Source organism: Convolutriloba macropyga, chromosome 14 (assembly GCF_964194025.1).
Source record: "Convolutriloba macropyga chromosome 14, txConMacr16.3, whole genome shotgun sequence".
NCBI lineage: Eukaryota > Metazoa > Xenacoelomorpha > Acoela > Convolutidae > Convolutriloba > Convolutriloba macropyga.
In genome coordinates, this window is record NC_134481.1 from 47447016 (window position 1) to 47515675 (window position 68660).

The following is a 68660-nucleotide window of genomic DNA, read 5'->3' on the forward strand; positions in this document are numbered from 1 at the left end:
ATTTTACTAACCGTTTTCAATTTATCAAGTAAAAATGTGTTCTAACTAAATAACCAGAACAGAAAATAACGGCGTACATTGTCGATATATAAAACGTTAACATACCATTTTGCATTAATAAAACAATATAAAATGAAGCAGCAAAATTATAGCTCGAATTTGCACAGGTAAAAAATTTTCCAATACATTATTTTAAAAGCACCGTTTTCAGTTTATTTCCGTAAAAGGAATGCGGTAAAAATGAGCAATTGAACAAAGAAAATCGTGAAAAAATAAAGAATTGCAAATAAATGGTAGCTGTCAATCTATAGGGGACAATATAGCATACTGAAATAAAATAAAAGCCCGAGAAATTCGGGAAAAAGAGGAAAAAACCCGAACGGTTGGCGATTTTTTGTTGCTGCTCAAATGGCGTGATTTTCCCCCGAATATTTTTTTCTCCGGTAAGTTGAGGTAAAGAAACAAAGTCACGTTTAAACTGGGATAACCACCATTTCCGAGGAAGGGAAAAACAGAACCTTATTGGTTGTTTAACTGTTGAAGTTATAACTTTGTATATACCAGCAACGAAAGAAAAAAGGGGCGATTGCCGAATTTGCCGAAAGGGGGTTTAGCCGACAACCCAAAAATTAGAATTTAAACCGACAACCCGACCGCAGACGTAATAGACGGAAGGCCTACTGATATTACTATCAATCCCATTTTTCGACCGGCCAGAGTTAAGCGTCAGCTAAGTTTTTAAATTTTTCCTTATATGTTAAACACACTGTCGGCCAATATTCACAGCACCGAAAGAAGGGAAATGGAAAAGAAATGGTTAATAATTTATAACCTAGTAATACTAAGCAAGGTTTACGTGTGCTAAAAGGACGCAAAGATTTTTCCTACATGGATAAAATGCCAGGGAAATACTTGCTATTTAGTTTTCCCTCGGTTTTGTAATTTGTGACGTTACTATATTATAGCTAACAAACTGAAAAAAGGGAATAAGGGAAAATATATTGTATATGTACGTGTATAAATGGTTAGATAGCAACTCGTATTTTTTACCAGGCCGAAAACGAAAATAAATTCCTTATTCATACTGAGCAGGGAATTAAAATACATCAGGAAAAATTGTTTAGAGGTTAAAGCCATTTTCCTTTTTTTTTCATTTCACAAAGACCGTCTTTTTCAGTCAATGTTCACGTTTTCCTGCAACGGCAAAAATCACCGCATTGAACGAAAGTGGGGGAATAAAAACGTACATACGAATTCAGGATAATTTTCTCAATTTGGGAAAAATAATAAAGAATACATGAAATGTTTACGTGTATTTTTAATCACGTGCTCTCAATCGAGGTATGTGGTTTCTAAAATAGAGTATCGGGGGAAAATCGAACAAAAAAATAATTAAAAAGGAAGTTTTTGATAATAATATTTTCGTAACAAAAATGACAAACCAGAATTTTAAATTCGACCCGTGTGCGTTTATAGGTAAAACAGCAGCAATTATTTAAAATAAATGCAACCACAGCTAAGAATGCATTCTTAAAGACACAAAACAGGAAAAATAAACAATAAAAACGGGGGAAACGAAAGCTTTGTTCTTTTTTTCCAATACTCCACCGTATTTCCTCTCCGTAGTTACTTTTATTGAATTTTTAATCAACGCGGAGTCTAAAAATCACGCACATACTTAATAAACGAAAAGTGTTCACGTGTATCTAAAATGTACGAAAAGCGCGGGGGGGGGGGGGGTGTGCTCGATTGCCGTTTTGGTGAGAAAATTGAGCTTCAGTATTGAAGAACCTTCTTTTTTATCAATAATTCAATATCCTTAATACCTTTCTTTCCTAGCTATAAATTTACAGCCGGTGAGATATAAGACGTGGGGAAAAGTACCATTATAAACAATCTCAGCGCCCATTTTTTTCCCAAAGAGTATTAGACAAGAAATACATATACTACTTGCATGTTATTGTTATTATTTCGGCCTGTCTAAAAGAATATACTGAACAACGTACTTACGCATATACATAGATACATACATACATGCTTACATGCGTTGAAGAATAAATTTTCCACACTGAGATGGAACAATTTTCCCCTTTTCCACTGAAAATTGGTAAATAATGGAAGGTAGCGTTGGTTGCCATAGCAACCAGACTATTTCACGGTATGGCTCAAGCAACCAAATAGCGTAGGTTGTATTTGGTGATGAAAGATTGAGAGCGATGGGTTTAAAATAGACGTACCAAAAAAGGAAAAAGAAAAAAATGGCCCGTTTAGGTTGAAATTTCAACCAGGGAGCAGCGCATGTAGGAAAAATGCTGTACATGCTAAAAAGAATTGTTATCCCATATTTAAGAATTGCATAAACAAATTGAGCTCAAAAATGTACCAATTAGCTTGTTAACATATAATGTCAAATCTATTTTCACATACGGTCGGATAAATTAAACATGAGATTCGATTAGATTTTTGATTTTGAAAAACTGGCTTAAGATTTTTGATTAAATTACAATTACATGAAATTTTAGCGTGAACTTGACAAAATGATAATTGGTTAAGTGAATCGCGTTTTTCCCATTAAAGCTCAACATTGCACGGTTTCATCATTATCAAATTGGAGTGTAAACTAAATGTTACATCCTTCTGTTTTTAACGAAACGCTTCACACAATTGATAAAATTATCTGGGAAACAGCTACACAATTCACATAAAAAAATGGCGCTAGAGAGAAAAAAGAACACGTTAATTCCTGAAATGATATAAAAAATACAGCATGCAGGTCGTGTATGTAATAAATAAATAATAAACAGAAAAAATCATTTTTGAATTTTGAACACCAATACATTGAATAATTAGCTAGATAGATAGATAGAAAGATAGATCGAGAGATAGATTATTAGATAGAAAGATATGAAGAGCACACATTATGAACTTAATTTAAACTCACACCACGTTAAATGGTCGAATTGAATTTGACATAGGTCCTTCTTCAAATTTTCTAAAAAGTGAGCTTTGCATCTTTTTTGGCAGTTACAGAAGATTTTGACGAGGTTTCATTCGCTGGCGTAAATTTATTGTAATACTTTAGACCATTATTGATCACGCGTGCTCAAGGTATTTAGATCGAGCAATGGTTTTTTAGATACTTTTATCGTTCGCTCGTGAAAATAAAAAATTGCCGTTGGTAATGGAATGTGAGAAATTTTTTAAATGCTTGCCTTCTGTAGTTAAAAATTTGTCCACTGTATAGTGCAATGTTATATTGTGTTAACAATCGAACTGATAATATGTTATTGATTAGATAAAGATCGTGATATGAATCAAATTTTCTGCGATTGTAGCAAGTTTTGACTGCCCCGATTAATGGTTTTTCGAGAGTTGATTTAAGGTTAAGAAGTAATGAGCAAAAAAGTTTTGCTGGAAATGGCCGGTGACTAAAAACGAGAGAATTAACCACTGCCTTTTGAAGCTTTCCGCAACGCAGTTTCATAATGTACAGAGTGATTTATGCCTTGTGCCATGCCTCGTAAAGATATTTTTCTTCGGATTGAAAGGCGAGTTTTCTGTCAATGTTAACTCCAAGATACTTTACTTCCGTTTTTCTATAAACTTTTGTCCATCAATGGTATTTGACATATCTTTAGATCCGACAGTCAAATATAATGTGTTCAGCGGTTTTGTCAGCATTGAGTTTAAGAGAACTGCAATCAAAATTATTATCCAAATTTTTGGCACCGTTTTCAATAATCACGAGAATAACTTGAACAATTTGTTCGAAGGAGAAAAGGAATGTGTCATCTGCGCATTTTACTGATGTAGGATTTACTTTTAATAGTATGTCGTTTACGTAAATATTATGAAAGATGGGCACGAGAACTGTACCTTGGGGAACTTCTCTGATTAATATCAATCATTCCAATTCTACATTTTTTTAACCCAGTAAAACCTTTCATTAGAAAAAAACTTTTGATAAAGTTCTTGGCTGACCCGTTAAAACCCAAGCCTTTGACTTCTGCGAATAAATTTTCACGGTCTATCGAATCAAACTCTTTTGACAAGTCAAGCATAATGGCTGCTATATGATCTTTTCTATCAGGCTTGCATCGTAATTTTTCTGTTAAAAATATCAGAGAGTCTATCGTTAAACAATTTTGCCGGAACCCAAAGGGTGTTTTGCAGTTTTTCCAAAACGTTTGATAAAGCAGGTGTTAAAGAGATTGATTTATAGTTTAATGCATTATCAATATCAACTCTTAAACAACCTGTTAATAGCGGTGTTACGTGCGCAAATTTCTGTTGCGAACGAGAATGTTCGGGTTTTCAAATATTCATTAAACATGAAATATAATGAATTAACAAGTTCTGGTGCTTATATTTTAATTGCCCAAACAGCCAATTTAGAGGGACCCAATGGTTTATTTTTGCATTCAGAGTTCTTGTATTAGCAAAATTAAAACACCTCCTTTCTCCGCCCAGCCTGTGTAATTTCTCAAACAAATCAACTTTTTGTTCCGTTATTCGAATAGTGTTGAAATCAAAAAGGTATTCAACCATGTTTCAGTGAATCCGATTATCCAATTAAGTCCAATGTCCTCGACTAGATGTTTTAGTTTGTTGGTTTTTGTATTTAAACTCCGACTGTTGTACTTGTAGTATATTTAGTTTTTTGGGATAGTCTCTCACGCATTTTCGACAAAAAACACTAAAATTATTGTTTTGGTGGAGGTTTAATTAAAGGTCACCACTAGAGTAGAGAAGTAATAAAAAGGTAACTGCTAAAAATCGAGGAAATAGTTGGAAAAAAATAATCAAGTAATTACACATTGAAGACGTAAATTTGGGTGCTTCCTGCTTGATAGATTGAATCTGTTTGAAATGTGTTAGTGATGTTTTTTTTTAAAAAATTCCGATATATATTACTGACATTTATACCTTTTTGAATCCACAAAACCTTGATTCAAAATTTATAATGCATTTGGGATTGCATAAATGCCGTTGCATAAGTGTTATATGACCATAGAAATCAAAATCCTTAAAACTAATAATCATGAAGGCAGAAAACGCATGTTTTTTGTCTATAGACAGAACAAAACTTCATGTTAAATCGAAAAATATATTCAACTCTTTTTTTGAACGTGTCCTATTTTTTAAACAGCAAAACGCAATACTAATATTCTGCAACTATTGAATATTGACAAGTGGCCATTTTCAAGAAAAACTATTAGATGACAGTTTATCATCGCAGATGATAAAACACTTTATTAGAAACACATAGGTCCAAAATTGTCAAGCATTTTTTTGATAAGACGAAAAATGAATTGTAAAATAATATAAATACTTTTGTCTTATATACACATTTCCTATTTACCATCATGGTAGCATCAACTGACAGCAGCTTTTTCTAATATTGATAAAACAGTGGAATATTAACGCAACTTTCTCATTCTGTACGACAGCTTGACATAATGACGAAAATCTTGTTGTTCAGGGAAACTTTAGTGGGGGAAGAACTATATGCTCAACTGATTTTTTTGTTATATAAAAATTCCCAATCGATATATTCATAAAACAGAGATGTGAGTGGTATCATTAGAAAGCTTATCAATCAAAGAAAATTTTTCTAAATTTTGCTTTAAAAGGAAACAAACTTTTCTAAATTTTGCTGTTTCGAATGAATTGCGGAGGTTTAACAGTATTGTGAATGTTAGGTCCACTTCCGTTGTTTTTCTAAAGAATATGATAAAAAGTCGGCTAATCTCAATTGTTTAGCGTTTAAAAAGAAAACAGACTTGCTGCATTTTTTGCCCCCGTTTTTTTGACAAAACTTCGGGCTATATTTAGAAAATTCTTATTTTCAATTTTTGATTAAAATTAGGAACAAATATGCCTCTTTAAATCACTCTGTCCAAACTAACCTGTAGAGCAGGCATAAAAACTGGTGACAAGATATTCGTTTGCTCAGATGAGGGTTATTTTACCTCCGTTTCCTAAGAAAAAGTTCTGGAACAAAGAATTGTGTCCGTTTTTTGCTAATTCAAATAGATAATTATCAAATTTTAATTTTGATAAATTACGACTTTTGTTTACCAAATTATCTGTTTATCAAACGTTTGAAAAAATACATTGTTTAGCAGCCATTCAGCAATAGCAGGGCCAGTTTTTGTCTCATTGTTGTCTTTTTTGCTATAGAAATGATTGGGGCTGGATTTTGGGTCTGTCCTCTGTTAAATTAGTTTTTTTTAATTTTTTGGCCCAATTACAAAAAACTCTATTTTCAGCTATCGGGTCAACTAAAGAGAAAACCCTTTTATGTCCAAATGAGGCCCAGAAATCAGATTTTGTTTTTCTGAGTAACACCCAAGGTTTTCTAATAGTTTCCAAAAAATGTATTTGTATCGTTTTAGTGAATTCTTGAGGTTTTCCAGCGTTTGTTTTTCATTTTGCAATCTTATAACCAATTCAATTTAATCAAAATTCTTTTGCAAAAACTACTGCAACACTATAGAATATATTGAATGTTTTCAATTTATACCTAATGTTTTCCGATACTTTATTTCGATTATCCAAAATTCCTCGTTGATTTTTGATATATTGACTCTTTGATCATATTAGGTATTTTCGTAAAACTTTGAACAAATATATGTTTTAATGGATGAACAACATTAGCTAGTCTTCTTTTTGTCTAATTTTGGAATTTTACAACTCAAAAAGGGTTCGATTTGTAATGATTTGTTGTCCATTTTAAAAATGGTTTTGCCTGTTTTGATTTTTTCTATTACAGACAGAGCGATTTTAAATCAGAACTCATCAAAGTACAGACATTAATTACGAGACAACGAAGCCCAATAAACAAACGTTATAGTTCAGCGAATATCTTGATTTCTTGGCTTCAACACTGTTTTTGCATACAATAGTTCATTGTATTTTGAAATCTGCCATTTTTCGTTTTTTTTGTCTGTTTGTTATAGTCTGGGTAATAAAATGTTAAATTGGTTTCACCGATGAAAAACAATACAATTAGTTACCATTGAAAGCTTATGATTGTTATGACTGATGATCAAAAAAAACTTGTTCAAAAATATTATTAAAATTGTTCTTTTCAGATCTAGCATTTTTACCATAATTCGGTCACCATTTAACGTAGTCTCTGCAAACAGAAAAGCAATCTTTAAGTGAAATACAATATTATCTTCACTGCTGTTTTGGCTTTTCGCAGTTATTACAACTCAGAGAATTTGAATTGTATTAGGGCGCTGTCTTTTTACGACTCGAAGAGGAGTGTTGGAGAAGTCCTTTTTTTAAATCAATTTTATTGGAGTGAATTTTGAAGCGGGAAATGAAACGCATGAAAAAATTTGGAGTGATTTTGGTGCTGAACAAAAATGAAAAGTGGAGCGAAAAGAGAGTGGTTTTTGTTCATACCGCTATTTTTGAGAGAGCGAGAAATTGATGTGTGAAAAAATTTTCTCTAAGCGAGCGAAATTTTTTTGTTCACGTGCGTCTTTTTAAAGCAGTTTTTTGCAACCTTTGATGGTTATGAGGTCTGACTATGATATTGGATTAGTCTTAAGTTTGTCTTGGAATAGAATGTTTCAACTAGTTAATTTGAGTTTTATGCTAACTTGGAGGATTTTTTAGTCAGTTTTTGCTGATTTTTAGTCGAAAATTAATGATTTTTTGCCTGTTTTTTTTAATGCTTTAAGTGGGATTTGATTAGAAACTTGTTACTTAGGGAGTATTCAGATACCAATTGACTAAAGCTTTCTTGGTATAAAATATTTTTTTCTTAGGAAAATTGAAAGAAAAATTGAGATATTTTAAACCATTTTTCATATTTTTTTTTGCAGTTTTTCCTCTTGTTTTAACCTTAGACAATTTTCCCAGCCTATTATGACTTGCCCATTGTCTTGTGAGCTTTTCATTGCTCTAATTGCAAAAGAATTTTATCCGGCTTTATGTTTCCTTGTACTATTAAAAATTTAAGTTTTTCTAGTTTTTTTGTTCAATTTGTTTTTGAATGCCGTTTCTTTTCTTCCTTAAAATTTTTATGGCATTTGTGGAACGTCAGGGTTCACAATTGTTGTTCTAGTCGTTAGTCATAAGTATGGGCAATTTTCTTCTTCGAGTCGTTTCCGGTTTTCTTCCGGCTATGTTTCTTATTTTTAAGATCTGTTTTTTCATGATTTTTGAAGTCAAATTGGAGTAGTGATTTTGGTCACGCCGAAACAGGAAATGGAGCGAAAAATTGAGTTGTTTTGCGGCGTGAAAATTTTTTGCTCTAAATTTAAAGTAGAGTGGGCAAAAGGTTTTTGAACAGAAATTCGCTTTCTCGCTGTTGATTTTTTGTTCACATGCGGCAATTTAACTTTGGTTTTTAGTGTTTTTTCGGTTTTTTCGGTCGGGTTTTTTTTCTAAATGGATTTCCCAATTCATTCATAGTTCATTCTAGGCCTAGTTTTTTGTATGAACCAAACTTCCATTTCTCACTAGTGGTTTTTTTATCACATGCGGCATTTTGACATCGATTTTCTGTTTTTTTTTTTTAATTTTTTTAATTTTTTTTTTAGAAATGGTTTTCGCAATTCACTCATATTCCGTTCTAGGTCTAGTTCTTGTTTAGTCAATGAAAATTCTTTGAATTGTACGTCAGAACTTGTCCTGCTATGTTTTTTATATTTGGATATTTTCAATTTTTCAACCGTTTTTGCTGTCTTGTCAGATGATCACTTCGATGACATAAACATTAACAAATTAGTTTCTCCGCAAAATTCGACTTTGAGTATCATGTTTGAGGCAATGGAGTCGACAAAACTTTAAAAATCACAGTTGTTGTCTTCCAAGTCATAATAAAGGGACTATTGAAGACCAAAGAAAACAGTACGCAAAGTATTGTGAAACAGATGAACACAGTCGCAGTGGATGCCGAGAACTTATCAGCAACCCACATCTATAGAAACCAAAATGTTTTCTGATGGTGAAGCGGAGATTCTGGTGTTGCTCCTAGTAGTGGCAGGAACTGCTTAAAAAAGAATTTTTATAATTAAATTAAAACCGGTTCAACCATACAATTGTTAGTGTTTTAAAAATATGTTCTTAGCTTATACCAATTTTCTACTTTGATTTTGTTCGCCAAATCAAATCTGAAGCAGAGTGGAAAAGTAAATTCAACAATATAACGGAGAACTTTTGCAGACAACATCGCCTGGACCTGCTTATGGACAATATTATGTGGAAAGTTCGGTATTGCTCGACAAACAAAAAAATTATGCTTGAAGCCCGTTGTATATGACAACAGCCCAAATTTGCGCAACAATCCTAAATTGTGGATAAAAGCGGAGAGCATTGCCAATCCTAGTGCCTCAGAAACTTTCATTGAGCGCGCAGTGCTCTTAACAGTTTGGTATGTTGTAACGTACTAAGCCCCGCGAAAAAACGCTGCCAAAAATTTCAATTACTTTAAAGAAAAGTAAAACAAAGAATTTTACACTGTACACGGAAAGACAACATCAAACATGAAAAAGGGAACAAGAGCTCGACATGACGAAATAACTGCTTGCTGATATAATTTTGGGCCAAAAATTTTGGACAAACTTTTCATTTTACAGCTCTCATTCTATTTAGTGTCTCGGTTCAGCTAACCAACAAAATCTCTTCAAAAAATTTTCCAGAACGAAATCACAAATGTTTTAACTAGAGAATTTATTTTCTGACGCCATGAACTCTCTGCAAAAAGAATTCAATCTCATAATTGATTGAAGTTCTTCAGAAGAAAATTTTCTTGTTTTCATGAGCAAGATCATGATGTTGATGATGGAAATCCCAGTTGAACAAAAAGTTTACAAGGTATCTAAGAGTAAAAACTTAAAATTTTTTGGCGAAACAATGTCTGCGAGGCTCATTTTTGGTAATAAGTGGGAATCAATTAGTGGCCAGCCATGGTGATGTTACAATCGGTTTCGCTCTTAATTTTCTGAACAGGAAATGCCGAGTATCGTTAATTTACAGTCTTTTTCGGTTAAAAGCAACTCAAATGTCTTTAAATTTTACTTGAAAAAACTTGATCAGCATAATATGAGTGTTAAACGTGAACTGGCTCTATCACTTCAGCAATGATGACTACCATTGTTTTTGAGAACCTGTTACCAACAAAATCGTGCCTTTAAAAACTCAAAATTGACAATGACGAAAATGGAAATCAACACACGTGATAGTAACAACGTTTTGATACGGCAGTTAAGCCATGATTTAATAAAATGCTTTCAATAGTTACTCATTTTCTCCAACCTACTACTGGGCTTCGACGACAGAACCTATAAGAACAATGACAACAGAGCATGGACAGTATTGTAACCAAAAAGCCTGTTGCCGTCTCTGAGTCCGTAATTGAAGTATACACTTCCATGATAAAGACTGCATTTCAAAACGTTTTTCATATTATAAAATAAGTGGCTAAAAACTTGCAAGTCCCTAGTAAATAACATTGAGCGTGACTCAGTGACAACAGACTTCTGAAATTGTGTAACAAACCAACTGTGATATTAGCTAACTCCATATACTGCTACATAATTAGAGCTTAGAGGACTCGAACTTACTATCCCCACAACCGCGTCTAGGTATGCTACCGTTGCAACAAAGCTCTACTGAAATAGCAATTTTGTTAGCTTGATATACCACAATCCGGGGTATTACAATTTCAACCAAAAGAAAAATAGCTATGTTTAAGTGCGGGACAGTTCAAAATGCCAAAGGCCTAAGCACGCAGACAACGGAACAAGGCAGCATGTGAGCTCAGAAAGACATCTAGAGAGGTCATGAAGGTCAAGAAGGTTATAAGAAATAAACAAAAAAGAGTTAGTGGGGTATGTTGTTCAGACATTTTTGTGGACGGTGTTGCATTCGAGCGCACGTTGAAAAAGATTACCATCATCCTATAACTGTGCGTCTTGCGTCTGTCCAATCTGTAGCCAGAAAACCCAAAAATCAGGCGTCAAGAGGGCAGAGTCTGGATAAGAAGAACCAAAAACAAAACCAAGGGAGACTTCAAAAGCAAATACAATTAATTTTATCTGATCATTCTCCGAACCTTCTTTTGGCTTTAATATGAGCCCGGTTGTGACCTAGTTTTATTTTCAGGAGAGGAGACCGCGAAATGAAACTCCACGACAGATCTCAGGTAACGAGTTTATCAAAGAATAATATGTTCCAATTGCTCTTCAACTTTCTCAGGTTCATGATGGGTTTCACAAGAGATAAAATATACGACGTGAAGAAAGCCATGATAGAATTTGTGTATTAAATGTAACTGATGACGTCAGCACGTCACCAGAATCTGTTGTGGATTTGAAGAAGTCAGCAATATGTGTGTGCGTCAAGTGACCATGACCGTAATTTTTTTTCTAATGACAGAAACGCGAGCTGCAGAAAATTTGTGCAGGTTGTTCAAGACTCTATGTTTTATTGCAGAGTAGAATTGTTTGGGTTTCAATAAGAACTACAATTTTTAACCAATTTTTCTTAAAATAGATAATTCTGCCTAATCACTTGCTCATTTTAGTACATACTATTCTGTCGGCGTTGTTTTTACGCAAAGCAACCGTAAAATAGAAACGCCAATACAAATACAAATAGAATAAATGAGAACTGCCACAAGACAATGTTGAACTGAAATATTTGTTTGTTTATCAAACAATTAAAAAACCTGGCAATAGAGACTTGGTTTTGAGATATTCGTAAAATTAACGCAGTGCCTAAGTGACAAGGAGACAAAAATCTGGTATCATAACCTTTTAAATAACATTTACTGAAAACTATTTGAAATTTTATGCGAAAAACGGATGGGGAGAAATGCATTTTTGATTTTAAGGATTTTAGGCAATTTTTTTCAGGAAATGAACAAAAAAAAAAGAAATCGCTATGTTTGAACTTTCAAAGGTCAAAGACCGCAGGTCACAAAAAACATCACAAGGGCACGTGGGAAGAGAAAAAACTTAGACTAGGCTGGAGGAGAAACTCACATAACATGACTCAGTAAGGTTTGGCGTACTATGGAACATAATTGACAGAAGTGCTGCTGATCCCGTCAAATGGAAGACAGCATTTATTTTGGTTGACATCATTTGAATAGAGTGGATGTTCAGAAAGATGACTTCTTGGACTTGGCGTCTGTTCAATCAGTGAGCACAACATCAAAAATCAGGGCCCTGGAATGTCGAGCATAAGCTGCTTAAGGAGCAGACAAAACAATACGATGCGACACATCCAATGCAAAGAAAACAGAACATTTTGACAGATGCTATAGAGTAAATAAGGTGACTTAATTGATTCACGAGTTAGGGCTGGATCGTCTCTTGACACTTTTAACTTAACTTATTTACTGGCCCTCTTGTTGTAGTATTTTTTGATTTTTGGCAACTGTATGTTTGTGTGTAACTGTTTGACTGTTTGTTGGTTTGATCTTGTTGCTTCCCTTTGGCCACCAGTTTTCTCGATGTGAACACTTAAAGCAAGTGAGTTGTTGATCCAGTCCTGGACAGCTTTTTCACTTCTCAACAATCGTCTAGCTCTTGCAGATGTTTTTGATTGGCTACCTTTATAAACGGCGTCCAGTAATTCAAAATCTGGCAGAGCTGCTACTGCCAACCATTTTCTGTTGTTTTCCTCCAGTTCATCTAGTTCCATTTTCTTCTGTTTAGCGAGACGAATGGCTGTCTCAATCTGTTTTTCAACTTTCTCTCTCCTCAATTTTGCAATTATGCGACCATGTTTACGTTGATTGGACAAGGCCATCAGTGAGGAAACTCTAGAACTAATAGAAACCGTCGGTTCTTGGAACTCACTCACATTATCATCAGCAAAGTTAACGTAATTTCTCGCTGATGTGAAGATCCTGTCGTCCTTAGATTTCATCGATTCCAAGTAAGATTCAAACGAAGAAACGAGTGCGCTTGGATCCTCCGATTTTCCAGCAAAAGCAACCAGGTCCCTATTTCTATCTACAACAGTTATAAAATTTTCGGTGCATTTTTACTAAGCGCTCAACTTTCACTCGCCTATTTTACTATTTATACAATGAAGGATATTTTCAGTCATAGCGTGCAACTCAGCTTCACACTTTGGTCTAGCAGCGTACAAATTTATTACTTTTCGATTATGACTTTTGGACTTCACGATGTTATTCATTCTTCAAATCCAAATACTTCTCATTCTTCTGTCAACACAAGTCAAAGTAAAGGAAGCACTAGACAACAACCGTTTAGTAAGGCCACAAAAATGTCATTTGCTACGATGCTAATGGCCTCTTGCAGGTGACTCATTTGCATTTGGTCAATTAGTCCGGTTTAGATACCAGGAATCTAGTTTTGTGTGATACCGCCTGCAGTAATTCTTGGGTGGCCTGTAGTCTTGCAGATAGACTCGGTTTGCCTAAAAAAGAACTGAATTTGACTGTCAACTGTAAAAATACCGAAGAAGGCGTTTTTAATAGGGTTGTTGAATTGACAGTGAAAGCAAGATAACATCAGCATTAAGAGCCATTTACCGTCAACCTTTTTGTTTAAGAGAGCCTAAACGTCGGCTCAGATATAATTAATGAAAAAATCCTGCAGGAGACTTACTCACACTTAGCCATTATTGATCATGTGACATATTGCCATAAAGACACTGAGATGATACTCGAACAATAGGTCTATCTAGCCATCCGCCCGTTAGAATATTCTGCTGATGAGAAGCAATCACTGGTCGCCGTACGCTTACCCATTGGTTGGGTCCTAAGCGATCTCTTACCATCCAGTCCGAGTTTAACCTCGACATGCTTTAAAGTGAATATCGATTATGACAATAAGTTAGCAGGTCAAGTTAAGTCATTGTACGACATTGAATTGTTCGGGGCAAACAAGCAGTTCGATCCAAGATCTGCAGCATATACAAGGGCTCACGAAATCCTTGAGATTACGGCCGTACACAACGGCTTTTGATACGGGGTTGGAATGCTGAGGCCAGTAGACAAAACCAAGCTCCCAAATAATTAGTTCTCGTCCCCTGTGAATCTGCAGTCTCTCGAAAAACGACTGGCCAAGAACAAAGGCCTTAGGGAGAAGTATACTAGTACCATCAAAGAAGATCTGAGTAAAGGATATGTAATTTAGGTTCCAGATGCTCACAAGGTTGAGATCCGATCCGATAAAGAGTGATACTTGCCTCACCATCCGGTTCTAAACCCAAAAAAAACAGGGTGAGGTACTCAATGGAGCAGTAAAAATTCAAGGTACCTCGTTGAATAGGTCATTGATCCCTGGCCTTGATTTGCTCCCAAACCTATTTATGTACTTCTTCTCTTCCGACAACACCATATGCAGTCTCTGCCGACATCAAGGAAAAATTTATACAAGTTGAGGTATTACCATCAGATCAACCATCACTTCGCTTTCTGTGACGGGCGGACCCCACAACTAATGTTGTAGTGTATCAATATATGCGCAATATATTTTCGGGGCTAAGGAGTTGCCCATTTGCGCCAACTATGCCTTACATCGCACTGCGAGAGACAATGCCAACTTTTACCCCGGAGCTGAAAAACCGTCCTTGAAAACTTTTACGTGGACAACAACCTTGACTCAGAGGAGTCTCCTGAGAAATCCATCAATAGATTGGAGCAATTGATACGTCTTGTTCATGTTGGAGGGTTAAATTTACAAAAGTTTCAAGCAATGTACCAAATTTGGCTGATCAAATTGATGATCCTCCTGAATCTACTTAGCCAGAGACTATAGTTTCATGCAAGAAGAATCATTGCAGGTGCTTGTTCAAAAGTGGGATCACATTAATAACACATTAGTTCTGAGTAGGGACACAGACTGCGCTATCACCAAGTCAGTCACGCAGCGCTTGGTCCTAAATTTTGTCTCGAAAGTCTATGACCCCATTGGTCTTGTCGCAACTATTACTGTTACAGCTCGACTGCTCATAAAAGACACCTGACATGACACTGATCAAAATTGGGATAATGAGATCCCACAAAACAAGGTTCAAAGATTTTTCGGTTTGGAGTGCAAACTTACCGAAGCTTGAAAACATCAGATATCCTTGAAGTTATTTCACTAGATACTTTCATAAAGTAGAATTGAATTTGATTGGTAGCAATTGAATAAGTTTGCAAAATTTTGGCGTATACCATCGTTGACCAATAGAACCACTTCGCAACTAAAGATAATTCAGCTGACGCTGGCACGCGTGGATTGTCCGCTAAAGATTAGCAACTAAGCAGTTGGGTTAAGGGTCCGCATTTCTTAACTAATTCACGTTTACTGTTTGTACCGAACAAAACGAATTTATAAAATCAAATTTTGCGTCAGCAAAGCAGTTGTTATAGAATACACTGTATCTCTGACTAGATTTGTTGCAGAAGAGACAACACTCGTTCTGTCGCTATTTTCATTTGATGAGTTCAGTTCTTGTCAAAATTATTTGCATATTGCCGCATACCTTCTCAGACTTTTGCCAAAACAAGCCGGCTACCTGAATATTGATAATAGCATTACTGAATCTACTGAACTTGACGAAGACGACTGTCATCTGCAGTACTTGATGCAAGACGAATCCCTTAAAACTAATAGAAAGGATCATCTGGAACAAAAATCGGTTAAACGAAATAGCCAAATGCTCCACTTTTGCCACCCCTTTGTTCAAATGGATTAAACCATTCCTCTGGTCGCTTCAAGCGGTTAATGGAAAATGGGTTTAACGTAAAGTACCTTAGTATCTTAGATGCCACGTCAGCTTTTTGTAAAATTGGTCAATGAACAAGTTCAATTCAAGCATTACCATCAAGACGTTGAATGCCTAAGATCAATTGTGCAGGAACACTATAAAGCTATAAAACTAAGATCATCTTTGCGTTTTATATCTTTTATTGAACGGTTATTCTGTTGTCTGAGAATAGGCAGCTGAGATTTTGTGGATATTAGCCCGACGTAGATGATGTTTGGTTGTCGTTGCGGCTCAATTTCAATGAAACAATTGAGTATTCTTTGTGAAGTAATTTAACTTTAACTATTTGGTAGGATCGTCTTTCTTCCCATTAAAGTCAATTGCATAAAACTGTTTTAAAAAAGAAACTCTAGCTCTAAGTTTATCGTAAAGAGAAAACGTTGTAATTTACGTGAGTTCCTTTTACGGTTAGAGTTCGTTAACTCACTGGTAGAACCGACTAAGGCAGAAATGAGAAGGGCTCCTTCTACAGCCTTTATGTATAAAAACTCAGGACTACTTGTTTATCCGCACGAAGTAGGCTTACCTAGTTTTCTCAGAATAAATAACTCTTAGAAACAAAGAAGAGAATTTTTCATTTTTAAGGTGGTAGTATAAAACAGTACCGTAGTCAATGGTATACACTGTGGTCAGCCGTGAGTGCGCTTTATAAAAAAATAGAGTCGTCTCAGTACCTGACAGGTAGAAGGCGTAAACTTAGTATTTCATCTGCTACAATACATTAAATTTTTTGTCAAAACCTCGAACCGGCTGGCTACATTAATCAAAAGGGAATATATCTCCTCATAAATGCTTTGATGTTTAAAACTTAGTCGAATTACGGTTCCGACGAATATAACGCACTGTTCTCATAGGCGGCATACGTAGGTCAACAAAATTATTGTAAGCAATACAGCAAAAAAATTTAACTTTTCTGAATGTTTGGTGTTTGGGAATTGGAGTTCTGGATTTTTTCTGCTTATTGACGCCGAAAAAAAACTAAAATTATGTGAGAAATTCATATTTTGTTCATGAAATCTGCTCTTGCAGCGCATTTCAACGCGTTCAGAACTTTTTCTGTAAGATTTTAGGCAAATCTAACGAATATCCACCCTTTCTATGTACTCTTATTAGAAGCAGAAAGATCAATTTTAGAGTCTCTTTTGGGAGAAGAACCAGTTTCTAAGTCACTTCTTTTTACGTTTGGAATTCGTAGCTCACTGGTCTCACCCGTTGAAGCAAACCCGAGAACGGGTCATTTTACAGCCTTAACTATAAGTAGTTAGGGCTACTTATTTCTGCGCGCGAAGTAGGCGTACCTATTTCTCTCAGACTAACTGACTCTATAATATAAAGAAGATAAATTTGTATTGTTATGGTGGTAATATAATACAGCACAGGAGCTAATGGCATACACATAGCGCAACAGGAAAAAATTAAATTTTTTGAATTTTTGTGAATGTGAGTTCTAGAGTCTCTTCCTGCATAGTGGCGTTGAAAAGAGCTAAAATTATGTGAAAAATTTATATTTTGTTCATAAATCTGCTCTTGCATCAAAATTAAACGCGTCCAGCACTTTTCCTGTTAAAAATTAGGCAATTCCAACGAAATGCCAGCATTTCTCTGCCTTCATAAGACATAAGTTGGCGGAGGTGGAAAGATCGAACGTTAAGACAATTCTGCTCTCTCAACTTTTTTTGGTTCTAAAAACTTGTGGACAAAAATCTTTGATCCTATTCCATTGAGCCCGAGTAACAACTGCTAATGGCGAGGTAAAAACGGAGCTTGTGTTTGTTTTTAGGAAACCGCGTGTGCCGCCTATGAAAGAAATGACTGTCCCAAAGCATCAATTGCAAGCAGATCTACTTTCCGCTTGGCTGAAAAACAAAACTACTTGGGCAGTTACTGTAACCGTTAGCCAAATAATTCACATCGACAGACAGCAGGACCGTTTTTCAATGGATTTACACTAATGAAAACCAACCAATCTTTGTTGCAAACAAGTTTGCAAAATTTTTTGAGTGTACCAGCGTTCACCAATCGAACCACTTCGCAACTAAAGATAATTCAGCTGACGCTGGCATGCGTGGATTGTCCGCTAAAGATTTGCAAATAAGCAGTTGGGTCAAGTGTCCGCATTTCTTAACTGATTCACGTTTCCCGTTCGTACCGACAAAAACGTATTTATAAAATCAAACTTGGCGTCTATAAAGCAGTTGTTATAGAATACACTGTATCTCTGGCTAGATCTGTTGAAGAATAGACAACTTCCATTCCGTCGACTTTTTCGTTTGATAAGTTTAGTTCTTATCAAAATTATTTGCGTTTGCCGCATAATTTTTCCGACTTGTGCCAAAACATGCCGGCTACCGTAAACTTGAAAACAGCATTACCGACTCTACTGAGCTTGACGAAGCCAAGCGTCATCTGCAGTACTTGCAGTCCGTTTCTCTGGCCGCATCAAGTGCTTAATGGAAAATGGGTTTAACGTAAAGTAACCAAGTATCTTCGATGCCACGTCAGCCGTTTATAATATTGGTCACTGAGCAAATTCATTTCAAGCATTGCCATCAACGCCTTGAGTACCTTAGATCAATTGTACAGGAACACTATACGGTACTAAAATTATGATCATCTTTGCGTTTTATATCTTTTATTGAACGGTTATTCTGTTGTCTGAGAATAGACAGTTGAAATTTATTGGAGTATGCGCCCGACGTAGATGGTATTCGGCTGTTGTGGCTCATGTTGGTTACAGTAAATGAGTATTTTTTGTGAAGTAATTTAACTTTAAGCATTTGTTATGATCGTGTTTCTTTTCCTTAAAGTTAATTGCATAAAATTATTTAAAGTTTAGGAAACTTTAGCTCTAAGTTTATTGTAAAGAGAAAAAGTTGTAATTTACATGAGTTTTTATTACGGAGAGTTTGTTAACTCACTGGTTGCACCGGCTGAAGCAGAACCCGGAAGGGCTCCATTTACAGCTTTAAGGTATGAAGAGTTAGAAGATAGGACTACTTATTTCTCTGCGCAAAGTAGGCTCACCTATTTGTCTCAGAATAAGCGACTCTAAAAAAACAAAGAGAATTTTTTTTCTTTACGGTGGTAGTATAAAACAGCACCGTAGTCAACGGCATACACTGTGCAACTATTTATTATAACGGCTGTGGTCAGCCGTGATTGCGCTCTATAAAAAAAAAGAAGTCGTCTCAGTCCCTGATTGGTAGAAGGCGTAAATTCAGTATTTCATCTGCTACAATACATTACTTTTTTTGACAAAGCCTCGATCCAGGTTACTACATTAACCAAAAGTGGAAAGATCTCCATATGAATGCTTTGATTTTTCAAACTTTGTCGAAATATGGTTCCGACGAACATACCGCACAGTTCTCATAGGCGACATGCGTAGGTCAAAGAAATTATTGTAAACAATGCAGGAAATAATTTTAAACTTCTTGATTTTTGAGAATTTGACTTCTTGAATTTTTTCTGCTTATTGGCCGCGATTATGTGAGAAATTCATATTTTGTTCATAAAAACTGCTCTTGTAACGCATTTTTTAGCACTTTTTCTGTAAGATTTTAGGCAAATCTAACAAAATTCCAGCGTTTCTATGTACTCTTATCGGAAGCAGAAAGCAATTTTCCTGTAAGATTTTAGACAATTCTAACGAAATTACTGCGTTTCTATGTACTCTTATAGGAAGCAGGAAGATTAATTTTTGAGTCTTTTTCAAGAGAAAAATATGTTTTTAGTCACTTCTTTTTACTGTTAGAGTTTGTTTACTCACTGGTTTCACCCGTTGAAGCAAACCCGAGAACGGGTCATTTTACAGCCTTAACTACAAAAATTTAGGGCTACTTATTTCTGCGCGCGAAGTAGGCGTACCTAGTTCTCCCAGACAAACTGACTCTGTAAAATGAAGATAAATTTTTATTGTTATGGTGGTAATATAATACAGCACAGGAGCTAATGGCATACACATAGCGCAACAGGAAAAAAATTAAGTTTTTTGAATTTTTGTGAATGTGAGTTCTAGAGTCTCTTCCTGCATAGTGGCGTTGAAAAGAGCTAAAATTATGTGAAAAATTCAAATTTTGTTCATAAATCTGCTCTTGCAACAAAATTCAACGCGTCCAGCACTTTTCCTGTTAAAATTTAGGCAAGTCCAACGAAATGCCAACATTTCTTTGCGTTCATAAGACATAAGTTGGCGGAGGCGGAAAGATCGAACGTTGAGACAATTCTGCACTCAACTTTTTTTGTTCTAAAAACTTGTGGACAAAAATCTTCGATCCTATTCCTTTGAGCCCTATGAACAACTGCTAATGGCGAGGTAAAAACTAAGCTTGGATTTGTTTTGGGGAAACCGCGCGTGATGCCTATGAAAGAAATGACTGTCCCAAAGCAGCAATTGCAAGCAGATCTACTTTCCGCTTGGCTGAAGAACAAAATTACTTGGGCACTTACTGTAACCGTTAGCCAAATAATTCACATCGACAGACAGCAGGACCGTTTATCAATGGATTAACTCTAATGAAAACCAACCAATCTTTGTTGCAAACAAGTTTGCAAAATTTTCTGAGTGTACCAGCGTTGACCAATCGAACCACTTCGCAACTAAAGATAGTTCAGCTGACGCTGGCAAGCGTGGATTGTCCGCTAAAGATTTTCAGCTAAGCAGTTGGGTCAAGTGTCCGCATTTCTTAATTGATTCACGTTTCCCGTTCGTACCGACAAAAACGTATTTATAAAATCAAACTTGGCGTCAACAAAGCAGTTGTTATAGAGTACACTGCATCTCTGGCTAGATCTGTTGAAGAATAGACAACTTCCATTTTGTCGCTTTTCTTGTTTGATAAGTTTAGTTCTTATCAAAATTATTTGCGTATTGCCGCATAATTTTTCCGACTTGTGCCAAAACATGCCGGCTACCGTAACCTTGAAAATAGCATTACCGACTCTACTGAGCTTGACGAAGCCAAGCGTCATCTGCAGTACTTGCAGTCCGTTTCTCTGGCCGCATCAAGTGGTTAATGGAAAATGGGTTTAACGTAAAGTAACCAATTATCTTCGATGCCACGTCAGCCGTTTATAATATTGGTCATTGAGCAAATTCATTTCAAGCATTGCCATCAACGCCTTGAGTACCTGCAAAATTCCAGCGTTTCTATGTACTCTTATCGGAAGCAGAAAGCACTTTTCATGTAAGATTTTAGACAATTCTAACGAAATTACTGCGTTTCTATGAACTCTTATAGGAAGCAGGAAGATTAATTTTTGAGTCTTTTTCAAGAGAAAAAATTGTTTTTAGTCACTTCTTTTTACTGTTAGAGTTTATTAACTCACTGGTCTCACACGTTGAAGCAAACCCGAGAACGGGTCCTTTTAGAGCCTTAACTATAAAAAATTAGGGCTAATTATTTCTGCGCGCGAAGTAGGCGTACCTAGTTCCCTCAGACTACCGGACTCTATAGAACAAAGAAGCTAAGTTTTTATTGTTTTGGTGGTAAAATATTACAGCACTGGAGTCAATGGTATACACATAGTTCAAAAGGAAATAATTTGAAGTTTTCTAAAATTTTGTGAATTTTCTGCATATTGGCGCTGAAAAGAGCTAAAATTATATGAGAAGTTCAAGTTTTGTTCATAAAATCTGCTCTTACTACGCATTTTAAAGCGTCCTGTGAAATTTTAGGCAATTCCAACGAAATTCCAGCGTTTCTATGAATTCATAAGACATAAGTTAGCGGAGGCGGAAAGATCGAACTTTGAGACAATTCTGCTCTCTCAACTCTTGTTGGTTTTGAAAACTTGTGACAAAAAATGTTGTAAAAACCACAATTAATTTTTGCTACAATTTTGTATCATAAGAATTCTCGAAATGCTTGTTGTTGAAATTTTGGAACCGACGTTTTTTTTAACTGTTAAGCTCACGGAAACGCGAAAATTAATTTCAGAAAAGCTAGTGAACTTTTAAGATAAGGTCATTTCATTTGAAAATTAGGATTCTTTACAAATAGGCGAATAAACATTTGCAAAAACTGAAAATGGTTCAACTACTTTGTTGGAGTTTAATTGTAACAAAATTATGAAAAATTGGTTCTTTTTGATAATTCTGCTTAAAAACCGCTTTTTGGTACTGTGAGATGCGTGCGCCATAAAATACTTCATGGAAAAATTAATCACGAAATGAATTGTAGGAACATCCAAGAATGTTGAATGGTATATTTTGCGGATAGTTTTTTGTACTTAAACTGAGCAAAGAAAAAAAAGAAAGAAAGTGTCTTTATTCCATTAGTTTCAAAAACGGAATTTCCCAGTTTTAATTTTTGTCTAATAATTAAAAGCACTTCGAGCACATTCAGCAAAAAATGAAACTATCCTAGAGAAGTAAAAGAAAGTCACTCAAAATGTTGAACAAGCTTTTTACTAAGGTAAAGCGAAACAAATTTCAATTTGACTAAGTAAAAGCACATACCCGGAAGACTCGGGAACCGACTCGAAGTGCAAATCAACTTAAGTTAACCAATGATTAAACTGGCAAAACTTTTGTCTTCATTATATCACTTAACTTGAAAAATAAACAGAGGATATTAATCAAAAGTAAAAAGCGAGAACATGTATTTTGTGGCAAGTGGTGACAGATTGTCTAATATAGTCAATTTCTGTTCAAAAAAGGTCCGTATGTTAGAAAACATACACTGCAGACTGCAGAAAAAAAGTCGCCACTGATTGAGAAAGCCTGATTGGGAGTGAAAAAGAAATAATAATTTGATATTTGTGCATTAACTGTTTGAATATAATTTTGTGCAATATCTTATAACGTGTGATTTAGGTTGATGTCATTCCGTAGTTACACATATTCCCGTTTCTTTACGAAGGGATACAGAGGCTAATAACAACCGCTGAGCACACGCTAAGAACATTACAGAGAATAAAACCCTTAGATATGGTAACTTAGATTTATAATAACAACGCTCAAGTACCGGACATCTGAAATTGGATATTATGGGTTGAGACCTTTTCTGCTTTTGATTCGCATATTCGATTATTGTAGATTCAAGATTAGTTTACTGAGTAACTGCTGCTTAAAAGCAATTTGAATACAATGAGAGAAGAATTAAAATAGCCGGGAATGTTTCACGCAAATGTTCATCAAGCTGTGAACTTAGGTAAAGCTAAACAAATTATTTTTCGACGTCGAAAGAAAAAGGCAGGACGTCTTGAAAAACAATTAACACGTAATTGCGTCAATATTTGTGTGAAATGAATGAATTAGAACTACTGGTCCTAGCATGCAGATCAATTGAACAATGCCAGCCAGAAACAGTCTTAAAAATGTAGGAGACCAAAATCATGAGAGAAACTATATAAAAATATAATCATTGCTAAAACTTCGTTGGTTTAAAATTAGTCGTTAATCCACACACACAAGCCTTTAATTGGGCTTATTGGCCACTGAAGATAGAAACATTCGAGAATAATGAAATCTACATAAGTCGTAAAAATGATTTATTGGCTCACAGAGCTAAAAAATTAACGATTTTTTTAACCTTGAAAAAAATCGCAAATCAGAAAGTGCTGATATTTGTTAAATTAACTCGTTGGAAACAAATGCGTTGCCACTAAAAACCATACAAATAACCATTTCTAAGCCTTTAACACAATTCAAAGGATTGCATTAGCAAAGCAAACCTCAGAAAACAGTTAAGAAGAGAATTTGTAGTCTGCACAAAACTACTAGGAGCTTAAGTTGAAGTCATGCGCACAAAAAATTAAAAAAAAACCGTTAAAAAACAGGAAGAAGAGAAAAATGTTGTGGTCAAAACTTCAAAAACGATTTTGTCAACTTTCTCAGCGACTTCATTAAATAAGGCACCTTAAAGACTACCAAAACCAACTGCGTACCTCTATTGCGACCAAGCTTTACCTGTTCATCCCGTTTGGAAAGCTTAAACATGAATAAAACGCGTGAAATTATACAAAAAGACAGCAGACCAAGGAAATCCAATTGCAATAGGACCACTATAACATAGGCCTGAGACGATGAGAGATGATAGCAAAAAAGAACGCGCGACACGTCTCAAAAAGGAAAAAACCGAGGAGAGAAGAGACAAACTAACGGACAAAATCTAGAAAAACCTGTTAATTTTTTTAATTTTTTAAAAAATTGTAGTCTCAGCAGATTTTTTCAACAAATTCAAGAAGACGTTCCTGTTTAGTCGCTAAACAACCACAAGACACCAAAACTTACTGAAATAGACTTAAGAATACGTGCTATGGAACCTTTAATTGTTTTCACTTAGTAACAATGACCCTACAACCAACCCCAATTCAACAATTGAATATAAAAAAACAAAGGCAGAAAAAAATAATTAGTGAAAAAAGAAAACCTGGTGAAAATAGAAAAATTATGTAAAAGAATTATTTAAATTCAGACTGTTTTCTTCAACTAAAGCGAACTTTAATAATATTAACTAAGTAATAGTAAAACAATTTAAGAGGGCATAAAAACCCACAAATTACTAATTGCAACCAAAACAATCACTGGAACTAAACACATGAAAATAAGATAAAACCGACAAAAAACGACCTAAGGTACAAAAAACCGACAAAAAACGACCTAAGGCTTAGAAAATTAGCTCGATTGCATATGAAACTCTAATAGATAACTGGGTTGGTCTAGTGTTCCCAAACAAACAAATACTTGTAAACATGGTTTAGGACAACTACTTTAACCGATGAAATGAAGCAAAAACTAAAAAATGCTTCAAAACAGACGCAAGTGATCAAATTATTTCGCCAAAGCAGAAATTTTTCACACCTACCTTTTTCGCTCTCTCAAAAACGCAGCGAGAACTGTGCTTCACTCTGCTCTTCAATTCGTCCTAAACACATAGGATGGAAGAGTTAATGTCTCACTAAATGCTTAGAACAAAATCAACTGGCAATTTGCCGGAAAATAACCACTTTTGACACACTAAACGGATTGAAGTAGAAAGAAAAAAATTAAGAAATAGAAAAATAACCGAACTTTTCTAAGTGTCATAGTGTTCCTATTTGTGAAATTCTAAATACCTAGTTAGTTCAAAAACTAAACGTAAGTCAGCTTCTAAACGGAACGCTATAAGAATAATAAAAATGCCAGGTAGCAATAGTTTTAAAGAACTTTGATAACCTAATGCACTTTGACCTATTGATCGGGCTTTATAAGTTTGTCCCGTTTCTTTTGATTTTGCTTTTTTCAATTTGACTTTATTCACTGCATTATGTGATTCAATGAGTGAAAGAAATTAAAATTCATTCAGTTGAAACAAAGCGTGAGGTAGGTCAGAAGTAAGACGTGAAAATCGAGACTTCTGTAAAACTAAAACGTGATCAAAAGGTAAAGCGAATTAAAAAAAGGAGCGCGCCTAAATAATAACCGATGACAGGCTGACGGCGGATATTAAACAGCAAAAAAATTGAAGAACAGAAAGATGAGAGAGTGATTTTCAGTTCATGCTGCGTCTTTGAGAGAGCGATAAAAGTAGGTGAGAAAAGAAAGAAAAAAATGACGTTTACATCCTGTTTCAAATGCAACCAAACATTATTGATAAAAAAGACGCTCCACCGATGCTCCTCTTCGAGTTGTTAAAATAGGAACGCAATAATAGCCAGCTGAGCAGCTATTAATAAGAAAATGGAAAATCAATATCAAATTGTCGCATGCGACAAAAACCCCTTACGACTCGCTTTTTTGCTCGACTTCCTGTTCCGGCCTGACCAAAATCGTCTCTCCAATTCGATTTCAAAAATCATAAAAATGTGTCAACAGATCTTAAAAATACAGCGCCCTAATACAATTCAAATTCTTTGATTTGTAAAAAAAAAACGAACATAACCGACTAACGTCGGTCGAATTGCTCTCAAACGACCGGCGAGCGGTTGGCTTCGTCAGTAGCTAGCCACGGGGAGCTGATGGGGGGCAACACTGGGTTGGGGGCAACAGCGCGGTGGGGGGATGGAGGCAATAGTGGACGGGGGGTCAATAGGGGGAGGGGGGTGTCTCAACCTCTAAGAACCGCCCTTCACACCATAAGTCTCCGAAGCAGTTTGAGCTGAACGGCTCTAAGAGCACTTAATATGCCCGCTGGGCGCTACCTGTTTATCCCGTTTTTGAGGACGAAAAGTCAAAAGCGACAGACGAAAAATTGGTCAAGCGAAAAATCGCATAAAGACCGACAGGACTAATGCAATTGCTACAAACTTCGTTTGAGAGCAATTAAACTCTGCAATATAGCTCCACTCAGCTTACAGCTTCGCAGCTACAAACATTTTTTTTTCGATCTGCTTTCTCCGTCAGTTCAAGGAAATGGCAGTTATGATATCTTTGCTTAATTCAGGCCTGCTTAAAAATCTCAGTTTTGTGAACCTTATCGTACGAAAGAAGTCCTACGAAATTGACTTTTCCTTCAAAGACCGCGGACAAGAAGAGTCGCGATATTGTGTGCAAATAAACAACGATTCTCCACACTGTCCTAATTGTCCAAAAATTGGAAGTAGATCAACCGAGCTCATTATACTGTTTCCTTATTTCTAGCAAGGATAACATTAAATTACTACAAAGAATACAAAATTCTAACATCCAACTACAATTATTCAGAGATCTATTTGATAATAGTGTTGTGTCTAATCAGCCATTGACTTCAGAACTAAGTTGAGGTGATTCCACTATACTGTCACTATGTTCTGAAGATGATAACAGAATCTGTCGCTGTTGCTGTTGAAAACTGTCTACGACGGAGTTGACCAGTTTTGGGTCGTAGAATGGACAACTTTTCAGGTAGTCTGAGAGAGTGGGTGGGAGAGGTAGAGTGTCGAAGGGTGCAAGGCAGCCTTTAATCTGGTGCAATCTCATTCTGCTCAGGTATGCAAGAGTTGGTACTACCTGCAAACAAAAATAACAAAGGAGATAAAATTTGACTCAGTGACGGTACGCCAAGTCGGATCTTTTCCGTTTGTGCCCCCCCAGCTTAGTGGGTGCATATTATTTGCAACCCCCAGACGCACGTGCAATATTTTTACATAATGATTTACTATGTAATGACACGTGCTCTGTCACTGGGGGGAGCATAACGTACTGGGGGGGCACAAACGGAAAAGATCCGCCAAGTCTTTCACATTACAGCAACCCCCACCCCCCGACTTAGTGGTCACATAGAGTATATATAGTCCCCCGGCATAAATTATCGTAATGGTGAAGACGGTATGTAATTGTAAACGGAACTTAAGGTTTGCCGTTTTTCTATTTTATACATTATATTGAGCATATTATCGTATAGTATATCGTATCATTACCTCTCAAAAATCCGCCAAATTTTATCTGGATCGTGATATCAATATAGCAAGTTTTTATGTATACAGCAGTTTTTTCTTTTAATATCACCTCCGCTTGACTGGTCAAATGGCATTTTCAGCCAATAGTAAGGGTAGAAGACATGGGGATATAGCTCAGTGGTAGAGCATTCGACTGCAGATCGAGAGGTCCTCGGTTCGAACCCGGGTGTCCCCTTGTTTTATGATGAAAAGAATAGTTTTTGCAACATCATCTCAACTTAGATGTGCTGGTCAAATGGAGCATGCGCTTTCATTTCATGGGCATTGAGCTCAGTGGTATACTAGCAAATCCAACAGCAGATGGCTCGTCTTAGATTGGCATTTCAAATGGCACTCTTACCTAAAACTTAGGACTGGGTATATAACAAAAAGAAAATAAACAAAACAAAAAATAAGAAACCAGCATGACCAGAATTGAAAAGACACCAACGATTACAATAATTGCTTTCTTTATTACTCCGTTCAAGATAAACAAACGTTAGTTTGTTCATATATTATGATAAAAACTAAAAACATGGAGGAGGGAGGAGGAGCGAGGGAAGGGGGGAGGGGGAGGGGATAACAATTCCGGATATATGTAGGAAGTTGACACACCTCATGACGTGAGACAAACGACTGCAGCTTCATGGCCTTGGGAGCGACACCTGGTATCATCTGAGGGGAAGTGAAACACGTGTCTCCCCTCTCTATACACTCCAGGGTCTGTTCTATCAACTCAATCAGGGATCCGTATCTGTACAGGTTCTGAAACACACGTATAGCAATCCATTGTTATGTGTCTTTAACACCAAAGCGAGGGTGACTGTTGTTATTATTACATTGACATCTATTCATCAAATTCCTCCAAACACACAAATTAAGTTCAAGTTTGGAATTAAGTCTTTAACAATTTGCAGAACTGAAAAATTTTCAGTTCATAAAGTTTCAAGTGAAACAGAAGAGATAATACTGCACTTACATACCTAATTTCGCAAAAAAAAGATGGATATAACTAATAAGTGGGGCGTTAAATTTTCAACATAATTTTTGCTGCCTTTTCCTTTCCGACACATGGCAAACCCTGATTTTCGCTCGAACCATTGAACACAATACCTTCTAGAATGGTAAATCGATAATTGAATTTTGAGAGACTTCTACAAGATAACCGACTACAGGCTGATGAATAAGAAAAAGAAAGGCGGTCGGTTGAGCTTTCGATAATATTTTCATTCATCAGGGGCTATTTCTGGACTAAAGGGCCTCAAACGACGCTTTTAGAGCCTACTATAGACAGATACGATAAATTAAATTTTTTAAAACAAAATCAGCTAACTTCGGGCACATTGCTCTCAAACAACTGGCGAGCGGTTGTCTGTCTCAGTGGCTAGCTGCAGCATAGAGAAGCTAGCTTAATGGGGGCTGAGGGGGAGTGTGAGCAGATTGGGTGTCAGGAGGGACCAGCGAGCAGGAGGTTGAGGGGTGGGCGAAAGGGACGACGGGAGGGCGCGTCTGCAATGGGGGGATGGGGTGAAGAGCGTGTGGGGGTCCGCTCTCTGTAGGAACCGCCCTTCAAGCCGAAGGCTCTAAGTAAAGGCTCTGAGAGAACTGCTCAGCGAATTATTGCCCTCCGGTCTTTACCTGTTTATCCCATTTCTGAGGACGAAAAGTCAAATCGTCAGAGAAAAAACAACCGCAAAAAGGTCGAAAAGTCGTTAGTACAAAAAACAGAAAACAAAGACAAGTAGGACTGATATAATTGCTACAAACTTCGTTTGAGAACAATTAAAAAAAACAGATTGGGTGCACAGTTGATTGGACTTTCGAGCCGCTAATACCGCTAATCGAGCTAAGTTAATTAAAATCTTGAATTACATCCATTTAGATGACGTAAAACGGCGCAAGTCAACGGCAAAATAATCAGACAAACATTGCATTAAAAAACTCTAGACTCATTGTTAAAACCACGCAACTGAAACTTGACCAGTTCTTGCTTCGAATCAGTATCCCTTACGTTTAATCCTAGCGTGCCTATCATTACACCATCTGCTCTAAAAATTCTAGACCTTCGGCACCGCTTATAATTCATTGTCTCTTTTTTATTGTTGCTCAAGGCTTCATTTCTCTCCAGTTTTTGTTACAAAAGTACCACTTCTATTCAAGCAATGTCAAGCTCATCATATGCGCACTCCACATTATGCTCTCCTCTCGCAAACAAGAGTAATTAAGAACTCTGATTTTAAGCAATTTGGCGTAAAAGTACAAAACCCGTGAGAAAACATACCCGGCAGATTGCCGGAAAATAGCCGCCGTTGATTCCAATAAGCATGATTGGGATTGAACGAATAGAAGATATTGAAAAAAAAGATTTTTGTACAAAAAAATTTTTTAAGTCAGATTTATTTTGATGGCATTTCGTAGTTGAACATAATTCTGTTTCTTAGAGAGAGGCTACAGGGGCTACTATCAACACCAATAAGCATAAGAGATGGTAACTAAGACTTATAAGAACGACGTTCAAATAGCGGGCATCTAAAATTGGGCTTTATGGGTTTATCCCGTTTCTATTTCTGACTTCAATTTTTTGTACTGACTCTGTTCATTTTGAATTGCTTTGCTGAGAAACTGATGTTCAAATTCACTTTTAGCAGAATGAGAGAAGATAGAAACTAGCCTACAGAAGTCAAAAAGATTTCACACAAAATGTCGAAACATACCCGGCAGATTGCCGGAAAATAGCCGCCGTTGATTCCAATAAGCATGATTGGGATTGAAAGAATAGAAGATATTGAAAAAAAAAAGATTTTTGTACAAAAACATTTTTTAAGTCCGATTTATTTTGATGGCATTTCGCAGTTGAACATACTTCTGTTTCTAAGAGAGAGGCTACAGGGGCTACTATCAATACCAATAAGCATAGAGATGGTAACTAAGACTTATACGAACGACGTTCAAATAGCGGGCATCTAAAATTGGGCTCTATGAGTTTATCCCGTTTCTATTTCTGACTTCAATTTTTTATACTGACTCTGTTCATTTTGAATTGCTTCGCTGAGCAACTGATGTTCAAATTCACTTTTTGCAGAATGAGAGCAGAGAGAAACTAGCCTAGAGAAGTCAAAAAGATTTCACGCAAAATGTCGAAAAAGCGGCAAAATGGTAAAGCGAAAAAATGTTCGACGAAGTAAAAAAACATAGCAGGACAAGTCCTGACGTACAATTCAAAGAATTTTCATTGACTAAACAGGAAAACTAGACCTAGAATGGTTTATGAGTGAATTCAGAAAACCATTTTTTAAAAAAAATGAGATAAAAAAAATAAGAAAAAAACAGAAAATCAATATCAAAATGCCGCATGTGAGCAGAAAAACCCCCAGCGAGAAATGAAAATTTAATTCAAATAAAAAACTAGGCCTAGAATGAGCTGTGAATGGATTGGGAAAACCATTTAGAAAAAAATCCAATCCAAAAAATCGAAAAAAAAAACAGTAAAAATCAGAGTGAAATTGCCGCATGTGAACAAAAAACCGCTACCGAGAAACCGAATTTTTGTTCAAACACCGTTTTCTCACTCTACTTTAAAATTAGAGCGAAAAAAATTCACGCCGCAAAACCGCTCGCTTTTTCGCTCCATTTCCTGTTTCGGCGTGACCAAAATCACTACTCCAATTTGACTTCAACAATCATGAAAATGTGTGAACAGATCTTAAAAAAAAAGACAGCGCCCCAATACAATTCAAATTCTTTGAATTGTAAAAAAATAGGAGCGCTATAATAGCCGGCTGAGAAGATGAGGGCGGCTATTAACTAGATGATTTTCTCAACTATTGTTAAAAAATCCTTTCTTAAAATCTTTTTTTTTACTTTGGTCATCTAAGCTTCAGAAATTGGGTAACATCGGAGAAAAAGATAAGGTAAAAAAAGTTTTAGATGTCGCCAATAAGGGTTTCCCCAATACCTCTCCAATTGCTCGTCCTTCCCTCAAATGAGCGAATGTTCAATGTCTTAAATTCAGCTAATATAACAGGATCAATTCCAATCAATTTCACGTTACTTAATTCTCCATTAGGTACATAAGATTACAACTTTAATTGAGAGTACAGTTTTAAAGCGTTTTAAAACGTTTCCATGTTTTATAACAACGGTTCCGTCCATTATATTTCAAAAAAGATGTTTGTAAAAGTAAAAACCAAAAAGTTTTTATTATGCGCATACTTTCAACTCAAAGATCGAGTTTTAAAAATGAACAAGTTAAAAACTACACCATTTCACGCTATATGTGATAGAACAACCTCAAAAATTTCTTTTCCAATCAAATATCAACTTAAACCCAGATTCCTTCATGTTCATTCCTTGTTATACTTTAATTACATCTATATTGGACTGATTTCCTGTCAAAAATGCGCCTTAAGCTCAATCCATTTATAAATGTCGAATAAGAGAGAAGAGATTAGTTAACAGCTACATACTACATATCCATGAATCTAAAAATATTTTCACATTAGAAACTGATGTATTGCAAATCAACAAAACACCTACACATTCTAAATTTCCCTCTGAATGTAATTGGGTTGATTGATATCACAAGGAAAAAAAAGGAAAAGTCATGAAATTTATCATTTGACTGTCACCCTCCCACTTTAAAAACAAATACAAGTCGCTACTAAAAAATTAATTGATTTCGAAACCTTTAGATCATTTTATCATCAAAATTAACACTTAATAGATATACTTGATAAACACGGTTCATTGTTACGTGTAAATGTGATCGAACTCTTCTTAATAACGAGTATCGGTAATGTGCGATCGCAAATAAAGCCCTGACTCCGCTCATCCGTGTACTTGGCTCAACTTTTTCCGAAATGAAGCAGAAAAAAACAATGTAAAGACAAAAAAACGTGGAACTTTGATGGGCTCTGAATTAAGGACTGAGGTGCGAAGTAGTGGAGCCTAATTCAAATTAAGTTACAAGAGCAAAACGAAAAACATTAATAGCGGAGACCGCTTCAAAACCTGACCGCTTCAAAACCTGGTATCAACTTCCCACCAAAAATTTATGAGATCACCTAAGAAAATAAGATCAATAAAATGGCTTTATTGGGCAACATAATACATCTGAAAAAAGCCAATCAAATAGCAGCAAAATTTATACATAGACCGCTGCTATGTCTGAGAAAAAAAAGGAAATTTCAAACAGCACTTATAAAAAGATAGTTGTGTTAGCCTATCAAAATCATTGTCATCGTTGGACGCAAGAAAAAAATTTCTTGGCGGTCATTTCTGTGCAAATGTTAATGCACTCTTACCAAAACAGCATTGCTAGATAGAAAACGCCACAGAATTTTTTAAAAATCATCAAGATACATCGTATACAATAGGATAACAGGATTAAACAACATTAGAACGACATTAAACATATCTTTAGCAACACCTCTCTTCCCATTTGACTTATTCAGATGGAAGACCAAACATAGTCGGCAAATTGCCGGAAAATATCCTCCGTTGACAAATTTGACGCACATTGGGATTGAAACAGAAAAAGATAAAAAAGAAGAGATGAAAATTTGTTTCCAAGTGTCAAAAAGTATTCTAATTTTGTATAAAGTTTCAGTTAGATTTAAAGAGTATACTTAATTCAGCTTCTACACTGACGGATAGTAAGCTTAATACTAATTCCAGTCAGCAATCGCTCTAACTAACCTTGATAACCTAATGCACTATGACTTAATGACCCGGCTTTATCGCTTTATCCCGTTTCTTTAGATTTTTCTCTTTTGACCTTGACTGTATTGAAAATTTTGCGTAATTCAACGAGTGAAAAAAATTTGAAATAGAATCCATTCAGTTGAAAACGTGAATGAGCTGATTCAAGAACTAAACGTGAAATTCGTGACTTATGTAAAACAAAAACGTGAATGAAAGTGAATTTAAAAGAAAGAACGTCTAAATAATAGCCACTGGGAGGCTGACGGCGGCTAGTAATGACAGACATCAAAAAATATTTAGAGACAAAAAATATTCAAAATCTAAAGTAACTGAAACTAAACAAAATTAATTGTATTTGCGATAATGCCTATTCATATTAGCATTAGCTAGTCATTTTCGAGCCTTCAACAAGTATCGAAGAATGCCAACAGCACCACATGGACATAAAATTTTAAAATGAAGATAAAGCTGTTTCAACAATATTTTCCAACATTTCAAAAAATTTTGAAACAAAAAATATCAAATATCTCAAATACCGCTCTTCTAGTTACTTCTTTTTTATTAATATAGGCAATAGATGCTCATAAGAAAAAATGACAATAAAAATAACCACGGAATGGGTCCAATCTCTAGAACACTATATAAAATTTTCCCAAAACAGGAAGAAAGAAAAATGAACTCAAACAGGAAGGAAAGTTTAAAGGAAACAAAAATAGCCGACAGACAACCACAAAATTACTGGATTTGACTAGAAAAACTTACAAAACCAATGACAAATAAGGCAAAAAGTCTTTAAAAATTCGTTTTTCAACACCTCGGTTTGATTTTTTAAACCTGATTTAGGCTTACGCACCGATTATAAAATTTTCGTCAAATATCATTTAATCATATTGAGATATTTACTATTGACTTGAAGGGAGCGAGAATGTCATGTGACCCAAAATAGTGAAAATGATATCGAATAAGTGAACTACCATCATTGAATGATTACAACAATTTGTTCAATCGCACCAAATTTCGTGGCATTAAAAAACGTTTGAGTTTTCTTTTTTTAAAAAAATATCATCACAAGAATGTAACTGAGATTGGCAAGCACTAACCGTGAAATCATTGGCCTGTAGTCTGAATTCATTATTGAGATATTCGATCCTAATGTCCACAACTCTGCACTTGGTTCTTCTCACTGTCAAACTGAACACGTGATTGAGACTGCTAGAATCCCTGACGAGGAAACAGCCGTTGGGTCTGCCCTCCAGTAGAGCTATAGTCTCCCGTCTCTTCAGAGGACCCCAGTACCACGGCACCTGAGACCGAATAAACAATGCAAAAAAGGATCAAAATCCTATCGACGAAACTTACCTGAGCAAATTGACGAAAAATAGCCACCATTGATTCCTATATCCCCGATTCGGATTGAAAGAACAGAAAAAGAATGAAGAAATGACTGCTGTGCTAAAATACTTTTAAAGTGCGAGCTACATTGATTTCATTTCATAGTTAGACATACTACTGTTTCTTAATAAGAGTATACAGGGGCTTGTAACTAGACGCTTTGAGCCGAAAGAGAATGAAACCAGACTAGAGAAGTAAAAAGATTTCACGCAAAAAGTTGAAGGATATGTGAACTAATGTAAAGTAACAATTAATATTCAATAAAAGAAGTAAAAAAACATAGCGGGACAAGTCCTAAATTACAATCCAAAGAATTGAATTAACTATTGACCTGGCCATTAACATTTTTACAGCAACAAGCTAACATCAAACTAAGGCAGTCAAACATAATCGACTAACGTCGGGCGAAATGCTCCAAACACCCGGCGAGAGGTTGACTTTTTCAGTAGCTAGCCACGGTTTAGTGAGACTAGCTTCAGCTTAATTGATGGGGCGTGAGGTGAGAGCAGCGGGGGGGGGGGGGCTGATGGGGTGGGGACAACAGTGTGGGGGAGGGCAACGGTTGGACGGGCCCGTACGGCCTGAATAATGTGCAGGGGTAGGGATTGGGGTAGGGGGGTAAACTCATGAGAACCGCCTTTCACACCATAAGTATAAGTCTCCAAAACAGTTTGTGAATCGCATACTTGGAGCACTAAAGAGATGAAAAGCTCTAAGAGAACTTAATGCCCGCTGGGCGCTATCAGTTTATCCCGTTATATGAGGACGAAAAGTCAAATGGGTCAGATGAAAAAACGGACGAGCAAAAAATCGCATTAAAAAACCAACAGTACTAATATAATTGCTACAAACTATGTTTGAGAGCAATTAATAAAACCGATGATCCTATATAAGCAAAAATGAAAAACCCAAAAAAATTTAGCAAACTCGTCTAACCAAGCTTTAGTGTTAAAAAATCACCAATACCAACAAATCTTTATGAAAAAATTAACTCTTCGCATCTTTCTTTAGAATGAGTGCAAATAACAACAAACTTGGACTCATTGACCGACACAGCAAAAAGACACAAAAAACTAAAGATATTAGCAAAAGTCAACTTGGTGAAAAAAGTTTCTGAAAATCAGAGGCGTCATAGTAAGAAACAACCTTAGACTCATTGACCGACACAGCAAAAAGACACAAAAACTAAAAATATTAGCAAAAATCAACCTGGTAAAAAAAGTTTTTGAAAAACAGAGGCGTCATAGTAAGAAACCCACATAACAACATGCCAGATTCCTCAACCACAGCATACCATAAAACTTAGAAGTAACAAAAAAACCTTTTCAAAAAACTCCCAAATTCTGAAATTCGATAATATTTTATCAGAACAATTAGTGCCAAAGTCATTGAAAGCAATAATTTAATCCCCAATAGCATCCTGTGAGTTCTTCCCTTAATATGATTAAATGATAAAACAAAAAGTAAAAAAAATACTCTCAAAACATAACATGAACAAAAATTTTTGAGTAGTTACAAAGTCATGAAAACGACTAGCTTTTAATTAGAGCAGTTAATTAGGCTCATTTATGCCTCATTAACAACCAAAGAGACCAATCATCAATGACACTAAATGATAAGTCAACAGAAATAATAAGAAGGGGCAAAAATAAAATATTCATTAATAACTAATGACCACAAATAGTGTCAAAGTGAAAAAAAGCAGAGAAACAAAACACAGCAAGACAAGCCCTGAAATTTAATTAAAAAATTTTGATTGACAAAACAAACAAATAATTGTCGCAATGACTAGGATTAGACTTTCCAATCCATTTAGAAAAAGTCTTGAACCCATTCAGAAAAAAGTTTGATTTAGGAAAACAATTCAAAAACAGCATGTGCAGAAGTCAAATTGGGGCCTGTGAATCCAAAAACTGCCATCTAGAGAACAGATTTTTGTTCTGAGCACCGCTTTCAAACTAAGAGTTTAAAAGCCTTCCGCCACAAAATTACTCCCTTTTGCTTCTCATCGTTGTTCGGCACGATCAAAGTCATCGATCAAATTAACCTACAAAACTTACTAAAGTGAGTGAGCAGATCCTTAAAAATGACAGGGCGTCAACAAAATTCAAATTGAAATGCCTCAATTGTTAGTGGGGACAGAAGAATGATGTGGCAGAGAAGAGTTTGAGAAAATCACAGGAAATTATATTTCCTCAGTAGTCAAAGCACTGTTCATCTACAGGCTAGTAAATTTCTAACAGAACTGAACAACTACTTAAACTTATAATTCCGAAAATCAATCAAGAGAATTTCTGATTAAAATGTTAGAAAACAGAGATAATAATAACCGTGTACTCCTGTGAACATGAGTCGAACAAAAGGCTAACAACAGCGAAATAGAGGCCACAAACTTGGCAATTAAACAAAGAAATGAATAATCTTAGAGAATTCGATATGGCCGTATGATATTATTTAAAGCAGCTGTTTAAACCATTTTAAGGGCGCTGGTTGTGCAGCGAAGAAAAAGCTCGACAAACAGTGAAAAACAAAGCAGTCTCAAATAGCAAAACAAGCCCAGTCAAAATAACTCCAAATTATCATCGGATAAAAAGCTAACTTCATTTGCAAACACAATCTGTCAAGTATGCTTCTATTTAGGGCTGTGATTATTTGATTTTGTGCCTTCCTCAGACGTTTTTTCTGGGACAGTTTTGCTCTTTACCAATATGGTTACTCACGTTCTTTTGAACCAACTCGGACATACTGGCGAAGAGGTTGGAGCTTCGAACTGAAACACAGGAAAAAATGTTAATATTTTAGACACATCGTGATGAAGATCATAATTTAATTCCACTATATACGAAACAGAGCAACAAAGTTCTTAATACTGTTTTGTTTCCTTAACTAAAATTCTGAAAAACTTACTTGTAAATAATTCAAAATAGTATCGCAAAAACTGTCGCAAAATTTAAGTTAAAATTTGTTTTTCTGGAAAATGTATGTTACTGTTGCGTTTGAAACATATGATCTGTACGTTGTATGTAAGTTGTTCTTTGCGTTTTGAAACCTGGTTTTGAAAATTTTTGAGCGTAGTTTGGTTCCATTTTTTAAAACGGTCAACCCATATTCAATGGTAAAAAGATGACCCTTTAATCAAAAACGAGAATGCTACTTCAGAGACGTCTGTGATGTTTCATTATTTAAGCAATTTAGTAATGCATAAAAGAAAAAAGGGATTGAAAAGAAGTAAAAAACCATTTCATTGGGAAGAAATTGAATATAATTTACTGACTGGGCAGCAGTGCACAAACAAAGACGAATCAGTCTTTTTCACTTCTTGACATTCTGTAAGAAGTATTGAACCTTTTAAACTTTTATATCACCTTTTTAACCGGTTCACGGTCAAGCTTGCGGAGGTTGAAAAGAAAGAGAATGCTACTCAAATTAATCTCAAATTAAATTAGGAAAAGCACAATAATTAGCTATTCAGCATTACTCAGTTTTAGGTCTCAGAAGAAACACTCAGTAGTTGAAAGCCCGTTTATGGAGGGGCTCCATACTTAGCACGAGGCAATGTATAAATTTAATTAATTCAACATCATAAACTGTTTGAATTTCAGCATCCCAAAGAATCAGATTTTTTGAATTGGATTTAGTTCTAAAGAGGCATATTTGGACAAACTGCAATATTAAAATTTAAACAATTTTTTGGGTTGGGAAGAAGGGGAGCACAACTTAACCCCCAAGCAAAAATCGCATACCAAAACTCAGTAAGTATTTCATTCCCAGAACTAAAGCTTTAAAAGTGATCAAAATATACAAAACAAAATCGGCTAACGTCGGAAGAATTGCTCTCGAACAACAAGTGGGAGCTCGAATCTATTGCAGCCTGCTTCAGTCGGTGAGTAACTAAATTCACTAAGGGCAAATGACGGCTTCAAATGACATCATTAGAGGTTATTATATACCACTATAACCACTAATAAAATTTGAAGAGAAAAAGAAAATATACAATTTTGGCGTACTTTCATTCCTCTTAGCAGTGAACTACAACCGCTTGAGTTCAGGTGTTGACACTTGTGAAGGAGAGAGAAATTCAGATAACAAAAAAAAACGAAACAGTCAAACAATCATGAGTGTAAAAGCTACTCGAAAAATCAAAACGGTCTAGCGAAAAATTTGCATGAGCCGGAAGAATTCCGCAGGCAACTCGAAGCATCAGAACATCACAAACTAATCACTAATTGCAGCCCAAATAATCACATTTTGCCTTACTGCATTTATTCATTACTTCACCAGAAATACTTGAAAAAAATGATAAAAGTCACTCGAAAAGTCAAAAAGGTCAAAGGAATAATTTGCATAAAACATATGACCGTAAGAAATCCGGAAACAACTCGTTCTGCAAAAAAAACTCTTAACTAACCCTACCTAATTTCATGACTATCAAAAAGGAATAAAAGCAAAGCAAGGTATGGATAGAAATAACCAATTTTTAGTTAGGAATGTTGGTGGTGGTGTGTGCGGGGATGGTAGGTGGTGGGGGATGAGGAGGGTAGACAGGAGGTGGGGGTAGGCAGGAGGTGGGGGAGGTAAGTTTAGGGTTTGGGTGGGTTAGGTAGGTGTAATGGGGTTGAAGGGGGTAGGTGGTTGAGGCGGGGGTGGGGCGTGGTTTAACCAATTCACTGCACTTTTTCCAAGGTATAGGTTTCGTTGCTAATGATCAGAAATCAAAACCAAGATTTTCAACGATAAACGTTTAAAATAAAAAATATAAATTAGCGCTGCACAGTGAACGAAGCCATGGTTAAAGAAAAGCGCACGCCTATTCATATGCTAAAGCATGCAAAATTACCAAATTCTTGTCATACGGAACCTAAAATAACCTTATGCTCATTTAAAGAGGCATTTTTTCGACTTTGCATTTTGATATTTTGGCAAAACTACACGACAAGGTCATTGGGAAATACAAATACAACAGTTATAGAAGCTGAAACTCCTTTTGAGACTGGCGCTTTTGGGGAGAATTGTATATTTTTTTGGTAACCTGGGTAGCGCTTGTCTTCGAATTATGACAGGTTAAGATGGAGATAGCCTATAAAGCATGACTACGTCAGACAAACTGCGATTGAACAATGGCCTGGTAGAGATTTCTATCGTATTTTACTTCATTGGGAGGTGAATTTTGAATAGGCATGGAGCTGCACGAAAAGCTTCAAATTGGGGGTCTTTCCCATTATAGCCCCCCCATGAAATTATAGCCCCCCGTTATGGTATAATTACCATGTTGGGGGGGGGGGGGGTTATCTGACCACTAAGCTGGGGGGGGGCTATAATAGGAAAGACCCCAAATTGGGGAGAGAGTTTATTCAAGCCGGTTTCTTAAATAGTTGAAGGTGGGCAAAACAAACAGCTTTTGACGTAGTTTAGATGTAACTTATAGCATAAGCGACTAACGTGGGATAAATGCTCAAACTACTAGTCTGATCTCGATTCTATTGCTGCCTGCTTCGCAGTCGGGGGGATTCACTAAAGTCATCAAATGACGTAATTCGAGGTTAAATACCACTATAAAACCACTAGAAAAAAATTCCACCAATTTGGGCGCACTTTTCATTTCACTTTCAGCAGTGAACTTCTGCCACTTGAGTTCAGCTGTTGACACTTGTGAATGAGAGCGAAATTTATATCACGCAAAACGAAAAAGGGCGTAAAAGTTAGTCAAAACACAAAACGGCCAAACAAAAATTTTGCATAAGGGGACATTAGATGTTGCCTCCTTCGCCCAATATACAGTCGTTCGAAATCTCAAATTTACACGAACACGTTTCTAGATACAACAGATATGCCAGTCCTTTAATAATTAGCACTAGCAGTAAAATATGAGAAACAAAGTTTACTCTCTATATAATTTGCAGCAAAATATGATTTTATCAATTTTGGTTAATTGGAAGCATCCAATAAATTCATTTAAGATACAACTCAAAGAAATGCATGATTTATCTGACGACATTAGTAGTGCAAAATAATGGTCCCAGCTAACTTCAAAACTTACTCATTTTAATACGCAAAACGTTTTGACTAGGTTTGGAACTCCAAACCCCCTCATCTCGTACTACTATCAATAACTGTTAGTCAAAATTATATACAAGTTTCTTTTATATGTTTTGAGAATCAGACATACATACGCCAGTTAAAATCATGTTCTGCCATTAACAGGTGCAACATTTTGGTCTTCTTGCACGTTTCCAAAACCCTTTTCTTAGCTGGACCAACTTTCTCTTTTTTGTATTTATCCGCTAGTGACTTTCTTTGCTTATAATCACTCGTGCTCTCGTACTTATCTCTCGCCGACGACGCTTTCCTTTTCGCATCTTCAATTCCTGAAGGTCTATATTTTGCACTGCCCTCTTTCAGAATATTGGTCCAATCTTCTTTGTGCCCTTTAGCCTTCAAAGGATCCCAGATCTTCAGGTAACGATATCCTCTTTGGTTCGGTTCCGAGAATGCGAAGGTATCAATTCGCTCCGGCATCATCCAGTCGCTCCAGAAGTTCTTAATGTACTGCTTTCGGACTCCGTCAATCTCAATCGCAACCAGTAGCCGCTTTGAGTCCAGTTTCTCCATTTCTAACGAAAAGGAAACATCCTGATTTTGCGGGGCTCCAAAATTCCCCTTGAAATACTCCGTGCATGTGTCGGGGATGACCTCGCGATGGCCAAAATTGGTACTGAAGAACTCAAAATCCCCAGGTCCGTTTTTAAACATAGGGTGAATTGGCATCGGAACTTGTCTCTCGGGCAATTTGGACGGTCTTTCGAAATTGCGATCTGCATGGGGATTGAACCGCCACTCTACGCCTCGCCATTTTCCACTAATTCTGTTGTTAGATAGGGTTCCAAATCCGTCACTGAACTGTTTTTGACCTCTGGAATCGGCTAACACGACTCGGAAGTCACCAGTATCACGCGTACAACCAACTTGAACTGAACAATCACCTTTAAGTCGATTGCTGGCATCATAGCAATCGTACTCTACGGGAACATTTCCGTCGAACTTCTTAACGGGACATTTACGGGTGACCATCCCGTAAGAGTTCCAACCCATTTTCCATACATGTCTTGTTCCTATCTCGAGGGTCACTGGTTCGAAATGGGTTACAAATCCTACATTTTCAAAATGGGTATAGGGAACCAGCCATTCGAATTCGTATCCATCACGTTTGAGGGGAATTCCCGTGAAATCCAGGTCTCCGCTGAACCATTTGTGACCAAAGATTGAATGCTCTTTTGTTAAGGCGGAACATGATAAAGGAAGAAGTAGCAATATTTCGATCCTCATTTTAGATCAAACTTTAAGATCAATTCGGGTCGTTCTATTATCCAGCGAATTTGCTATCGAACTGTTGACAGAAAACTCTGCTACAACCTCAACAATGTTATAACATTGACCGCTAGATCGATGCTCTAAACTTTTTAATTTTAAAATGTAACCAAATCAAAACGGCGAAGAACTTTCGTGTCGTTCAAGACAAACTGATTGATTGTTTACAAGTTTGAAGATGTTTAAAAAGGCCACTTAAAGGTTCCGTGTTTCTGGTCAAAGTTAAAACGATTTAAACATCATATGTCCTCATCATATTTAGGTGAAAAAAAAGCAACCTTTTGAAATAACTCCTATATTTGACCAAAGTTATTGGTCATCAAATGACCTGTTTGTCAAACAATCAGAACTCATTTTGGTAAACAAAAAGATTAAACGTTGTTCCACAGATAAACAAACATTATTAAGTCAACTTTTCGAAACATTCCATAATTAAATATCCGCTATTGAGAGAAGGGCATGTTACATTTGACAGTTGAGTAACCTTTCGAGAGTGGCAATCTTGGTGGTATCGATGGGGGTTGATGCTCTTTTGAATCTCGGTTGTTCCGATTGACTGGATCCAGAAACGGGTCTATTGTCGGCATCATGCACGATAGTTGAATCTCACAGTCATTCGGAACAGTCAACAAATCACAGTTCCATTCATTGTCTCTCGTTTCCTCTTTTTCCCTGAAAAAAAAAACGATTGTCAATCAATGTTCACGTGTAAACTATGTAAACTACAGCGACCACAGTACGCTGTCTAACATTCTTTTCATTTTTTTAATCTGATTATTAAGTTATATTCCAACTTATAACAATCAAAAATATCAGTCCTTCAGATTTCTTTTAAAAACGAACAAAATCACTGTTATAAAAATAAAATAGCTCGTTCGAGGCTTCAAGCTGCATCTCAAATCTGTCAACAACCGCCATCTTATCCGAGTTGAGAAGTTTCTTATCTTATGTAGCGATTCATGCGCAAACGTTTGAACAAATAAATATTTTCTGATCAATAATTCGCCTGCCCGTTGAACGTTTTAATAGAAAATTGATGGATTGATGATAGTTGATAAATCTAAAAAGGGATCACACAAATGTGGTAAACAGAGAATAAAAACAACCCATTTAAGAAAATCCTCTAAAAGTCCCAATCATTAAAAACATATTCCAATTGACCTGAATAACAACAGCAACGTTTATGCAAATATCCTCCAACCCAACTATCTAACGTACAGGTAGAATTTTATGACCATTTAGGGCTTAAGTTAACGCTGGCCTCGTATCCGTTCATGAATAAATTCCCGTTTTTACAGGCATAGCGCGCAACACAAATTATCAATGTAATCAAAATTTCAGCGAATTTGACTGCTTCTAGGTCAAATGTTTTCCTCAAACATTTAAACACGTTTGCATTTAACGTTAACAAAAATTACAGTATGCAAAACCACTTAATTGAAACATAACCGACTAACGTCGGTCGGAAGAATTGCTCTCGCACGACTAGAGGGAGCCTCCTTCAGTCGAGGGAGTAACTAAATTCACTAAGGAGGACTTCAAATGACCTAATTAGAGGTTATTATATACCACTATTTGCACTAAAATTTGAAGTGAAAAAGGGGGAAACACTTTGGCGTAATTTTCATTTGACTTTTAATAGTGAACAGCCGCCTTGAGTTCAGCTGCTGATACTTGCGAACGAAAGAAATTCAGATGATTGTTATGGGCTGTTATGGCTCTAAAAGCTACATAAAACGAAACAGTTATGGCTGTAAAAGCTACTAGAAAAAACCAAAATAGTTAAGCGAAAAATTTAAATGAAAACATGACCGGAAGAGAACCGGAGGCAACTCGAAGCGTCGAAACATCAAAAAATAAACACTAATAGAAACCCAAAACACCTTTTGACTCAAAAAAATAAAAACTAAACACTAATTGAAGCCCAAGACACCTTTTTTCTTAATACAATAATTCTTTACTTCACCAGAAATGTTAAAAATTTGTAATTTGTAAAAATTAAAAAAATGTACACGTCTGTCATAACGGGAAATATTTGAGCATTGGTATCATTGTAAGCAGCTAGAATATGACCAATAACGGCAATATTCAGAAATCATAACAAAAACCGCACAAATTTAAAACATAAGCAACATTTTGGTAGAAAACACAATGTGATATTCTAAAATCGCACAATTTTATATTATTAAAAAAAATCTGGTAACATTGAAAAATTACCAAAATTCTAAAATATAAGGACGGAGAAACATCGATAAAATAATAAAAAAAACTATCGAGGCCAAATATTGTAATGAGAAAACCTAATAGTGATTCCAAAAACATGGAACTCCGTAATCAACTCTGAACCGAAAGTCACAATGTGAATGCACTAGGAAGTTATTCTTAGAAGATATCCTAAGATTTCTGCAATAATTTGAACTGGTTTTCTGTATGATATCTCTAACAAGCAAGAGAGAAGGATTGCTTTGTCTCCTAAATGCTGCAACGCCTAAACGATACTTTTGGTGTCTTCTGTTTGAATAATTCAGTTAAACTTAGAAGTTTAACTGAATTATTCAAACTGAAGAGACCAAATTTATCGTTTAGGCGTTGCAGCATTTAGGAGACAAACAAGCAATCCTCTCTTGTTGGAGATATCATACACAAAATCAGTTCAAATTATTGCAAAAATAAAATTGATTGAAATATGAGAAAAGATTTAAAATAAAGAAAGAGTACTAAAAGCCAAAAAAAAACCCATTCATCATTACATAATACTAGCCCGACAAATATTCACAGAAAACTTTAATTATTCGATTAGAAAACAGTGATTAGTCAACTCCAGAAATTTCTCAGTGCTGCACTATATTAAATGTAAGAAATTGCAAACCAAACTATCTGACCAAACAAATCTAACGAAAGGCCAAAAAATTGAACAAAACCGACCCGACTAACGTCGGGTGAACTGCTACAATATGACCGACGAGCGGTTGGCTTCGTCAGTAGCTAGCCACCGTGAGGTTAGCTTTAGCTTAATTGAAGAGGCATGAGGTGAGCGCAGCGGGGGGGGGGAGGGGGGGGGGCTGATGGCGGGCATGTCGCAACCGTGGCGTGGAGCAAGGGTGGGAGGTGGGTCTTTGGCTGCACGGGGCCCTTACGGCCTGAACGACGTTCAGGGATGGGGATTATGGGGCTGGGTGACGTTCGGGGGGCTGATGTTGCATAATTGGAGACTAGTGAGTTGAAAGGCTCTAAGAGAACTTAATGCCCGCAGGGCGATACCTGTTTATCCCGTTTTTGAGGACGAAAGTCAAATGGGTCAGACGAAAAATCGGTAAAGCAAAAAATCGCATGAAAAACATCAACAGGACTGATATAATTGCCACAAACTTCGTTTGCGAGCAGTTAATGATTTTTAACAACTGAGCGAAGAAGAGTGAATACAAATATAGGTATTAGGAGATTGCTTCGAATTATACATGCAAGAAGGTGGAGATTAAGGAAACAATGTAATAAATTAAGCAATAAAAGACTACTCCACAATTCAAAAAAATTGACAAAACAAGAGGTAGAAACACAACGACCGTGTATTATTTAGCATGCCAGGGTCAAAATTATACAGACCTCCTATTGAAAAAATTTTCGCAAAAGATTATCAAAATATTTAAAAAAACTGCGGAAACCATTTTCTTTGGAAGTTGAACAACTTAACGCCACAAAATAAATCAATTATTGATAACTCGCAATTAAAATCCATGACGGAGCACAAAATAACTTTCTATTAATTAATAGCAAAATACAGGCAAATACCGGACAAAATCGGATTATCATGCCTATCAATTTAGAAAACAAAAATAGATTACATCAAATAGAGGAATTCAATGCACTTGAAACGCCTTATCAGGCTCCAAAGACAATGCGGTACCGGTTTTAGAGGGTTAAATTTCAATGTAAAATCGATCAAAACTTATTCACGCAAATGGAGGGAAACGGCTATGAACAGTTTTCTACGTGCGCGATTCTCTCAAAACACTTTTCAAAGTCGAAGAGTCATTCACTGAACGCATTGCAAGGTCAAAAAACTTCTCTCGCTTAGAAAAATTAAGTTCACATAGGCAATTCTACTCACTTTCACTTTCAGGTCAAAACACCGTTTGAAAAAATAAATTTCAGGTAAAAAAAATTCAGGAAAAGCTTCGTACGAGAGCTGTTGCGGCTGCTCAACAATCTCAGCGGAACCGATATATCACAGCATGGTTCTCGAGTTTTACGCCGGTCTGGTTCTTCACAGGGTTCGATTGACTAACAATCTCAGAAATAATTAGTCGCTCGGACGTATAAAAGGACTAACTTTAATTTGTTTGATTGAAGTTAAGAAAATCCTTAGTGATAGTCTATGTTCAATCTCGTGCTGAAGTTTGTAAGGCTTCAACCAGCGGCTAGTATTGTTGCTAACTTCTTGTCAAGTAGGCTCAACTAACTTAGAACTCGCAAGATCTTAAGATCTAGCAAAATTTAGCAAAAAGACTAAAGTTGTTAAATAGTCAAATTTTAGTCAATCTGAGAGCCAACTGCTCTGCATAACAGTTTATAATGGTTCTAAATACAATTCGGTTTCACTATTCAAACAATTGGGTTAAAGTAAATAATCAAATATTTATCATTTACAACATCATCACTACTGGTTTCTGATTGGTTAATCAAGAAAATGATTTAGGTTATTGTTTACATAGTAAATGTCAAATTACTGCAACATTTACTTTCATTGACATAAGCACGGATGGTGTTTACGTGGCTCTAAATTCCTCGAATGTGCGGTATTTGACCTTTAATGATTACCTAAAGTATCATAAAATGAACAACTTAAGAAATTTAACAATGACAAAATATCCAAAAAATGCAATTTTGCAACAAATAAGTGCTAATAGCCACACTTGTGGGTCTGATGCGATAACAAACGTTGGGTCCATGAGTAGTTTAGAGGTTTCCCTAACCGTGTGCCATAACCTCGGGTTGCTCGGGTTTTGCCTTCCAAAAATGGGGGGTGTACAGATTTTCGCTCCCAATTTGTAAAAATTTTCAGTTTGGACCATTTTTGAGTTTTGACAAATTTCAAGTTTTTTCCGTTTCAAACGTTATTTCTTGCTGCCTGATGGCTTTTGTAGCTAATTTGAAGTGGCGCCGACATCGCTGGCCCTGTTTTCGATCTGGGAAACACCATCGTAAAATACTGGCGCTAACTTCACGACTGGCCGGTTCAGTGCTCCATGTGCCATTTTGACTCTCGCTGATCTCACAACACCGTCGTTGCCAGTAAAGATCTCAACGATTCGTCCCAGCTTATACTCACAGCGTTTCACAGAGTCATCTACTAGCCCTACTAACTCGCCTTCTTTCAGGTTTCGCACATGTTCTTTTGATCACTTCGATCTCTGGTTCCATTGTGGAAGATACTACGAGTCCATTTTTCCAGATCATGTCGGCATATGCTTGAGCCGTTTTGAAAAAGTTTCTCAGGTCATTGTAGCGTTCACTGGATGGCATGAATGGTGCACTCGCGTTCTCTCGCCCTAGCAAGAAATGATTTGGTGTGAGTGCTGTCAAACCTTCAGGGTCGTCACTTACTGCTGTCAGGGGTCTTGCGTTGAGTGTTTGTTCTACAAGACACATTATTGTGCTGAGTACCTCGTCGTGCAGGCTTCAATTATCCAAAATTGCAATCATGACTTTCTTGCAAATTTGAAACAATCTTTCCCAGATTCCACCAAAGTGAGGAGCTCCGGGAGGATTGATATTCCAAACAATCTTTTTCTGTGCTACGTCACTTTCAATCTTAGTTTTGTCCCACTCGTTCATGAATGCTTTCAGCTCATGGGCTGCTCCAACGAAGTTTGTTCCGTTGTCACTGATGATGGTGTTTGGGTAGCCACGTCTTGTAATGAATCTTGTCACTGCAGCTAGACATGACTCAGTGTCCAATGACTGTGTGACTTCGATGTGTACTGCTCTCGTTGTCAGGCAAGTGAAGAGGCAGCACCATCTCTTCAAGGTACGTCGTAGGAACTTCACTTCAAAGGGTCCGAAGTAGTCGACTCCGGTATGGGTGAATGGGAACACATGTTCATCAAGTCGTTCTCGGGGTAGATCCGCCATCGGTGGGTGAATTGGATTTGCGTTCCTGTGTCTGCATTTGAGACATCTCGACTTGATTTTTCTTAATGCAATTCTCAATGCAATGATCCAGTACTCTTGTTGGAACATGTTTCACGTATTCTGTTCCCTCATGTAGGTTGTTTCGATGTGCTTTCTCCAACAGGAGTTGTACAACTGGATGTTTCGCGGTTAACAATATTGAGTGTTTTGCATTGTAATCAAGGTTTGAATGCTTCAGTCGGCCCTTCACTCTAATTGTTCCATCATCTTCTATGAATGGTGAGGGTTTGGCAATGTTCAATGTTTTTGAGAATTCTTTGCTGTTTGCTATCGACTTTGAAACATTCGGGAAGCTTTCGTTTTGAACAAATCGATACAGTATTTGCTCTGCTTGATGATTTTCGTCTGCTTTGAGGGGTCTTTTCTGCTTCGTCTTGAACCTCATGCAGTAGGCAATGAAGTTTCTAATTCGGTTGAAGGTACTGTATCGTCTCCAGTCAAATAGTTGTTCTAGTTCAGTTTCTGTTGCTACAGTACTGGTAACTTGCTCGGGTTCGAGTTCGTTCACTTGGCACCATGGCTTTGGCCAGTTATATTTGCTCCCTTGTAGCCATGCCGGCCCCCTTAGCCATACGGACACCTTGAGGCATTCGATGGACATTCCTCGCGTTCCGATACGACGTGTCTCTATTGATCCATCGATGAGTTTTACAGTATTTCCGCTGCTCTGTTCGCAACGAACACTTGTTGTTTCTTGTGCGCTGCTTGTAGCCACTGTAGCACCGTTGATGAGTGGGTCCAATGATAGATTTCGTTAATTCTGACATGTTCGCTGAGTATCTGCTTTCTGAGACGAACTCCGCAGACTGCGGCTTGAAGTTCTAACTTCGGTATTGTCATATGTCTTATGGGTGCCACACGACATTTCCGTATCACATAGGTGGGTTTCAACGTTGCTTCTTGCAGATACGCCACGATGCACATCGCTTCTTCTGACGCGTCTGTGAAAATGTGTAGTCTCAAGTTTGTACAACCATTTTCAAAATAAGAACGACTTATCGACATCGTCCTTATTTCTCTCAACTCAGAGCACCAACCACTGAAAAGATTTGAGTGTTCGGGTGACAACTCTTTGTCCCCTGCTTGCCCCATCGCTTCCCAGATGCTTTTGAGTATAAACCGCATTCGTATGGTGAAGGCTGAACACATTCCAAGTGGGTCGAACACTGCTGAGACAAAGGATAGGACAATTCTCTGAGTTATCTTTGCTGTAATTTCTTGCTCAGTTCCACGACAGACTATGAGATTAGCCGTGTCTACATTCCAGTTCAGTCCAAGGATTGAAGATGACTGTGGTTCTGCTTCGAAAGTTTTCACAACTTTTGTTGATCTGTCTGCCTCTGGGATTTGTGTCTCTTAACTTCATCGTCGCTTGTTATCCATTTCGTCATATTGAATCCACCTTTGCTAAGGATCTCTCTGACTTTCTGGCAGATTTCCATTGCTTCTTGAGGGGTTCTGACTGACGTTAGGAAATCGTCCATGTAGAAGTTTCGCTGAACCGTTCTGACGATGCTTTTGTCATTGACTGCATTATCTTTCGCCACTTGGTGCAAAGCGTAATTTGCACACGTCGGCGAGCTTGTCACCCCAAAAACGTGTCGTGTGTACTCGTAAACTTCTATTCTCTGCTCTGGATCTTCTCGCCAGAGAAATCGTAAGCATCGGCTGTCATCGTTTGGGTCAGCGACTTGAAGAAACATTGCTTCTATGTCTGATGATAAAGCTAATGGGTGTTCTCGGAAGCGGAAAATAATACCGATCAGACTCTGCAGCAGGTCTGGTCCAGATAAAAGTTTGTCGTTCAGGGCTACACCCTGGAAATTTGCTGCTGTGTTGCACACTCTTCTGACTTTCTCAGGTTTGTGCGGGTTTATGACGGGATAATGTTTATGACGGGATAATGTTTATTTTGTCAATGGTCGAGACTTCTCATGCGCTGAAACAGCTATCAGTACTATTTCAGTCTTCACATCTTGCGAGCCATGGATACCTGCTACCGATAAGGACGCTTTTCGGCCCTGGAGTTGAAGTTTAGACACCACTGACTTGTCTACAAATGAAATTGAGGATCCTGAATCACACATTGCTAGTACATTTAGGCTTAAGTCTGTTTGTCAGCTTGATTCGCACCACTGGGAGTCCTCCTTGGGTGATGTTAGTTGCTACTGCCGTTGTAGCATCGGAGACACTCTTTGTAGTATCCTTCTTCGTTAATTCGCTGTGCAACAGTCTGTTGTGTCGCCTTCCACAGTTGGGTACACTACATCTCCTGCTTTTGCAGTCCTTCGAAATGTGACCTGGTCTCAAACAATTGAAACACAGTCAGAACTTCTCGACATGTCCTCGTCGTTCATTTACTTTCATTGATTTGTATTTTTCACACGTCCAAATGGGGTGTTGTCCGCTTTTGAAGGGACATTCAAAGCTCTTGGGTTTGCTTGACTCTTCAGCGTTTGAAGCAAAGGTACTCGTCTTCGGTTTATCACGGCTTTGAAACCTATTTCTGTCAAACGACGAGTTTGTCTGTGCCAACAGGTTCTCATGAATTACTGCTTTGGAGGCAAGCCACTCTTTGAAAATAATCAGGTTGCCTCTGTATTCGACGGTCTTGCATATACTGCAACCACTGTTCTCTCAGTTGCGGAGAAAATTTTCTCGTTGTTGAACTTAGCCCTCCTTCTGATTCTAGGTCGAATGTGTATCCAAGTTGAGTCAAGGTGTTCACCACATTTTTAACCGCATTTGCAAAGTTGACGATACTCGCCGTGCCGAATTGGAGGATGAGTAAGTTTTTTCTTGAATAGCGCGTAGACTATGACCTATGACATCTGATCTGCCAAACTTCTCACAGAGTATATCCCAAGCATGATAGTATGACTGTGAGCTGAATCCCATTCCCGATATTGCTGCTTTTGCTTGACCCGTTAGACTGGTCTTCAGGTATTCCACCTTTTCCGTATCGCTGATTGGCTTTTGATGAACAATAACATCAAAAAGACCTGACCACTCTGGGCACTACAGTGGATCTCCTGAAAACTCAGTCAGTTTTAGTTTTGGCAAGCCACTGGCACCACTGCCTGTTACTAGTTGGTAAATGACTTGGGGAGTGGCTTGATTCAGTGTGCTCCTGTTTCTGCTCTCGGCAGACCTGTTTCGAGAGTTGTTAATGGGACTGCTGACGTTCCCTGCTGCTGAAACGTCGTCCTTGTCAACGGCGCTGGTGGGTCCGTTACTCTAATTGGTTAACGGATTTTTGGTTTCTTGAGAGTGCTCGGTTCTGTCAGTTGCGTTGAGAAATGTCCTTCAACCGGTTGGAACAGCGGGGTAGTTTTCGGGTAGGTGTTGAAACGTTTGTCAATTCTGTCCTGTGTGACATTCGTTGGAGGGTCGATAACAACGTTTGGAGATAGTGGCCGTCTAGGGACAGACTGTTGAGCCACTGATTCTGCCCACCCTGCTGTTCTTTCTTGATTGCGTCTTCATGCAGCACTTTCTATCTCATCTGCCACTGATTCAGATGCCCTTGAGTTTTCTTTGGTCAGCTCAAGTTTCAGTCGTCTTTGTTCTTCTTCGGCCTCTGCTTTCCTTCTTTCGTTTTCAAGGGCTCGCTCATGCTGTCGAAGACGCAGTTCGTCTTCTTGTTGTTGCATCTTTAGACGTAACTCCTGTTCTTGTTGTTGTAAGCGTAACCCTTGTTCTCGTTGCTGTTGTTGTAACTCTTGTTCTCGATGTTGTTGTTGTAAACGTAATTCTTCTTGCTGACGACGAAGTTCTACTTCCTCACGCTCCTGCTCCAACTCCAACTGCCGCTCTCGCAGTCGTTGCTCTGTTTATTTCTTAGCTCTTAAGTTTTCGAGCTCCATTTCTTCGATCTGTCGCCTTCTCAATGACCGCGAGTTGGCGATGCTTGGTTGTTTTCTGCTTCCTTGTGTATCAGAAGGTCTGGAAGAGACCTCCACGTTGCATTCGGCGTTTTCTATCACTCCTCTTCCTGTATCACTTACAGTCTCGTTTGGGTCTTTATCACCAACTGATGTGGATGAAACTAACGATGTTTGATTTCATCCTGTAGAGCTTGATCAGGTCTCGATAGTGACTCCTAACATCACTGAAATCCACAAACTCTCCGGCACGAACTTCTGGCCTTGTTATTTGAATCCATTCTGTGCTTATCTCATCTAGCTTTTCTACTTGCTCTTCCAATTTATTACACAATGTCTGTTTTTTTTAGTCGCCTAAGTTTTCTGACTTCAAGTTCGTTTCCAACTTCGACAGCTCATTATAATTTGGATTAGTAGCTTCAACTAATTTGTATGCTCGTAGTGTGTCTTTCCGACAGTCAACGAATTCTGTGCGGAAACGTTGAATCTCTCGGAGAAAGGGCACCTTTTCAACTACCTTTTCAACTTTACTCTTGTCTTTTAAGATACACTTGGTATCATTTTCGAAACTTTCAAAATACTTTGGTTTTAATATTCACATCTGCTGTTGTCTGTTTTCTTCCAGTTCATCGTAAGTTTCGAAGAAACATTGATATGCTCTTTCTGCAGATACTGCTATCTTCTGAGCCAATTGACTTTTCACATCAGCAAGGTGTCCGTCAAATGTTTTGAGCAATTCAGATTGTTCACTTTCTAGTCTCTTGAGTTGGCCTGACATCTTGTAGTCAGCCGTTTTCCAATGTCTATCAGGGCCCTTTCCCGCCATCGTGAGGATTTCGTTCTGGTCCACCAAATTGAATTGAAGATTCGTTGCTGTGCGTGTTGTTGTTGATGTCCGGGTCGGCGGACCAAATGTTGCGGCTGCTCAAGAATCTCAGCGGAACCGATATATACTGGTTTCTGATTGGTTAATCAAGAAAATGATTTAGGTCATTGTTTACATAGTAAATGTCAAATTACTGCAATATTTACTTTTATTGACATAAGCACGGATGATTATTACGTGGCTCTAAATGCCTCGAATGTGCGGTATTTGACCTTTAATGATCACCTAAAGTATCATAAAATAAACAACTTAAGAAATTTAACAATAAATGACAAAATATCCAAAAAATGCAATTTTGCAACAAATAAGTGCTAATAGCCACACTTGTGGGTCTGATGCAATAACGGACGTTGGGTCCATGAGTAGTTTAGAGGTAACCCTAACCGTGTGCCATAATCTCGGGTTGCTCGGGTTTTGCCTCCCAAAAATCGGGGGGTGTACAGATTTTCGGTCCCAACTTGTAAAAATTTTCAGTTTTGACCATTTTTGAGTTTTGACAAATTTCAAGTTTTTTTCAGTTTCAAACGTTATTTCTTGCTGTCTGATGGCTTTTGTAGCTGATTTGAAGTGGCGCCAACAGGAGCAATTAATGAAGTAACTAAATTGGGTGGTGTGCCTTAGTAACTTGCTGTGGAAAAATCAATTGTATTCACCTTTAGATATCTATCGGATAAGCGCTCCATAGATACATAAGATGAACAAACGAGTTCAATTAAAACTAGCCTTCTTGAAGTGCTTTGTCTAGACGTTTTCCTGGTTCTCCGTTTTCCAAGAAGCGTTGAGACACAGACAGCCCATTTCGAACATCACTTTTCTTCTTGGGTCAATGGAAAAATTTAACCGCGCATCAAATACACAACACTGTCTAACTAATGCGGGTTACAAATCCAGATCAAATCATCACATTCTGAAAATTACAAAAATACAGCATAAAGACCAGTTATTTTTATCGTTTTTGCAATTTTTCCTTTATAAAATCAAAATGGCCAAGAACAAGTTTTTTTGCGGTTTCTATTGTGCTTGAAACTCTATTGATACACACGTGTTAATTTCCACTTGCGCCTTAATTAATTTGTTAAATGTGTGGGTGTGTGTGTGTGTGTGTGTGTGTGTGTGTGTGTGTGTGTGTGTGTGTGGGGGGGGGGGGGGGGGGGGGGTGGGGGGGGGGAGAATTCCAAAACCCAAGAAGAATGAATTCATTTCCTTATTTGAACGCCAGCTAAAATTCTCGCCATCTAAAGCCATCTTTAGAACCCTACGCGAAAAATCCGAGACATAAACTGTAATTTGTGTTTTTCCGCCAATAAACAACCGAGTACCCCCCCCCCCCCCCCAACCGCACTTTTTTCTCGCGATAATTTTGCCCCAACAATAAGAACAGTAGAATACATTATAATACAGGAGCTAAAAAGTCTGACGTATAAGGCGCAATTACTCAAACATCTTAACGCATTAAAATTGGACATGAACATTGCATTTTTCCCAAGTTAAAAATGTTTTCTTATAAAACGCCTCAGTCGAGATTAAAATAGGCTCTTGGGACATAGATCACTTCAGGGGGTCTAATTAAACGCAAATATCTTTCTTTACCTATCATTAATACGATGAGATTAGTAACAATATATTCCATTTGGGTCAATAACTCATGATCAATGGGATTAACCCAATCGTTACCAACTCTGCACTGATAAAATATTGGACGACAGGGCGTTTAGCAGATTACAACAAAAAATCGACCATATTTTGAGTGATTTATGAGAAAGATATTTATTTATTTAAAAGATCGGTATTTAAAAAATCACCAAAAAAGTCACTACCGTTCGAATGTCACGATTGATGGAAGTCTTTATTCATTATTATTATTTATTATGATTACGGTTTTTTCTTCTCTAAATACGAAACTACACGGCCTGGCCCCGCGCTTTTCTCCGCTTTCTCTGGTTAAAAATAATGGAATAAGAAATTTGATTAGTTTCTATCTGCTAAGTTGATTCATTTTCTATTGCACTTTAAACTCTAACACCCTTTAATACACACAGTATTATAATTATCAAAACCAATTCCCACGGAGCTGGGATTGAGCGAGGGGGCAAGAGTACTTTTTAATCATTGGTACAAAGAAAAACGAATAATGAAAAAATTTTTCGGCCACTGAGGGGGCAAGAGTACTTATTAATCATTGGTATAAAGAAAAATGAATAATAAAAAAATTTGGCCACTAAGGCAAAAAATAAAAAATGAGAATAGCGTGGTCAAGCAACAAATATACGCCTGATGATATTAAACGTTATCCCACTATGATATTATCCCACAAATGAGTGCAAATTCCTAAGCAAGAATTGGAGCTTGATACCCCATAGAAGAAAAAGAGCTGTTGCGTTCTCTGTTCTGAGCAGTCAGATATGCCAGTTTTTTTCAAACTAAATTAATTGTGGTAATCATTAACGTATTTTGATAAAATTTGTCATGGAAATTATTTTGAGGGCAAATCACCTGCGCAATTAGCATTGGGTGGTTCACTCCCCACTAGTCTAACTAAAATCAGAGAAAATAGATTAATCAGAGAAAATAGCTTTTAAGAAATCAACGAAGTTCAAGAACCAATTCCATCACTGAGCCATGGGGATACTGAAAATCAAATTGAATGTCTCAGTTTTCATTCAAGATAAAAACTGCTCTGTTCGTATGTCTAACATAATATAATTTAAAAACCTCAGTTTTTGAAACATTCATGGTATTAACCAGTGCCTAATTATTGGCTGAATGAAAGAACAATAAGACTTTCGTGAAGCGGTTTCGAGACACAAAGAAAACGTGACAAAAAAGTGTAAAATACGGTTATAGTTCTCGAAATTTTCTTTCAACTTCATTAAAATATGAAGAATAAAAAAATCTGTTCAATAAAAGAAAGACTCAAAAAGAAATACGCAAACAGATGCACTAGCTAGAAAAACCTTATAATTCACTTAAAAACGGAATTAAATGTATAACCAGCTAACGTCGGATGAATTGTTTTCATTTCAGAATCAGCGCTCCCGTGTCGGAACAAAACAGTTCCAGGCAAAATATTCCCAAAAAAATGAAAGTATCTGAATGCATTGGTTTTAATTGATACGAATTAAGATTACTTGTTTCAAAATACATACATTGGTAAAAAAACAAAAATGTTATCAGCTTAATATTTATTCAATGACATACAATTGAGTGTCCCGCTAACCCCTCGTGGGTTACTCCGGTTGCCCATCGTAGTTTTATGTCGGCAGGGCTCCCACTTTTTGGTTTTCGCAAGTATAGATCAAACTGGTAAAATGTTACGATTTCTTCACGACTTTGAAGGCATATGAAGCAGCCACTTGAGTTATAGCACACTGCAAACTTCTCCCATAAATTGTGATAATGCTGGTGCCTATTACACGTTGAAATTATTTCATAATAATTCTATTACCATTTAAGATAACACAGCGTGTAGTTCTGCATTTTCACTTTTCGTTATTTTAATATTATTTTGCATCACAAAATTGATGGATTGTAGCCGTGGTGTCATTTAAAGAGTTCAAAGGTGGTCGTTTGGCATCCTCTTCTGCATTGCCGTTCGCAATGCTGGAAAAATTGTTAATTTAATTTACAATTATATGAATAATCTAAAAGATTCTTTGTTAATTGGTGGTTTATAGCAACAAGGAGGCTCGGTAATGTATGATCGCACATAAGGTTCCGACCCCGCTCAACCACAAAATTGGAATAATTGTCTACCAAATGAGGAACAGATAGAAAAACACAAAAATTATTTTTGGGAATCCCAAAAAATCCAAAAAAAAACCAAATAGTAAAAAAAAAATAGTGTATGAACGAAAAAAAAATAGCCCCCAAAGCAAATAACTCAGTGGAGTAAAAAATGATACACTAGATTGATGAGCCAATGATATGCCAATATTAAGAAATCGAGTTAAGGCGAACAGCAAAAGCAACAATAACAAACATTAATAACATCAAAAAATTTATGTCCGTTTTACAAAAACAAAACTTAATAACAAAGTCAACATAGCTTCAGATAAAACTGCAAATGAAAAGAATAACTTGTAATTCATGAGAAAGGATATGGGACCAGTCCATAATAAGGCTCGGTAACAACTAGACAAAAAAGAAAAACAGCAAAATTAAAAAAATCGCTCGTTTTTTTTTAAAACAATTAACTTCAAAAAAATGAAAACCATTAGAAATCAAGTAAATTATCCCAAAGAATTACAATTACCAGTGCCTATTTTGAAGGGCATTAAGACCTGTCCTTATTCAAATTTTTCTGCGGCTAAAAAGAACAAAAAAAAAGACAAAGAAAGATTCAATTAAAACTCGCCAGAAAACGCTGTCGAATCCGTAAAGCCATTTTTTGGCTCTCAAAATACGTTCGATTGCCCCATCCTCAAATACCGATAATATAGTATTCGGCCTTTCATCCTTTCATTGATAAGACTAGGTAACAAGTAGACAAAAAAGAAGAAAGGGCAAAAGTAAGTAGTACTTTTGATTTTTTTCCGAAACAAAATGACTTCCAAAGTCTTGAAAGCCATCAATTACAAAATTAAACAATTGAATAGGTCCGTTTATTCTTCCAATGGAAGGCCTGAAGAACTGCGATTATCAGGAAAATATCTTGCGTCTACAAAAACGTCAAAGATGACAAATCAATTTATTTTTTTTTGTGAAAAACCGAAGTCGAAGCCAGAAAGGTCATAACGAATTCTTTAATTATATTAGATTTTATGACACCAATCCCCTTTGACAACTTTTTGTGACCCCATTAATTTCATATTCGACCTGTAATTAACGAGACTATGTAGCAAAAAGACAAAAAAAAATTGCGAATTTTAAGTTTTTTTATTTTGGAAAACAAAGGTTTTCAAAATCATGAAAGCTACCAGCTATCTACTAATATCAGAATACCGGCTCATCTATTTCCTATTGGAAATCCAATGACTTCTTTCGTTATTCCGGAAATTTCATACGACTAAAAAGACAAAGTAAAAACGACAGTTGAAGACAATTGTAAAAAAAATCAAATAAATTCTTCGAAATAAATTCTTCGAAAAGAAGCCGCAAAACGTTAATCTATCTTTCAAGATTTTAATATGTTCAATTGTGCCCAATTTTTAACTCCAATATTGTGATATGAGGAGTCCCAATAATATGATAATGTGACAAAACTAGAAAACGTGAAAATAAAAAAATCTGAAATCTAATGGTATCAAAGCCAGAAAACAATAACTTAAGGCTTAAAACCGCAATAGATATTAAATTTTAAATCAGTAGAAAGAAGAAGCATTCTTTCTTTGATGACACTAAGCTACAAGTTGACCAAATTAACAAAAAAAATAGAGGAAAAATTCATTAAGCAAACATTTAAAAATTAATTACTTTTAAAAGTCATAACGACCATAAGCTTTCAAGTAAAAAAAACTAAATGCAATAGCTTAGGGCTGCTTAGGAAGCCAATTGGACCTATCACTCCTGAGCTTTAATTTGATATTTTCTGTTCTTTAATTAATATGAAAAAGATCTTTTTTTAAAAAAAGACCGATTGATTTCAATCCGAAATCTTTTTGGATTGCAGCAGTCCAAGATTGGTCCCACACTAGCCCTGCTAATGCTTATCGCTCATTAGGAACACTTAACTTTGTGAATTTTATAGATATAGATAATTTGTTAGTTAAAAACTCACTAATAAATTCTGCGTTTTTGATAATCAACGAGTAAATTAACGAAAAACGGCAAAGTTTTAACTACAGAGCACTCTCAACAGAGGTTGAAGTAGGAATAGCCCCCGTTTGGGTCTACAAAGGTTGTATTAGTTTTGTTTGGGGGTTGTACTTCAGTCAAATTTAATCAAAAAGGACTAAAGGAGCTTATTTCGAACTATTTTTGATGAAAAAGGCTGAAACTTGAAATATTTAGCCCAAATTTTCGAAAATAAGAAAATAATCAACAATACTTTTTTCCCTTTAAAAATAAAATCAACAACACTATTCTTAAAAACTTTAACAAATTTCAGCAAAATTGGCGAAATTGTAATAAAAAATTCCGGAAAATGTGAATAAAATCAACGGAATTCACTACATTTTCTCAAATTTTAAACCTCGATAACTCCCTGTAAAAAAACGAAAATCAGAAAAATCTTTTTAATTCCATATTCTACGCTGGACAGGCTTTCTAATGATATCAGTCTCAGCTGAAGATGAATATATCGATCGGCGAAAATTAACTGAACAAAAAAAAACCATTTGAGTAAATAGTTCCTCCGCCCTCAAGAGGGGTCGGAACAATAAAGAGGAACAGTTATCAGTACTTTTATTTGACTTTTGAAAGTCAATTGACAGCGGTGTTTGAGACAATTTGAATAATACCAAACTATATAACGCAAAAAACTGAAAATGTCACTGAAAAGTATTATAATTCAGAGAAAAGAGAATTTAGCAAAAATTGCACAAATAGACAACCTAAGCTTATTATTAATCAAAATTAATTAAGCAAAAATTATTCAATTGATACCAGACACAATACACGATGCAATTACAAAAGAAAACAACAGACCGCATTGGCAAAATATAATAGCAAGGCCGTACCGGAGTTTATGAAATTTCATGAATATTGGCTGATTTATATTACGTATGTTCACTTTTTCAATGCCTCTCATTCTAACTTCTGCTACGTTGTTATAAAAATTAAATGTTTTATCTCAACTTTACTATTGTGATCTAAAACTCATAGAAGAGTGTCCAGAATTCGGCCAAAATCTTTCTGTAAAATGCTAATCAAAAATGTAAATAAAAAATACAGTAAAATCAGCTATTTTGAAAAGATTTTAAATTTCGCACAAGCATCTGGCATCAAAACCAATGCCACGAGCTTATTTAGTCACAATGATTTTTTTTATTTTCAAATTCTCGCGAGAGATAAACCCAGATTAGATAACATTATGGGTGCAAAAAGCGCATTGCTATTGCATCTAGAATCGCAATTATATTAGCAACAGATTTAATTTCTGAATGAGAGCAATACAGATCACGCAAAAAACGCAAAATTGAGAGCGCAAAAAATTGTTTGTATAAAAGACAGGCTTTTACAAAAACTGCTTCAAGCTTTAGTTGAGAGCCATTAAAAAACAACAAAACTACCCTGGATTGCTTGTTTTGTTTTGCCTATCTGGACTAAGTACAGTGCGCACTTGGAATTCTTCGAAGCTCTCTTGGTGCCTCAATGATGCTATATTCCCTGCAATTTAACACACGTCCCTCTGTTTTTTGTGAATCCTCAGTTATTTTGCAGAATCCTCTGATTTTGACAATCTGCAGAGAACATCTTTTGAGAATATGTTAGGCACCGCTATAAGTGACAACGCTTGGAAGCAGGCTTCTCTAACAATAAGCAAAACTGGCGTTGGAAATAGACAAGCAGTTGACCAATTAAAAGCGGCGAATGTTGGGTCAATATCGCAGTCAGACGCTTTAGTAGGAAAAACCAGTGAGTAAATAACCGACCACCAAATCTTCAAAGAAAAAGTAGAAGAGCTGAAAAATCTTGAAATTATCCAGTATACAAAACACAAGATTCAGGAGGCACTTGACGATGTTGCTTTTTCTAACCTTCTTGGTCATCAGACTTCAAATAGGGAAAAAGTTCATTTGCTTTCACTATCGTTGCCTCAATCAGGTGCCTGGCTTTCCGCATCTCCAATCCCTAGTCTGGGCTTTCACCTTCGGCGAAAAGAATTCAGCCGCATTGAAGTATCGGATTGGTGTTACGTTATACATTGAGGAACGAAATTGCCCGTATTGTCAAAACGAAAGAATGAACAGGCAAGTTGGTCACGCATTAAGCTGTCCTGGTCGAGGGATATGATATCGCGCTACGAGAAAGAGGTATAAACTATTCGCTGCCTGCTCGACTGCAAATTTAGCGCTCGTCAGCGAACAAAAGTTTGATTTCGGAGAAAATCTCAAGGCCATGAGACATCATATTGTTGCCCAGCGTTTCAGCAGGACAACCAGCTCTGTTAGATGTAACCATAACTTCCCCACTGCAGCCCAGTCTAAATTCAGATGCGCCGACGAGGTATGGTTTTGCTCTGACAAATGCCGAAATGAAATATGAAATATATACCCAAAATGCGCTTGAATGGGTATCCAATTTTTACCTCTCGTGTTTGAATCTTTCGGGGGCCTCACCACACGAAGTTTTTGCAACGCGAATCAGATTTTGCCACAACCTCCAATTGGTTTAGACTATGTACTGTTAAACTGCCCTAAAAAACCAACAGTAGGAGAGACAATTTTATTAAGGGGGGGGGGAAGGAAAGCGGAGGGGAGGTGAGGGGGAGAAACCCAAATTAGATAACATTATGGGTGAAAAAAGCGGCTTTGCTATTGCGCCTAGAATCGCAATTATATTAGCAACAGATTTAATTTCTGAATGAGAGCAATACAGATCACGCAAAAAACGCAAAATTGAGAGCTCAAAAAATTGTTTGTATAAAAGACAGGCTTTTACAAAAACTGCTTCAAGCTTTGGTTGAGAGCCATTAAAAAACAACAAAACTACCCCGGATTGCTTGTTTTGTTTTGCCTATCTGGACTAAGTACAGTGCGCACTTGGAATTCTTCGAAGCTCTCTTGGTGCCTCAATGATGCTATATTCCCTGCAATGTAACAAGTCCCTCTGTTTTTGTGAATCCTCTGTTATTTTGCAGCATCCTCTGATTTTGACAATCTACGAGGAACAACTTTTGAGAATATGTTAGGCATCGCTATAAGTGACAACGTTTGGAAGCAGGCTTCTCTACCAATAAGCAAAACTGGCGTTGGAAATAGACAAGCAGCTGATCAATTAAAAGCGGCGAATGTTGGGTCAATATCTCAGTCAGACGCTTTAGTAGAAAAAACCGGTGAGTAAATAACCGACAACCAAATCTTCAAAGAAACAGTGGAAGAGCTGAAAAATCTAGAAATTATCCAGTATACACAACACAAGATTCAGGAGGCACTTGACGATGTTGCTTTTTCTAACCTTCTTGGTCATCAGACTTCAAATAGGGAAAAAGTTCATTTGCTTTCACTATCGTTGCCTCAATCAGGTGCCTGGCTTTCCGCATCTCCAATCCCTAGTCTGGGCTTTCACCTTCGGCGAAAAGAATTCAGCCGCATTGAAGTATCGGATTGGTGTTACGTTATACATTGAGGAACGAAATTGCCCGTATTGTCAAAACGAAAGAATGAACAGGCAAGTTGGTCACGCATTAAGCTGTCATGGTCGGGGGATATAATATCGCGGTACGAGAAAGAGGTATAAAATATTCGCTGCCTGCTCGACTGCAAACTTAGCACTCGTCAGCGAACAAAAATTTGATTTCGGAGAAAATCTCAAGGCCATGAGACATCATATTGTTGCCCAGCGTGTCAGCGGGACAACCAGCGCTGTTAGATGCAACCATAACTTCCCCACTGCAGCCCAGTCTAAATTCAGATGCGCCGAGGAGGTATGGTTTTGCTCTGACAAATGCCGAAATGAAATATGAAAAATATACCCAAAAATGCGCTTGAATGGGTATCCAATTTTTACCTCTGGTGTTTGAATCTTTCGGGGGCTTCTCAGAGTTGATTCGAAAAACTTTCAATCGTATAGCCTTGCTTGCCAATAACCAAAAATTTCAACCAGCTGGTTTATCAATTGCCCGCAATCGGTTATCTTAGGGAGTTTCAGTGACCTTAATGAGAGGTTCAGCCAAAATGCTGACCGCTAGAAATCCCCTGTTATGAGACTCATTCATTTGACAACACTCTCAGCTCCACAAGGTTTAATTCATAGCCTTGGTTCACCCAAATTTTAGTTATCCAGTTATTGCTGTGGGAGAACTCGTTTGTCCCGCAATGAGTGGGGACAATCAATACTCATTTTTTCTTTTTCAACCAAATTGTGTGGTTTGATGAAAAATTCCCGCTTTAAACTGCTCGCTTTGTCGTTCTCATTACTACTTTAGCGCAACTAAAATTACTACTTCAATTCGAATTCTGGTTTGAAAATGTCAAGAAAATGTGTGAACAAATCTTGAAAAAGACGTCAAAAAAAGCGTCAATAAAACCCACATCAACTAACCAAAGAAAAAACCAAAACAAGGCACAGCAATCAACGCACACTCACTTGACCCTATCTCTATGAATTAAAGTGAAGTAAAAGTCAATTTTAGAGTGAGGAAGTCATTTTTGAGAATGAGGTAAGTCAATTTTTCACGCGAATGGACAAAAAAACTCACCCCAATAAGAGCAAAAAATGACGTCACGCACGCACCTTAATTGAAGTTGCATGAACGAATGAACAAAAATCAGATCTGAAGTGATTGTGACGTCATATTGTCGCAACAATCATCTTGACGACAAAATAAAAAACATAGCAGCACAAGTCCTGACGTACAATTCAAAGAATTTTCATTGACTAACCAAAAATCTAGAACTAGAGTGGACTGTGAGTGAATTGGGAAAACCATTTCTACAAAAAATAGATCAAAAAAATTTAAAAAAACACAGAAAATCAAAGTCAAAATTCCGCGTGTGCACACAAAAAACAATAGCGAGAAATGGAATTTTGGTTCAAACAAAAAACTGGGCCTAGAATGAACAAAGAATGGATTGGAAAAACGCTTTAGACCGAGCACGCGAATTTTTGTTCAAACAGTGATTCCTTACTCTATTTTAAATTTAGGGCGAAGAAATTTCACGCCACAAAACCAGTCGCTTTTTCGCTCGACTTCCTGTTTCGGCGTGACCAAAATCACTACTCCAATTTGACTTCAAAAATCATGAATATATGTGAACAGATCTTAAGACAGCGCCCAAATACAATTCAAATTCATTGAATTGCCGAACAGCTGTTACAATTTTTTTAAGATCGCATTTAATCAAAACTCGTTAAGAAAAGTTATTGAAGTTGATACAAGACAATACACGATGCCATTAAAAAATAAAACAGTAAATTCACTTTTTCAATGCCTCTCATTCTAATTTTTTCCTATTTTGTTAAACAAGAAGTTAAATGTTTTACCTTAACTTTACTATTGTGGTCATTGAAATTTATAGAAGAGTGTAAAACAATTCGGCTACAATCCTTCTCTAAAATGTTGCACTAAAATGTTTCAATTCAAACAATGCTCAATTATGACGTCTGTTTTGAAGTTCACTCTACTTGTTTGTCTTTAATCATTCTCAATTAACTTGAAATTGTAGTGGAAAACGACAACTCAGAATTAATCACTTAATGTATCTGCTAAATCAGCAAAATACATGAAAAACGGCCGAATTAGCATAAAATTCATATGAATTTCCAGTAACCTTCAAACCACTACCAAAACCAGCCTAAAATTAAAACAAAATCATAACCAAAACTCCTAATTAAAATAGAAAAAAGGCTTCAAAATGCCGCACGCGAACAAAAAATTTCGCTCGCTTACAGAATTTTTTTCACACCTCAATTTCTCGCTCTCTAGAAAACAGCGATATGAACAAAAAAACACTCTCTTTTTGCTCCACTCTTCATTTTGTTCAGCAACAAAATCACTCCAAATTTTTTCACGTCTTTCAATTCCCGCTTCTAAATTCACACCAATGAATTTTAAAAAAGGACTTCTCCAATACTCCTCTTCGAGTCGTAAAAAGACAGCGCCCCAATACAATTCAAATTCTTTGAATTGCAAAAAAACCAAGAGAAAGGATTTTAAGAGAAGGGTATTTGTAAATTAAATAAAATACCTTTAGACAAATAAATTAATCTTTAAACGCTGATTGAATAATTTTTGTTTGAGAAAGTGCAACATGAAAAGTGCCGGAACAATATGCAAACGCTCATAACCGAGCCCCTTGTTCTACTCTACTGATAACAGACGTCAATTTAATCTTGTTAAATTACACCCTCAAGGAGAGAAATAATGCTGTCAAATTTTTCATTAATACTACGATTTCTGCTAATGGGGCACATAATTGGTATAAAAATAGCAAAACTGACGTCTTTTCCAGTTCCACTGTTCTGTTATAGGTTCAAATTTCATTTACCTCATTTTGATTCGACAGGCATGAGTTCACTTTTTGTTCCGATATTGCACACCTATTTTACCTCTGCATAACCTCTACAACCGAAACCAATAGACTCTTTTCTCATTGGTTGTCCTTTTTGGAATTATGTTTATTTGCTTTTAAAATAAATAAGTCAACTTGTACCTGTAACTAATCCAACTAAATTTAATTCAATTCAATTCAATTCAATAGACACTTGATTACCAAAAACTGCTCCCAATCAAATTGAAGACATCAAAAGCGATGCGGAATAATTTGAATTATCTCTATTAATTTCAATACATTAACTCAAAAAAAACATATATTTACATTAATATACATAAGAATTCGGTAAATTTGAATACTCTAAGTAGCTTTAGCTCTATAGTTGCGTCTAGAACACCAAATGCAATCTCAACACCAGAAACTTACTCGACAGTTATCTACACTGACTAAGATGTTACCAATCAATGACAGATAGCGACGCCGATTTGCTCTTCAGAATTTAAGAAACCGGACATGCATAAACTTTGTTCAGAACAAGATATTTAATAAAAGAGATAGAAAAATAAATTATCATAATTTTACCCAATGGATTATTACACTTTGATGTACGGGTTTGTTGAAAGCTTGAGAAGATTAACCGCATAAACAGATTGCTCAATGGAATGTAAAGAACAACCTAAAGTTAAGCAATATAAAAAAGGGTATCCTCGTACCCCAATTAACATAACAAATCACAACTTATGATAAATCATTTCTCTATTCCTACGTACGACAATATAATCCAAAAACATGTCCAAATAATTTGCTTGGTTTTAATACCGTGCTGTGTGTACTACAAAAACGTTGTTTCCTACACAAAGAATTTAAATTCAAGTTTTATTGTACCACGAGACAATGCTAAAATTGATCGATGAAAAAAAATTTTGAAGAAAAATGGCGAAACCTCAGTTCTCTTTGTTACACAAGAATGCCCCCGGCTCCCCCCCCCCCCCGACTTACATCAAATGGATCTGCATTGAAAATTCAAAAAAATCAGAGCTCTACATTCTATACCAGAATTCCCAATATTTGCAAAAAAAATTCTGAAAAAATATCTGAAGAAAACACTTCATGAAAATTACAACCATTGTAACGACTGAACAGAAAAATTTCTATGACCACTTTCAGTTAGGATTCAATCACTCAAAGCAGAATGATGAACGATTCGTTCAATGTATCATGTAAAAACAACCAATAATTTTCGGACTCGTGTATTTTTTATCGGTGTTCTCCTCAACCTGACCTAATCCCACTTGCTACATGATTAGAAAATATCTGCGCACTTTTGTTCATCTATGAACACATGAAGGACGACGTATCAAAACAAAACCAGATAGCAATAAAAGTCAAACTTCTTAAGGGACAACCTACGCATGAAAGAAAAAGAAAGAATAACCGATTAAAACTGAGCGCATCAACAAGCCAGCAAACCTTGTTAGTTCAACTCTGCCAACTTACAGCTAAATAAATATGCCACCTGAAGTATCTCACTACGAAGTGTACCCACTCACGTCCCCGGACACGAAACGTCTAAGGAAATGAAAAAGAGCAAACACACTTAAAATCCTTACTCTGATTCAAACCCTGAACACCAAGACAATAGTCAAACACACCACGAAGGACGCTAATGACAATGACCGCGCTGTGCCTGAAATCAGCTCATATATCAAAACATAGCCGGCAGATTGCCGGATTAGCTGCGAAAGAATAGACCTGCGTGCCATATAATAGAGATAGAAACAGATACAGATCTAAATTGAAAAAAAAAATCGACGCCGCTCAAAAAAAAGTAGGTAAAAAACATTCAGCGATAAATTAATAAAGCTTGATAAAATTCATTCCGCAGAAGCCTTTTATTAGGGACCTTTACTGCACATTTGAGTTCCTTTGACCTTTAACTAATTCAAATAAAACTTAAGTTTTGAAGTGCAAAAGTCATTTTATTGAGTGAGGTAAGTCACGTATGATCAAAATCTAATCAAGTAAATAACCTAAACACTTTTGATAAAACGAGTGCCAAATGACGTCACGCGCGAAAATGCCGTTAGTGAGAGGAAGAAGTCATTCAGAAAATTTGATTTTTTCAGCTTTGCTGTGTGAATAAATGTAAAACGAAAAAAGAGCGTCAGACGACGAAACGAAAAACATAGCCGGAAGAATTCAGGAAGCGACTCCAAACTTCAAACAAAACCGTAAATGCAGCGGAAACCATTGCCATTTGTATTAAACCATTAACTCATTACCTCCCCAGATCTGATCTAAAATTTGGTGACTTAAACCACTGTCACCAAGAGAAACAAACCGCAGCAAAATTTTATATTATTGAAAACGTTTGGTATCGTTAAAACAGTCCAATATAATTAACATGGTCAAAAAACTGATAGGCTGAAAAAGCTCATAAGGCTATCAATTGCCCTCAAATAATTAATTCATGATTCTAATCTCATCGCGAAAGCAAACGGCAGATAATAATCTTAGAAACTAAGTTAAATCTTCAAAAAAAAGAATATTCAAAAAAAAATATTCAAAAAAAGAATGCTCAAAATTAAGAATCAGAAAACCACTAAAATTACACTTCTAATCACTGCAATTATGAAAAAAAAGAGCATATACTTCTTCCTTGTAGATACGCTAGACAACATGATTTCATACTAATTCTAAAATTAAATTGATCATAGAAAAGACATAAGCAGCAGAGGAATATTCAAAGGCAAATAATCGTTTAAATTAAAACCAAGGCCGGAAGAAAGTTGCAGTAACCATTAATAAGTGGATGTTTTGGAAAAGTCTTGCTAGCAGACTCTCAGTACTGCCTTATGTTGAATGAAATCAATTGCAAACCAGAGAAATGAAAAAATCTAAGAAAAAGCTGAAATCATTCAATTTTTTAACAACTGACAAAATCAATATACCGAAAATAAATGTAGGTGCCAGCCTAAAGCTAGAAGGATACTAACTAGAATGTGAAGAATATGCACACAATGTAAGGAACACCGTAACAAAAAGACATTCTTGATTTTTGAAAGTTAAAAATCAAATTTAAAAAAATCAAGAAAAACGAATACATTTCATTAATCAGCATTCGAGACATAGAAAAGACAACAAGCCATCCGATACAAAGATCTATCCTCTTGAAGGGAACTCAAAAAAACGAAAAAATAGAGAACATACGAAACATCGGAACATTTTGGAAAAAAAATGGTCAAAAAAACTTTTAAAGCTGCATTTGTGCAAAAGTAAACTATTTTTCGAAAACTTAACACCAAAAAATGATTGAATTTTTATTGGAAAGAAAATAAAGTCCATCATGTTGCACAAACAGACTATTTCTAGTAATTAAAACCAAAATAAAAACAAAAAAACTGAAAAATCGGAAAAAATCTACCAAAATCGGATTCTCATATGTACAACTTTATAAAACAAAATTACATCGAGGTAGAAAGAGGCGTTGAGTATATGAATTATCAAAAGGAAGTTGCCATATTAACGGATTTTTGACCAAAAGACAATTCAATATAGCATCAAATAAAAATTATTTCCACAAAAACCAAATTACAAGCAAAAAAACTGGGCCACTTAGACGAAAAAACGGCTAAAAACGGTTATCTATATGCGCCATTTAGTAAAAAACTACTTTTCAAAGTCAAAGAGTCAATCACTAAACGCGGCAAATGATCAAAAAACTTCTCTCGCTCAGAAAAAGAAAAAAATTAGTTCACACGGCAATTTAACTCACTTTCACTTTTAGGTCAAAACAGCGTCTGAACGAATAGTACTTCCGGTAAAAAAAACCAATACTCCTCTTCGAGTCGTAAAAAAAAACCACGAGCACCTTAATATAGCTACGCTCAGCTTACAGCTTAGCAGCTATAAAAAAGAAAACCAACTTTTTTGTCTTCCCCGACACCCTCCTCCATCTTGGTCCAATTCCTCCAAACTCATTTACCAATTCCCTTCTTTTCATTTCCCCGGTTGTCCTTATTACATGACATAAAACATACCCAA

The 68660-nt window shown here is 36.5% G+C and overlaps 2 protein-coding genes and 1 non-coding gene across 3 annotated transcripts; 1 reads left to right on the forward strand and 2 right to left on the reverse strand.

Annotated features, from left to right (window-relative positions):
• Positions 1–26297: 26297 nt before the first annotated feature.
• On the reverse strand, positions 26298–53424 carry LOC142352799 (cytokine-inducible SH2-containing protein-like). The gene is made up of 6 exons (XM_075404914.1): positions 53245–53424; positions 42044–42231; positions 36915–36964; positions 33903–34106; positions 27715–27864; positions 26298–26671 (listed from the first exon to the last, which is right to left on the reverse strand). Exons 2-6 carry the CDS (start codon positions 42147–42149, stop codon positions 26417–26419), a joined length of 765 nt encoding a protein of 254 aa, XP_075261029.1. The 5' UTR covers positions 42150–42231; positions 53245–53424; the 3' UTR covers positions 26298–26416.
• Positions 27224–27295, forward strand: Trnac-gca (transfer RNA cysteine (anticodon GCA)). Its single transcript has one exon. It is a non-coding gene; the product is annotated as a tRNA-Cys (tRNA).
• On the reverse strand, positions 49065–49454 carry LOC142352956 (uncharacterized). Its single transcript, XM_075405114.1, has one exon. It carries the CDS (start codon positions 49452–49454, stop codon positions 49065–49067), a length of 390 nt encoding a protein of 129 aa, XP_075261229.1.
• Positions 53425–68660: the final 15236 nt, after the last annotated feature.

Coding starts and splice junctions, on each gene's coding strand:
- LOC142352799 (XM_075404914.1), bottom strand. CDS start 42,149: ATGATGCCGACAATAGACCCGTTTCTGGATCCAGTCAATCGGAACAAC. Junction 36,965..42,043: donor AAGATTGCCACTCTCGAAAG/GTTACTCAACTG, acceptor CCTGTGTTTCAG/TTCGAAGCTCCAACCTCTTC. Junction 27,865..33,902: donor TACAGGCCAATGATTTCACG/GTTAGTGCTTGC, acceptor CGTGTGTTTCAG/AACCTGTACAGATACGGATC.
- LOC142352956 (XM_075405114.1), bottom strand. CDS start 49,454: ATGTTTCTTCAAGTCGCTGACCCAAACGATGACAGCCGATGCTTACGA.